Here is a 72,089-nt window from a genome sequence, read left to right as displayed (position 1 = left end):
GGTCATGAGGATTGGAATTTTTCAAAGGATTGATAGTCCATGGAAACATGTGATCATATTGATGTCCTTTGGGAAGTATATGAGTACCCATTGAACCACCATGGGTAAGTGCTAAAACCCAGTGGAAAATGAAATAACCTCCAGATAATGAGACCCTACTTGATATTTATTCCCCATGGAGATGATAGACTGGCCATCATCAAGGAATGGACCGTCCATTGACATGGCAAGTGGTATGGAATGACATGGAGGACCATAAAGGAGAGTGGTAGTGTGAGTGATAATTTATTAGCCATGGCTGGCCGCGTATCTTTTGAGATCTTAGTGGACAAGAGCATCCAAAAGTACAAGGCATGAATAGTGAAACTAAAAGGTAACTAAAAGGAGGTGAATGTGTACTTTGTTGGGTTGGACACTTGAATACAAAAGTGAACTAGACCAATGGGCCTTTCATGGTACATTGCCTACACCTTACAAGGTACATTGACTACACCTTACATGAAACATTAATTGGACCAATATTTGGCCCAGGATGACACTGAAGACACGAAGTGCATCCCTCCCAAAAGCCGAATCCAAAGCATAGTTCCCTATTAGTACTTGCCTGTAACCTATTGTAAAAAGGGAGAAGAGCACTTATGAGATTCACGTGACTAAATGGAAGGGACTCAGAGCCAGACATGGTACCCAAGGTGGAGTTGAGAATCCTTTTGATCCTATTGGAACTTGTGGCTGTAGTTTCAGGTGCCAGGACTTCGACTTCACTGGAGCATTGCAAGGATGTATGGCTTCAACACTGCCTATATTCTTGATATATACCTGTCAAACGCTTCAAGCGAACCATAGATGTGGCGGAGCAACCAGATCGTTCCAAGGAATTGGCTAAATGTGGAGTCGAGACATAGGTAAGGACGGATATTAGCCACCATTCCTTCACTGATCTATTATATCCTGGAGCGATCAGTACTCAGAGTCAAGATATGAAAAATAGCACACGTAGTAGACTTTTGGTCATAGTAGAAACAGTGGCCTTCCAACAAAATGTGAGATTTCAGCAGACTTTCGTGCTAATCATAGTTCGATCGTTTTCCTATGTTAGCACATGTGATCATTAGTATATTTGGCCACCTGAGACGTATTCAGCAGACATATGTTTGCTGGCTTCTACTTAGTTGTCAAAATATTTTGGAAAGCCTAAGTATCTACTAGTATACACTTCGTTTTGTCCTCTTAGACTATCAATGGGTATACTCTGTTGTAGAGCTTCTCACCATATTACTTGCCTGAAATGTTGGTACAATTGCCTTTGATGGCTCCTGTAGATACTTGAAAGAACTACCTAGGATCAATGGTGTGAAATGTTTAGAACTAGCCCGCAGCACCGAGAATATCATACTAGTTTGACGCAGTCCCTCAGTGAAGTCACCTTTGCTTAATGAGATGAGCTCTTTGCATCTTGCATTTCTTTTAGCATAGGAATTTTCCTTGCATCTCTCTATAGATCTCTCCATTACTGCTTATTGAAATGCCCGATCTTTGTCTATCAGGGTGGGTTCGCACATTCCATCCAACTTATTCTGAGCCAGTCGATTGGACACTATTCTATTCATGCTTCTACTAGAGCCAATAGCGCTAGTTGGAGAGTTTTTTGGACAAGAGGATGATCCACGGGTGATCCACTCACTCGGAGAACTGAGAGCGATTGCCCATAGTTCATTTATGGTTATTTGAGAACTTTATACTGGAGAACTTTTGCTTGCGTCACGATTTACATGTAGCTTAAGAGCCTACACGACGTAACCTATAGGTGTTGGAAATCATGATTGAAGATACAAGGTAGAAATCTGGCATGTTTCAATGTTGACTAGATCAAAAGTTAAGAAATTGGAATTTCTTTAACTAGTACTATTAAGAGAAGTTTCGTAACTAGTAGAGCTTGTTGAAATTTATTACATATATTGCAACTAGGTTTTTCAAATAGTATTTTTATATGGCCATATATATACTTCATATGCATTCTTTAACTTTGAGTTTAAAGGAAAACCACTAGAATTTCATTATATACTAGGGAGATCTTGTGACTGTGATCCATTAGAGATTATTTTGAGGTTCCCATTGGCATTACTTTGGGAATATCTTTTAGAAAATTTGCCAAGTAGTTATTAATTCTCAAATGCTAACTTGTGACCCTCTTAATAACTTTACCTCACTCTGATGTGTACTTAGATTTAATTGTAATACCAAGAAGTGGAAAACCCAACAAGAGATCAAGGGAAGATGTACATACATCGAGGTTGTCATTACCTTAGTTGGGATCTTGGACTTACAGGGCTTTTAAAAATCTTAATCTATTAGAAAGGAACTCATTATAATTTTAAACTCTCAAGGTCATTAGAACTTTGAGCTCATTATATCTTAGAGATGAGCTCATTATAACTTTTACCTAGCTGTGAAGAGTATTTATTACTTTCTAGAATTGAGCTTACCAATTGAAATGAGAAGGTTAGACTTTATTTAAAATCTACAGATTGATATAATGATTCATGAACAAAAAGGATATTGCCATTGCAATTTTTATTACATGGTCTTTGACTTAGGATATCCATGGGTATCCCCTTTATTTCTTATGGGATCTTTCTATTCTTTAAAAATAATTTTATGAGGATTTTTTCAGGACATTTTTTTAGAATTTGTAGAAGGGCAGGAAAGCATAGATTTCTTGCACTTCATAGTGTTTATGATGTTAAAGGGGAGATTCCACTCTTATAAGCTCTCTTACTACAAATTGTTACTTGGGAACCATACACTTGCACTAAGGCATCCTTCTACTTGGGATTCCTATACTTTCAACTACCATGGGTCTGTTATAATTAAGAGAATTGGACTTGGAATTGGACCATGGGATTTTACTTTGACTTGGGATTTTATGTGATTCCATTGAACATTTTTTACCCTATGAGATTTCCATTGGGATTTTATCAATAGAAGTCAAGAATATGGCATGATTTTAAGTGTGAAATGATGAATTTATGGTTTACTTAAGATTCCCATTTATTACTTAGATTTCACCAATATGCATTTCTTAATATCTTTAATTGCCCACCTCTGATTACTATTGAATAGTAGAATGCCTAGATTTGATTATGCTAATCTAGATCGAGTGGCATGGATAACAGCTGTGTGCCAGCATTGAAGCTTGTAGTCCCACAATTCATAGTGTGCATGTTCTAATGTGCTATGTTTGTGGATGGATGCAGGTGAGTCGGCATACCTCTCCATCAGATTTGCATTGAAAATTCTAAGGCATGAAGACGGTGTTGGCAAATTCGAAGCGTACTCTATAGCAGATTATCTCCAAGTACTATTAAATAAGACTGAACATTCTATTGGAGACTAGCCTTCAATATTGTACTTTTTGCAATGTTCTGACAGGAATGTGAGTATAAAAATTTGTCAGAAGGAACGGTTTGATATGAATTATTCTCACTTAGGCAGTACTAAGAGATTGGTTAACAATGGATTACTCTCATTAAATGTTTGAAAAGGGCAAGAGCGGATGTTTGCAAGTGACCACTTAAATGCACTCTTCCCACTTAGCTTATGCACACTCACTCATGCTTTACTTACACTTTTCCCCTCCCTCTTTATTTATTTTCTCTCTTAATACCCCCTAACCTAGCTAATCACCTTTAACCCTCCTCCCTACCTTACCCTACTCAACCCCTTCCCTTGGCCGTTATAATAACCATCGTTATGCACAGCTCCTTCTTCACCTTGTTCATCCCCCCACGCATGGCTTCCCTCTACTAGCCAGAGTCCCTTATCTTTACTTAAGCCTCGCAAGTCTCTTCCTTTCTTTCGTTCATCCACTCATCGATGGCTCCCCTCTTGGCTTCGTAACAAACTCATGTATTACTCGCATGGCTGCTTCATCTCTCCACTTTTCCTTGTAGCCTTAGAATTTCCAAGAGCTCTCATGCTCGATGTAATTTACTCTTAAAAGCTTATGTCCACCTTCATCGACTGTCTCTGGTCTTCACGGTTTCATTGCCTCTTTCTTCAGTTGGTTTGGACCTCTTCTTATGACACTGCCTCTTTCTTCCATTGGCACAATTCATGCACACTTACTCGTGGTTTTCCCGTAGTCTTCTTAGCTTGCATGCATAGTCCCAGAACTCTGCATGGACGCCTTTAAGTGTTGGCTCGAGCCACTGATTTTTCTCCACACAGTTCTGCTTCGTGGTTTCCTGGCAGCACCAACTTTGCCTTGTTGCATTATCTAAGCTGCTCTATATAGCTAGACAAGTGCGATGTTTATAGCTTCTCAGTTCTCTTGCTCGAGTTGATAACTTTGCTCAAGCCTATTGCAATGGAAGGGGGGGTTCCAGTTCACTGTTTTGGCTTCATTGCAGCCAGCTCCACTTTGTGGCTCTTTCCCTTAATCTTAATGTCTTGGCGGTATCTACTGTGTGCACGTACATCCTACTGTTGATTCACAATTTTGGAGGATCCTGAAGCTGACCGACTTGAATGATATGGAGACTGGTGGAAACACCAGACATGCAATTTACTAAAGATTCGTAGAACTATGAGCAAAATGCATTAGATGGGTTTTGGCGTTGAAGCATATGAGCTTGTGCCCACAGTTTAGACTTCATGAGAGGACGGCTTCACAAATAGGTAGCATATTTAGACACTTTGTTCCTTTTTTAAGGTAGTGTGTACGTATCAGTAGCATCGCCTACTCTCAATTGACTACAAAAGTCTCCTTTATAGATTTAAGACAAGCTCGATAGCCAAGTATACTTTACAAGCTTGTTCTGAACCTTCATTTCTAGAAACCCTTGCAAGGGATTGCAGCTAAGCTTGCAGCTATGTCCACAGATGAATGGAATGAGTTGGATGCATTGGCAAAGTTTACCATTAGACTTCATCTTGGGGAGACAATTTATTTCACAATAGTCACTGAAAAGACAACGAAAGCTTTATGGAAAAAGTTGTGTGCTTCCTCTTAAAAAAATGTCTGCCTCAAACAAAGTCTATCTCATGAAGAGATTGTTTGAGCTGCACATGAAGGAGGGAGTATCCATAGCTTTGCACTTGAATGAATTTAATATCATTTTCAGTCAGCTTCACGCTCAAAAGCTGAATTTCGATGCGGAAATGAGGGCAATATTTCTCTTATGCTCATTACCATCCTCATGGGATACTTTTCGTACTGCTATCAGTAACTCTGCACCTGGTGGAGTATTGAACTTTGATGATGTGGTTGGTAGCTTGTTGGCCGAGGAGATTAGATGGAAGTCAATGGAAGGCAACAAGCAGGATGCAGCCTTAAATGTGCAAAGAGGCAAATCACAATCCAAGGGGAAGTTTCAAGAAAGAGGGAAGTCCTGTAGCAAGTCCAGGGCACGGAACATTGAGTGTCACTATTGTGGCAAGAAGGGCCACATCAAAAAGGATTGCTACAAGCTTAAAAGAGAGAAAAAGGATAAGAAAAAGAATGCAAATTGGGGTACAAATCAGAAGGAAGAGAGTCCAAGGGAGGACAAAGGAAAAGTGAAGATCGAGGAGATCAATGCAGTCATGCATGATAGTGACAATGAAATTCTCTTCATGTCTAGTTTATATGCAGAGTTGCTTACCACTTCAGATGATGCATATTCCCAGGATTGGATTTTGGATTATGGTGCTTCATTCCATGTTACTCCCCATAGGGAATGGTTCTCCATTTATAATAGTGGAAAGACAGGTTGTGTGCATCTTGGAAATGACTATGCAGTTTTCTTTTGCAAATGGGTCTGCATTTATTTTGAAAAATGTGAGACATGTGCCTAAGCTGACCAAGAGTATCATTTCAACGGGTCAACTAGATGATGCTAGTTTTTAGGCCATCTTTGGTTTTGGGAGTTGGAAAATTTAGAAGGGCTCTATGCTTTTGGCCAGGGGTGCCAAGTGTGGGACTTTGTATCCCTTACATGTATCAGGGGTGTTTGATCATGTTGTTGCAATAACCGAGCAGCCAAGCACTTCTTTATGGCATTGCCGGTTGGGCCATATGAGCCAAAATGGGATGAAACTCTTATGCCGTTTGGGTTATGTACTGCATTTGAGTTTCTCTGATTTTGAATTTTGTGAGCACTGTCTATATGGGAAGCATACTAAATCAGCCCATAAAAGAAGGGGAAAGAAAGAGTTTGAAAAGCTTGATTTGGTGCATTCATACATATGTGGTCCCATGCCTACACGGTCATTAAGCAGGGCTGAATACTATGTGACATTCATTGATGATGCAACTAGGAAAGTGTTATGCTATAGCTCGGAAGAGTGATGTGTTCCAGGTATTTCAGAAATGGTTGGCCTTGGTTGAGAATCAGTCAGGTAGAACGCTTAAATGCCTACGGACTGACAATGGTGGAGAGTATCTCTCTCATGACTTTCAGCATTTCTGTGATACACGTGGGATTAAGAGGGAGTTCATATCCCCTCGTACTCCAGAGCAAAATCTAGTTGCAAAAAAGATGAACCGTACCATTCAAGAAAGGTTGCAATGCATGCTTTCCAATGCAAGTCTTTCTGGTGGTTTTTGGGCTGAGGCAATGAAGACTGCAGTGCATGTGATCAATAGATCACCTAGTAAGAGTTTGGATGGTGGTATTCCTGAAGAGGCATGGAGTGGCAAGAAGCCCTCTTACTCTCATTTGCGTATATTTGGGTGTGAGGCATATGCACATGTGCTAAAAGAGCTTCGAAAGAAGCTAGATCCTAAGTTTAGGAAATGCATCTTTTTGGGTTATGGTGAAAGTGGAGGGATGGGCTATCGTCTCTGGGATCCAGAAGCAAAGAAGATCATACACAGCCATGATGTATCTTTCAATGAGAAGAAGATGCATAAGGCACCCATGAAGGATGTGGAATTGAGGTGAATCACTTTCCAGGACGTGAATCCACCTGCATATGTTGATAGACAGCAAGTTGTCCATGCACCAAATGTGCAAGAAATGGTACCACCAAGTACTCCCACAGGTATACAATCAAGGGTAGATGATGGATCATCTATTGGTGGAAATGATGAGCCAAATGTGGCTGATATGCAGGTGGGACAGCAAGCTGAAATGCCCTTGAGAAGATCATCTAGAGTGTCTAGACCGCCTGATAGGTTTGTTCCAGGGGTAGACTATGTGATGCTTACTGATTGCAGGGAGCCTTCTTGCTACAGAGAGGCTATGATGCACGAGGATCAACGCAAGTGGGAGTATGCTATGCAATCAGAGATGAGTTCACTTATGAAGAATAAGACTTGGGACTTGGTTTCTTTGCCACATGGAAAGAAAGCATTGCCATGTAAATGGGTCTACAAGATGGTCACAGGTGATGATGTGCCTAGGTACAAGGCTCGTTTGCTCGCTAAAGGGTTCAAGTAAGAGAAGGGTATGGACTTTGATGAGATATTCTCTCTGGCTGTGAAGATGACCACACTTAGATGCATGCTTGGACTAGTGGCAGCAGAGGATATGGAGCTTATGCAGATGGATGTCAAGATAGCTTTCTTGCATGGGGATCTGCATGAGGAAATTTACATGGTGCAGCCGGAAGGCTTTGAAGAAAAGGGCAAAGAGCATTTAGTTTGCAAGCTGAAGAAGAGTCTCTATGGTCTTATGCAAGTACCTAGAGAATGGTATCAAAAGTTTGATGCTTTCATTCGGTCCCAGGGTTTTAGAAAGAGTGAAATTGATCACTGCCTCTACACTAAAAGGGCTAAGGATAATAGCCTGATACTCCTGGCACTATATGTGGATGCTATGCTATTGGCTAGCAAGAATACTTATGAGCTAGATGCATTAAAGGCAATGCCCTTGGTTCTCAAATTTGCACCTCAATCTTGGAGGCTGCCAATTTGAGCACCGGAGCGCCATTTTTTCTCCACATCATCTACAATCTGGCTATGTGTTGGGTTAACCTCCCTTCAATGCTCAGGGGTTGGTACAGATGCAAATGTGCATGCCAATCAAGAATGCCTAGCTCTCACATGTAGAACTCCCTATAAGTACTAAGAGCTCCATTTTAACCAAGATCAAATGCTTGAAACTTGTTGGGTATTTAAACACCTGAACAAAATCATCTTCTAGCGTCGATTTGCGAATTTTTGTCTCGTGCACGCTAGCCCTTATGCTTATACACCCAACACTGCCTTTTCCCAAGGATCTCTATTTTGCTATGGGTTTCTACTCGGGATGCATCTTTCGATAGTCAGAGCTATGGCAGCATGGATATGACTCCACTTGCCAGAAGCTTGGGAGGGTAAATGCAAAGCTTCTAGCTCACTAGGCAGCTCAAGTATCTTGCACAATACCAACGAACGTGTCATGGTGCACCGAAATGGACCTTATCGCTAAAGATTCCACCAAGTTTTTATCCTCATTCGTCTCTACTAGGACACCATGAAGTTTTTCGCCCTCTTGGTCACTTGACTGATGATTCTTCAGCAACATACGAAAGTATGCATGTCAATAAAGAGGACAAAGCCCATGTGCTACTCTTAGCCTGTCCACATGCTCCTCACGGGCTCCTTCAGATTGCATCAATCCTACTTGTCGCTTGGCAAATCTACCACTTTGAATCCCCCCTATTGGTTTAAGCCCTGCTACTTCTTCTTGCTTAATAAGAGAAGCCAAGAGAGACTACATGCTATTGAGTCCTGGCTCACACAAAGAGCCTTTTGGAGGGACAGAGAAATCTTTTTGCTACTCCAATGCTACTGCCATCGTTCGTTTTACAAAGTGTTCCGTCACCTTGTTATGTTCTATCCTCATCTGTTGGCTTGAAATCACCTTCACTTGAACATGTCTCCCTGCAAAACTGCTCCAAGTAATCCAAAAAATATTACCGGCTATGCCTCTTAGCCCTGGTCCGTGCAAATGATGATCCCATCTATGGTGGTACAAATGATCCCATCTATGGTGGTACAAATGATGATCCGATCCGATCATTGCCTTCGGCTCTTTGCTGTCATCCTCGATTTACAATCCACCTTTCTTAAAGGCCCTCTTGGTGCTTTCAGATGTATTGGGAGGATGGACCAGGATTTTTTGGAGCACCCGTGGTCCACACATGATATTCTTACTTGTGCTAATCCCCTTGACCATGATGTTCATGATGTAGTGGCATTTATGGTACCTTAAGAATCCATGTGTTTGGAAAGCTAAGACAGACTGCATCATTGAAGAGCTTTGCTAAGATTGGGGCTAGGATGTTTATCCCATATGAAATAAACTCAATGCATAGTCCCTGATGATCTTTTGCTTGGCCAATATGGAGCTTCAATACTGCATCCTTAACACCGCTCCTAGTGAAATGAGTGAAGGAGGTAGGACGAGGTGAGTATGGGAGATCAGGAGTGGCTTGGTGGGGAATGTCATACGTGTGTGCATAGGTGGACCAAATGTGGGTGTCTATGAGGGGTGATGGAGATCACCGCTCAAGGAATTTTCACTAATATTCCTTAGAGCTGTTGCTCCTCGTTTCACGACGGACAAAAGCCTCCTTCCGACATACTAGTTGATGGTACTCATTCATTGTCTCTAGTTCGCTCAGAAGGCTATGCTTGCTCTCGAATCTAAGTTGGCGGCAAAGAGCCTTGCCACTCACCATTGTATCAACTATAGCACGGTACAGAACTAAGGGGGTGTAGTGGAAGGCATGAAGGGAAGCCTCATGAAGTGAGTGATCAGAGTGGTGCAGTCCTCTAGTAGTGATATGTGATCAATATATAGGTATGTGTATAGGCATGTGGAATACTTAGGTGAGAGATTACAGTCAAAGTGTATATCATGATAGGTGATGTGAGTGATAGGTGGTGTGGGTGTTGTCGTGGGACGAGAGGTAGAGATGCTAAAACAAAGGTACGCGTGATTTGCCCTTTTAGGAGGTGGTGAAACAGAGAAGTTAGTGATACAAGATGTGAAGGCTAGGGGCCATGATATAGTCAACTATGCTAGAGCCCCCATTGTGTGGGAAACAAGTGAAACCACTTGAAGAGGGCCATTGACTAAGCCCTTTATAAATGATAAGATCGTGCATCCTACCCAGATCCAATAGTGCATCTCCATAAAGTGACAGAGAGTTTGTGGGCTTGGATTTGGATTTGAAGTCCCTAATCAAAGCTAGGCCATCTTGATAAACCACCCAAACAATGCGAGACGCAAACTGCATAAAATACACAAATGAATACAGAAAGTGTGTAGAATGGAAGAGACAAAGGGACACCGATATACACGGTTCACCTAGTGTGGGCTACATCCACAGAGAAACAGCTAGTCCTGCGTCTTTCTTATCCAGCAAGCAAGAAGATACAAAATAAAGTAGTATATCCACTGCTTTTCTGCTATGTGAGCCACATCCTTATCTTACAATCTTGACCACACAATTCATAAGCAACTCATGCACCAATTTTCATGTATTTTTAGCTTCGGGGGTGCTGCCCCTAAACCCCCGGTAAGGGGGGCCTAATGCATGTCGCTGGCCCCCCTTGGAACCCCCAGATGATGTCTTAGGGGGGGCGTTTTCCCTCCCTTACCTCCCCTTCATAGAATGGGTACATGCATGCCTGGGTCCAAAGCATGGCCAAAAACAATCTCTAAAAACAGATTAAGCTCTACATACAACATTCTCCCACTTGCAGATTGATCATAGTGTCTCCATTGTCACTACACTCACTAAAATGATTTGGATCTGGCTATCCCTCATATTATTCCTCATACTTGGAAGACCAAATAAAATTGAGCAAGAGCTCAACTTCTCCTTGGTTACCACCTTAGTTAACATGTCAGCAGGATTTTGGCTAGTGTGTATCTTTTATCTTTTCCAACTTCAACTGCCCATTCTCCAAAACAGATCGGATGAAATGATATTAGAGCTATATATGTTTGGTTCTTGAATGGAAGGATGAATTCCTTGCGAGATGAATAGCACCTAGCTATCACTATATAAGCTTCAATTTTCTTGCTTCTTCCAAAGCTCTTCCATAAACCTCTACAACCAAATCATCTCTTTACTAGCCTTTGTAACTGCAACATATTCTGCTTCTTTGTAGAAAGTGCAACAATCTTTTGCAACTCGGAAACCCAACTTACTGCTGTTCCACCTACAGTGTGAAAACATACTTGGTGGTGCTCCTTCTTCCATCTTTATCACCTACCATATCTAAATCAACATATCCTTGTAGAGAAACATTTGAACCTTTAAAACATAATGCAAGAGCAGTCGTACCTCTAAAATATTTGAGAATCCACTTTACAGCCATCCAATGTTCTTTACTTGGATTATTCATAAATTTGCTCACAAATCCCACTGCATGTGCAAGATCTGGCCTTGTGCATACCATTGCATACATCAAGCTACCAATTGCTGATGCATATGGGACCATTGACATATAGTCAATCTCCTCTTGTGTCTTGGAACACATATCCTTGCATAATCTGAAGTGATTAGCTAAAGGTGTAGAAATAGGTTTTGCATTTTGCATTTCAAACCTTTCCAATACCTTTCCAGTACGAAGACAAACTTGTTTGCCAACAAGTAATGCCTAAAATTTTTGAATGACACCATGGCCAATCCTTCTCACTCATTTGTAGTATAATTCATCTCGGCATCATTTAGTTGGCAATTAGCAAAGTAGATCGGATAGTCTAAATTAAACTCACCTGGATGTGCCAAAACGCACCCCATTGCAAACTTTGATGTGTTAATATGGACATGAAAGATCAAGCCCTAGTTGGGGGCTTGCAAAATCGGGGATGATGCCAAGAGTAGTTTGCGGCTCTCACAGGAAAGTTGGCATTCTTTTGTCCAATGAAAGATGATCAGCAACTTACACAAAGGTCAGGCGATCTCGGCATAGTTGTAGATGAATCTATGATAGTAGCCCATGTGCCCATTGAGCCTTTGTACACCCTTTGCATTGGTGGGTGGGGATCATTCCAAGATAAGTTTATTCCTAGCCTTATGCAAGTACAAACACATTCTCTGTCATTGAATCTTCTTGAGAAGAGGTTTGGCAGGGGTCTCATTGTTGAGGCAGTCGAATATTTTTTATCTTTAACATTTCTTACTATCCAACATTCATGTTGGATGGGATTACAGCTGGATCATTGAACTTGTAGATCAAATTGTATGTAGGTGTCACATTTGTGCATGAGCAGATGGCTATGATGTTTGGCACGGGTCTCATTGTGTTGAGGATGTATATTCGAATCGTCTTGAGATTTGGCATAGCTTCTTATCCTACTTGTGAATTCATTGCATGCTTTGAGAGTGTGGATTGAAAGTGTGTGATACTATTGTTGATGTAATCTACTATGTGCCTATGCAAAATCGTGTGAGTGCACATGACCTATCAACTAGGCAAAAATGTGCATATGTTAGTGAATGTGTGTGTAACAATTTAATGCAAACTATATGTGAAAAATGCCAGTGAGGGATCATGATACAATCTAAAGCTAACTATGGAAAACTTGGGGCTCCCAAATCTTCATTATTATCGGGGATATCTTCTATTTCTTCCATAGGCCAAAGACCTGCACACATTTGGAATTGGTAGGAGGTGGCAATTCCATGATGATTTTGATTTTGTCTGTGTTAGTTGCAATCCCATGTTGAGAAACAATGTGTCCCAAAACAACTCCATGGGTGACCATGAACAACTGGAATTTTTTGGATTTAGGGTGATGCCATACTCCCTCTATTTAAGTAGAACTACTTCAAGATATTTTAAGTGGTCTTGCTTGTTGGAGTGGATGCACAAAACATCCAAGAATACCTATAGAAACTTATTCAACAATGACTTGAAGGTGGTGAGCATGACTCTCTGAAATGTGGCAAGGGCATGACATTATAGACAAAGATTCAAATAATTTTTTGGATTGGTCATCACGAGCAATTTGCACTTGGTTATAACCACTAAAGCCATCCAAGAAGCTATATATCTCTGATCCAGCCAACTTTTCCAACACTGTTTCTGTTAGGGGTAGGGGATAGTGATCCCTGATTGTGACCGCATTGACATTCTTTAAGTTGACACATATCCTTATCTTCTTGTTGCATTTAGGCATGATGACGAAACTCTATCTCATAAATGAATCATGCATCTAAGAGTTTTTCCAATTCTTCATAGACCATGGTGCCATATTTTGAATTTTCTCTACAATCCACATACCTTAGGGTGGGCACCTTCCCCAATGGGTGTACTGCCATTTCTAGGAAAATTCCCTTCATTTTCTTTTATGACCATGCTAGGTCGTCTTGATATTCCATTAGGAGTGCTTTTAGCTTTGTTTCATCTTCTTAGGTGAGCTGTTTTCCAATTTTATTGTTCTGCTTTTGGCCCGTCCCTCATAGATCTCTCCAATGTTATCAATTTCTTGCACTTCTGGTTCTCATATTGATCTTGGCATTGCTATGGGCACACTACTACTAGTGTAGTTCTTGAAGGACCCTAGTATTTCATGAAGATTAGCCTTTGATGGTGTTGAACTAGCCTTGGATGGGCTATGGTCACTGAGTGGTATAGTATCATTAATTAGTTTTTGAGGATCTTGTGGCCTTTCTTTCTCTGGAGTCTCATTATCAAGCTTCATCCACACATGTGGCTTAAACTTCAAAACTTTTTATGTTGGGAACTATGGGGTAACTTTTCCAATAGCAAAGTATTTCCAAGTAATGGTTCATGTGTTGAGCATACTCCTTCGAGTCCATCAGGGGACCACCATTCAAGAGGAGGTGGCTTAGATTTTTGGAAAGATAGCTTGCAAAGATACAACTCTAGGATCCTGGTTTGAACACATTCGAACTCATTAAAGTGGTCGGCCTTGGATTTGCGATGATGTCCTCCTTCGATTTTCTTGTGTGATCTTCTACACTTGTTCAACTTTGGAGTTTCGAATTTGGAAAGTTCGACAGCCATTAGGGCATGGAGAATGGCTAAATCATTGCTCAATCATTGTCAAAGACATGGTCTTCTAATTTGGCATTTTCAGCCTCTGTTTCAAGGTCCCAAGGAAAATCTGAGTCATTATTATCATTGATAGCTTCTACAGGATCACTATTCCATTCAAGGTCAACCATAAAGAATGGCACTTGTGGATCTATTGGCTCTTCATGTACGAGTGGAGGTTGTACTTGCATGACCTTAGCATCAATTTGTGAGAAGATTGGATGTAGTGTATGGTAGTTGTCAATGGTCGCCAATGCTTGGATTCTATTGTTGATATTGCTTTGCGTATCTCTAGCTAAGGCATGTTGTTGTGGGAGGGCTGATTTTCTTGAGATCATTGTTGAAAAGGTTTCATCCAACGGTCTAGGCACAATGGGTTTTATTGCTCATGTCCCCACATTGACTCTTATTGTTCTGTCACAATTTTGTATTGTTGATCTATTAGTTCCCCAATCATGCAGGACTCATGCTTCACGCAACCAAGGACATCCGAACAATATTTGATAAGATTTCTTGGGTAGATCCAAGATTGTGAACTGAAGAGTAAAGCAGACTCCTGCTACTTTTGTGGATACTCCATCCACTCTACCCAAGGGATTTGCACTTGAATCATCTGCAAGGTGTATGCTGAAATGAGCCTTTTGCATTGGTGGGAGACCCCATTCATCATAAATATCCTTGGATAGGACATTCACACTTGCTCCACTAGCCATAAATGGCTTGGATCTTATCATATGCTTTATGGATCAAAGACATGGTGATGTTGTGTATGTCATCTCTTTCACCCATCCGCACAAGGATATCTTCTATGTCTTCCATAGGTGGAGGGTGATTCGCTAATTCAATCCATCCTTTGAAACTCTCCCAGAGATTGGGACGATTCCGTAAGAGGATTCCAATGGAAATGGACACAAGGCAACTTGGAATGTTAGAGAGTGCCGCACCTTCAAGTTGGCATGGCAAAAAATTATGTTGTGGATCTTGTCGCTGGAACAGAGGCTCGATTACAGTGTCAATACATGGTGAGGCCTAGTCATGGATTGGATCTTGTGCTCGCCTCTCAGCCTCAAATTGAGCTTGTTCTTTTTCCACCCATTGTTGAAGTGCTTGAAACCGAGCCTTTTCCACTTCTACATTAGGATATAGATCTTCTTTTATTTTAGGATATGTACCTGATGTTGATGTGCTTGGCTTCTCATTTCTTGGCGGAGGAATAGGCACTTGTGCTTTCTTTTGGAGAGCTGCTCTCTACGTGTAGGAATTGTAAGACGTCTCTCTACATGTAGAACTTGCATCTAGGATGTGCATGTTGAGATATGGTGCCATGAGCACATAGATTAAAGGGCAAAGGTATGTGATAAGGAAAGAATTAAGGTAGCCACCCTAGGATGTGGACTACATGATGTGGAGATGTGGATTGAGGATATCCACAAGGAGAGATGTGGATGAGAGGATCCCACATGGTTGACTATTCAAAGGGCACTCTCTTTATAAGAGGCCTATCATGTATTGTTGAACACACATTGCAAGAGATATAGATTTGCTATTTCCCTCTCATGTCTTATTTAGTGTTCTTCCGCTGATCTTGTGTGCACTAGGCTTAGTGGCGATCACATGTTAGCTCTTTCACATGGTATCAGAGCATATGGTTGCCCACAAGCCTAGGTAGTTTAGAGTGAGTGGCACACTCTTATCTTGATGTTAGGGAGAGTTTGTGAGATTATGCCCATAAGATTCCGTGTGAGAGTGAGAGCATTCATTTCGAGAAAAAGAGAGTGAATGTTTATCCTATTGTTTGAGAAAGAGAGCCCGAAGCTCTACCTACACCCATCTTTGAGAGGTTCTGAGTAGAAAGAGAGGTCCAAAGACCTCGTCTCCTGCGACACAGCTCCAATAGCTCTAGTTGACTACGACTCCATCGGATTTTTGCTCCATTGACAAGCAACAAAGGCCTTTCATTGCTTCCAAGCCTCTTTAAGAAACAAAGGCAGCTCCTGCTTGTCATAGCAGCTAGCGATGACTACCCACCATTGTGGCAAAGTGTCTTTGATAGGGACATTGACCTCCTCGGTGTGAAAGGAGCTGAGGTTGAAGGGCTGTTGATTTTGACCACAACACAACATAGGGGAGCAACGACCTTACAGCGAGACCAGTTTCCAAGCCTCCTTCAACGAATCTTCTCCATGAGCCATAATTTCTGCTTCAGCAACATCCACACCAGCCAGCTCTATTTTCCTCGTCTCTGACTACCTGCTCGTCTCCTCCCAGCGACCTCTTCAAACAATGCCAACGAGCTGTAGCGCTCCTACAACAGCAGGGCAGCTCATGGGCAGTTTCTTCCATCAATGAAATAAACCATTTGCCTATACTCACGTAGACCCACAACTAATGGCGCACTAGGCAACGCTGCAGGCACACCCAAATCCGACACTCCTTTGTCGGTAGCAACACACAGTAGCCGATTGCGCATGGCAGAAATTTGCAGCTCTGAGGCCACACAACGATTGGCAAACCTCCCTTGGTATACTGTTCGATAGCAAACCCGCTTCAGCAAGTGGCTCCCAACCTGAACAGCTTCATCAGCAAACCCGCTTCAGCAAGCGGCGACTCCCAGCCTGAATAGCTGTGCCTCGCCATAGCTCCAGCACACAGGCGACCACCAGCCACCTCCAAGAAAAGCCTTCACAAAGCTTCTTCACGTCGCGCCATCGCATCTGACCTTACGCGCCTCAACCGAGAAGAATACCTTACCTTAGAAAACTAAGGTTCTTAGAAAATTGACACGTGGCAAAGATAACAACTAACCATGGTTCAAGTATTAACCTTGGTTCACTAAGCACGGTTAAGTTACCTCATCCTCTGCCATGTCATCCGAGTGACACGTGTCAAGATTAGATCTGACCATGGTTAAGTTTTTCTTAAACTTGGGTAAATTCAGTTCAATCAAAAGATTGCTAGGTGGCATAGGGCCCCTTGCCAAGCACAATCTTGCAAAGCAGCATATGGACGTGTGTGCCACATCTTCAAGGGCCATTTCTCGATCACTGACTTCGACAAGCCGTAACTTGCAATCTAAGAGGAATTTGCACATGCTCCAAAAAGGAAAAATGATCATCTTTTTGAGCTCTACATGCCTGTTAGATCAGAATCATTGTATGCAATTAGACACTGCCAATATTGAAAGAAATCAATTGGTAAGACCTTTGCAACAAATGGAAAAGCAACGCATGAATGCAATAAGCATGCCAAAAGCACAAGTGTATGAGATGACCATAGCCCGAAACATGGCATCCACACATAAAGCATTAAGGCACATGGAAGAACAAAGCATCATGCATTAATCGAAGAAGACAACAGGGTCATCATCAAGCCATGAGCAGAATGACAGGAACAACATGTGTTGAGAAACGAAAAACCTTGCCAACCTTGCCTATGTTTTGTAAATCAAGCCTGACCACCTGAGAGTAGCTATGAAAGAACCCAGGGGAAGTATTGACATGTAAAAACCACACTTTACCACCTTAAGTAGCAATGCAAGCACTAAGGGGAGGTGATGGAATGTAACTCACATCTGACCACCTTGCAGTAGCCAAAGGATCATGGCACCAAGGGGTGGTGTTGAGATATGGTGCCATGAGCACATAGATTAAAGGGCAAAGGTATGTGATAAGGAAAGAATTAAGGTAGCCACCCTAGGATGTGGACTACATGATGTGGAGATGTGGATTGAGGATATCCACAAGGAGAGATGTGGATGAGAGGATCCCACATGGTTGACTATTCAAAGGGCACTCTCTTTATAAGAGGCCTATCATGTATTGTTGAACACACATTGCAAGAGATATAGATTTTCTATTTCCCTCTCATGTCTTATTTAGTGTGCTTTGAGCCTCCTTAGTTCTTCCGCTGATCTTGTGTGCACTAGGCTTAGTGGCGATCACATGTTGGCTCTTTCACAGTGCATATATAAGTTGCATGTAGGACTTGTTCCAATGTTTAGAAGGGGTTCCAGGGTTCACAAGGGGTTTCAAGGTTAGAAGGAGAATCCAAGGTTTAGAGTAGAGTACATGGTGGAAATCACGTCTCCCTCAAAGATCATGGAGGAAAAGGGTTGAGGAACTAGATTAAGAGAGTAAGGGTTTAGGGGGAGCATAAGAGGGGGAGAGAAAGAAGGCGTAAGAGCATAGGAGGTCTGAGGTCTGCAAAGTCCATAGTCTCTTTCCTACCAAGGAAATATCGTCATAAACAATGAGTTGCACTTGTTCGTAGAGTGACGTTAGTGTGTCAAGTTTTTCTCTTGGAAGGGATGTTAGGTTTTTGGTATGTGTGAGCAAATGCAATGCAAAGTGTATTGTGTTGCCATTGATGTTTTGTGTTGCTTTTCCTGTATATGCAAGCATCAAAACTTTTGGCAAGTCGTGGTTTATGTCCATTATGTTTTGGTTGTGTAATGGCGAAGTAGTCCTGGCACTAGTAGAATGAGCAAGTATGTTTTTCATGTTCCAGCACCTCCCATGAGGAACAAATTAACCTGACTGAAGGGTCCAGCCTTTTTCGTATCATAACATCATCAAATTGGACTCTTTGCTCTTTGTTCACAGAGCGATTAGTATTCGTTGTTGTCTAGCAAAATTTGTTGTTTTATGCTTATAACGAAATGGTATGTTCTTGTTTGCTTTTGTAATGTAGGCATGTCCAATCCAATGTTGTAATATTCTTTGTAGCTTTCATTTTGCATAGAATAGGTGTTGTTAGTATCTTCTTTTTGTGTTGTATCATTTGTAATCTTCTCTTCTTCTATATTGTCATCATATTGATAGTTATATTTCATCCTATTTTCTTCTATAGTTTCTAGTCTTGCATGGTATGCTATCTGCCAACTTCCATGTAATTCTTGGTTCTTGTTCTCTTTGAAAGGGTACTATATCAATAATTGTTCGCAGTAGTAAGTGTCGGGATCCCTAAATTTATTAAACTTCACAAACCTTAAAATTTTTGGTGTTTTCCTTTTTTTGCAGTTGTGTTATGAGTGGTTATACTTTGATGCGAATGTTGCTAGACATATATTGTCCTCCATGTGAGTTCTTCTGATATATTTGTCATAAGATATGTCTATTGAGTCGTTGGGAAGTTTTTGGAGTTTGTCCTTTCATTTTAAAAAGAATGCTCTCTTTTGTTTCTCGTTTGTATTGATGAATTGAAAATCTCATGTGGATCTATGCAAAGGCAAAGATAAAGTAATGAAAGAAGCAAGTTGTGCACTCATTTGTTGTGAGTGTAGAAATGCATTGCCCATTTTCCTCATGCGTTCTTGTGTGGTGGAGTTTTCTTGCAAGCAAGCTCTTCAATGTTTGAGTTATTGTGTTGTCCATTTTAGTCATGTATGATGTGCAATAGGATGTTGCTGCATAGGGATCCATAATGAATTGTATGTCCATGTTAGATTGCCATAAGTATATTATTTTTTTGTTGAAGGCATTAGTGAATATGTCTTTTGGGTCACGTTTGAGAAACAAAGTTGTTTTTGTGATGCTAGATTGTAAGGACAACACATATGATTTCAAGTCTATGTCCAAGTGTTCCAAACATTTGTTGAACTATATTATTCTATTTGGTTCCAAGTTTCAAATTTCTTCTTGTATTTTATGGTATATCTGCTGATATTTAGCTCTATCTCTATTGTCAAGAGGGGTAAGGATCATTGTCTCATTCAAGGGAGGTTTCAGATAGTTAAATTGGCAATTCTTCTTTTCTTTCTTTGCGCATGTTGTTGTATGTTGATGTGTTTGTATTTCTTTTATGTTTTCATTTAAGAATTTCTTATCGCATGTGATGTATTCATTTATGACATTTATCAATTCTTGTTTGTTTTCAGAATTGTATGTTGGTGCGTTCTTTACCCACAAAATTCCATGTTCATGTTGGCTCCCTCTACTTTAGAATTCAGTAACAGAGAAGTAATCAACAACATTTCCTAGTATTGTAGAGTCTTTTAAGAGAAGAGATAACATTAATTGTAGCTTGTGCACGTAGTACCTAGTGCAGAATGTAGAATGTTTTCTGACTAGTTGGGTGATTTCACTATTTGTCGGGGCTTGGGCAACATTGCAAGTGTTGGAATTGTATCTTGTTTGGACGGCGTTCACTAGTGGATTCCATAGTCGTTCGGTGCACGAGAATGTAATGAAGAAGGATGGTGGCCCTAGCTACCTCATCATTGCAAATGCTTCTTTCCTCAGTTTTTTGTAGTTAGGTGAAGTCCAAAGGCTCTCAAAGTGTTGATAGCCTATTCCTTATTGTAGAATGCTTTCTATGTTAGCATTGTTCTTCACGTCTTTAGCATACAACACTTTGTTTTACAACATACCTTTTCTTAATCGTACCCATATAGATCGCATAACTTGATGTATGAGAACCTTGATTGATTTGAAAAACAAGTTTGGAATGTTGTGCGAGAATTTCAGAGATTTGTGCATGATTTCCCATTTCACAATGTCCAAATAAGTAAGTTTCTCATTATCAACATGTCCAGGACATCAGAAGAAAAGTGTTGGAAAATTCAGCTCTTTGCTATGCTTATTCTGGAAAAGGCCCAAAGGCTTTTGATTCTCCCCTGGAGAAACGTAAGTCACGTTTGTTTCGTAGTCACTATGTGTCAGTGTCAATACCACCATTTTCATCATTGTCTTCACTATTGTTTGTGCTTTCTATTGAGTTTGTACTAAAGTCAAGTTGTTGCATCTTTAGGACATGTTTATACCACTCATGATTGATAGTGACATTGTTTTCTATATATGAAGGTCAATCTATGAGAGCATTAAGAGCTCTCATTAGAGTTTTGGGTCGAACATTGCCTATTGCGTAAGTGGATTTATATTCTATTCTCTTTTTAATTCCAATGGTTATTGCAGCTTTGTCCTCCAAAAAGCATGGAAGAACATGTTGGATTTTGTTCGTATCATCTACTACATTCATGATGTTGCCATAGACTCCTAGTTGTCCATTGAAACCCAATTCTTTGATCTGTATGAATGCTATCCTAGGGGTGACTAGTTGTTCCTCAATTTCGTTCAATTGATTGACTGGAACTAATGGTTTGTTCAAAGTGATATGTGTTGGCACAAAGTCCTTGGGAATTGAGTTATGCTTTATTAATGTATCACAATCACAGAAAATTATGTATTCCTTCTCCTTGTAGAACGCATTTGCATTTCCTTTTTTGCAACAAATCCAATCGAATTTGGGTTTGGAAAGGTAGATGCTATTCTTCCTAAAAACCAATCTTTCGCAAGAGTAGCAATCATTTATCGGTGTGTCCTTTATTTCTTTCAAGTATTTTTTTACATATTTTGAACAATGCAAAAACATAGAGATGTAAATTTCTTCATTGACATTTTCATCAATAGTGATTGAACGTCTGCGTTTTCTTTTTGGTTGCAAGGGAGAACGGGATTCAACACTAGTGTGGTTCCTTTCTTACAACACTTGAATAGGCTCATTGCCTTGTGTTTCGGTCAAAGTCTTTTTTAATTGGGAAACTTTCCTTCTAATGGAAGTGTAAGATATATTTATTGTAGGGTAAAGAGTTTTCATGGTGTTCATCATTTCTTTGATTGACTTGTTATTTTCTTCTAACAAAATTCTTCTCAAACTTGCTTCCATTTCATCACTCCATATTTTTCTTCTATCAAAGTTACTACCTATTGTGCATGGAAACATGTTCATGTGTGGATGTTGTATTGCAATTTGAATTATTATTTTCTTGCCTTCCACATTAACATTCTCAAAGCATTGATAGCCAATATCATTGTTGTCGTGAAACAATTCTATTTTAAATGCAAATAGCTCTGTCAAAGTAGACATTAAGAAGATGTCCTATGTGGAGAGAAGAGGAAATATCCTCTTTGATTTTGCACTTGTGAGTTCAGGATAAATTTTAGGTTAATTGGGGGAGTCAAGGAATGTATTGTTCCACTTATTGGATTCCTCATTGTTGGTCTCCAAGATGTTGATAAGCCTACGAAACACATGTAGTTTAAGAGCTTGTATGGAAACGAGTACTAAACCTATGCTTTGCACGGGCAAAGATGCATGACCATCCTCAACCACTCCCCATCTGAAGGTGGATGTTTGATTCTTAAATTTTAGCTAAGTCTTAACCCATGGCTCTGAGACCTTCCATCTCCTCCTTTCATTCCATTAACCTTCCATCTCCTCCTTTCTCCCAAAGGTGGCCTTCCCTCTCCTCCATTCCATTGACCTTCTATCTCCTCCTTGCCCCTAAAGCTACCTCTTGTCTTTCCACCTCCTCCCCCCTCTAAGCCTCCATCCAAGAGCTCCTTCTTCGTGACACGTGGCAGGCTCTTCTCCTCCAAGCTACCACGTGTCCTCTCCTCTCTTTTTTGGTATCCGTGGTTAATAGGTTAAAGATATGAAAGTTTAGAAAGTAAGAAATACAAATTAAGATGCACTTATTGTTAGGAGATTGGGAGACAAAGTCATCATCTATATGTATGTCACACAATGACTTCTTATAATTCACTTTAGGTGTACTATTTGAAATAAGATATGTTAATTTATGTGAGAACAATGTTATGAGAACGAGTTCTTGATGCTCAAAATGATGTCAAAAAGAGGAAAGAATATATTGCAAGCACTTGAGAGTATTTCTTTTGGAAAATTGTTGTTTTGTAAAGTTAAGGAAAAAAAGAATTTAAGAGATGCAAACACTAAGTGTTTATTGCATATAAAGTTTTGATACAATGAATGATGAAGGTATTAAGGTTGATGATTTGTTGTGAAGTAGATGTTAAAGATAAAAAAGAACTAAAAAGAAGAAGAAATCGCAATGTATTAAAATATGAAATTCCAAAGTTTGTTCATTTCCAAGAATGATACAAGGACGTAATAACTTTGGAGAAGCAACTCAATGAGTTAATGCATATAAAGTTCAAATACAATGAACTATGAAGCTACAAAACTTCTCAATTCTTTGCCTCTTGGACCTTTTGACTTTTAGTGCAATATATGCAGTCACCATACCAAACATGTTGATCAAGAAGCGACCAACTTTTTTGTTGAAAAGATAAGACTTCAACAAGTGAGTATTGTCTTGAAGGAGATCTACAAATGGACGATGCAACTGCAATACCTTGTCCACTATGTTGTCTTTCAAGATAACCTCAACTATAGCTCCCTAGGTACTTCTTACAAGAGCCTTGATTTTAGGGATTTTTACAAGTGAAGTTATCTTGTTACATGCCAAGCAAATCACTTTTTCATGTTCCCTTGAGATTCTGTTCTCTTTGCAAAGAGAGCAAGCAGGCTCATACAAAGCAACATTCACACCTGTCACTGAAAGTGTGCCAAGGACTTGTATGAAAATCTAACGAGTCAATACATTAAGTATTACAAATGAGCATGCAATTTAAAGACACTATGTTGTATCAACTATTTTAAGTTAGGACTTGGTTTCGTAGCCAATATGTTGTAGGAAAATTGTGAGATATAAATCTTTTATTGGTGCAATGATAGTAATGTCCACCATGTTCAACTCAATGGGTTGCGTGTTCTTGCAACCCACATTGTGAATAAAAAATTGCGCTTCACCAAAGACCTTAAATCTTTCAGCCACTTTAATGTAGTCAACACACCTATTGGTCCAAAAAGTAAGCTGCAAGTATGATGAAAGATACCAACACAATCAATAATTACTTGGCTCTGCTAGGTGCATGACTCAATTGCTCTCAAACACGACACAAAAGAGAAGAAGCTTACTATGATAAGATCCTCGAGATACTCCCCGTCTCCCACAATAATCCCATCACATTACTTGTAGGACGTGCCAAGCTTTATCACTGTGACTACTAATGTGGCTACGATTAGTTGGTTGCCTTCACCTTTGTTAATAAGATTTTTGCATTTTTCCTTGTATTCTGAGATTGTTTGCTCAAGATAGATCTCGAACACCACGCTGAAAGGAGGAATGCACTCAATAGGAGTCGAGGGATCAAAGGCTATGCTATACTCAGTAGTGCCACCATCATTCCTAGGATTCTTTGTGCAGACCAAGAAGTTGATCACACAAATGCAATCCCCGACATTGAGAAATCTAATGAAATCAGTATAATAGAGTTCCTCGATGTGGAGTTATACAACCTATGCCTTTTCTATCCTGCAAGGTCCACTTTCAAGCACTTCGGATAGTTGACATTTGAGAGCATGAAAGTGCCATGTATATCTATCAAAAGTGGCATTCTTAACAATGAGGTCCATGTCGCCGAGAAGGAGGATTGCATTGCCGAACAAGTCCATAAATAGCTAATACCCTCATGCAGATTTCACACTCAAACAAACGGTTGCACACTACAAGGACATCTTCCTATAGTGGCGGGATGTCCTCTTTCACCCAATTCTCTACTTCATACAAGCCAAGGAAGGGCACATTATGAACCAATGGGAGGGATGAGGGATTCTCTCCTCCTTCACTGTCACAATTCTTAGCTTCCTTTTGTGAGAACTGGGTGACTCAAACAAAGCTCTTTTCACATGACTCTTGTTTTGGACAATAGGAGGAGGGGAAGAAGCTAGAAGTAAGGCAACACCATTAGTCAAAGACGGACTAGCAACATGAGTGTTTGAAGGGGAGGCCTCTTGAGTTACAGCATTCTTCCTTTTTGAATGTGAAACACTATAAACCTTTGTTCACAACAAATTTGTAGTCATAAATCAGCCAGCATTTGTAGACTTCTTTAAATTCCTTAGATTTTCCAATACGCTTTGAAAAGCTACTCTATGTTTCAAATGATTCCTTTCAATGCTTGATGCCTTGTTATATAGTTTTCAGGATGCAGTCACAAACAACGCAGATCACAGCAGAGTATCAACATTAGGAAATCATATTGAAAGTTAAATACTTCTATCTATTGTATTTATCTATTAAAAAAACCGCAACATTGTTCCAAGATGATTTTTCAATCTAAAGTTATTCATGTATTCTCGTATGCTGAGAGACAGATAGTAGTCTACAATTTCAATGTGAATACTCATGTATCCTGGTATGCTGAGACACGAACATCTAACAAAACTAATTGAATAGGACTATTTACTAAATGAGCAAAAATTTCAGTTTGTCATAGGGGACAACAGTTCCAAATCTGTCATACAAATATAAAGAAAATTTCCAATGTTAAGTATCTTCATCAACCTCATATTAGCTAATTTTAGATGAAGGCTGTTCATTGAAGGCATGTACCAATTTTAATTTGCTGTGAATTGAATGTTTGAAACTATATAATACAATATATTTGCTTGCTTAACTGAAATAAAGCGTCTAAAAATGACATTAATCATTAGCTACAACCTACATAATTCTAAAAAGAATGACTTAAATAAGTGATCAAATATAATACTCTAATTTTCAAGATGTTTTAACTATGTTGGAATTGCAACAACAACAATATACAATATGATACAAACTGAAAATTATAAAATGGAAGATTGACATTAATAATAAATAACTTAGAGGTTCTGAAAGGATTCCAATGTATATTAGATATCCAAATAATAAGATACAACTTCGAACAAAGGAACTCTTTGTTCCTCTGCAGATCATAAACTATTTTGTGATATACAACTTTAGAACTTTTTATTCGTAGTGAATGTATACATGTTGGGGGCTCCTAAATATACCTACTCAAGCAGGCAAACCACTCTACTCTACTTTAGAGTAAACCAGAATGAAGTTAAAGCACATTAGAACAGGTTTAGGCACACTGGGTCAAAACACAAGAAGCCAACCACACCACCACAGTTCACATAGCATTCCACTAGACCTAAACTACTAAACCATCATTTTTGGCTGTGAAAAGGATAGTACAACAAACACAGCGGAGTACGAAAAGATCTGAGAGCTCAGAAGCAGTTTGAAAATAGGACAGCATACACGGACAGACCTAACAAATGTCTACCCTCGAAACAAGCACAAGATCAAACATCAGCACTTTTCTTAGGTGAGAGTTAGAAAAGCTCCAGACCTTCATAGTTGGCCATTTCCACGTCTAAAATGAAGGGAGCACAACCAGCAAGACTCATCAGCAGAGAAGACCACCTTCTCAACACTAACCAGCAAGACTCGTGTACATTTCACAAGAAGGAACGCTTAAATAGACACGCATTATTAAAACGAGCCTCGCATGCACACAGCAAGAAGCACGCACTATCTATACAGCTATCAGCTGACCGAAACGATAAGCCCCCATTCATTTGATAATAATCCCCTTAAACATCTGACAAAGCATAGAAATGCTCGTTAGATGTGGGGAATCTAAAAATACTACACTAAACAAGAATGTTCGATTGGGATCCAGCCAAATGTACTTCGTCTTCACATTCATAGCTTGCATACCCGGACCAAACATGCCCAAAATCATTCGCAAGCATACTTCTAGAAAGAAATAAACGAATGACAACTTAGATTCGCCCGTGGAAGACAGACATAGTATATTGCAGACTTGCATGCACGATCCGCACACAGCGCGACCGTCCCTCAGATCCGCATGCAAGATCCGCCATGGCTGGAATACTAAGCCACATCTACCATTAGAGAAAATGAGCGACAAAGGCCAGGAGAGAACTGCAGAGGAGAGAGAGTGGGCCACCAGATTCCAGCATTCAATGAGCCACTAGAGGGAGAGCAACTGGAGAGAAAAAGCGTCCCAAAGAGACGGCGTAGAGAGCCATCGACGGGAGAGCAACCGAAGAGGAAAATCGCAGTCACGACCTCCACAACAAAACAAACAGTATACCCTAAAAAACCCTAACCCACCTAAGCTCTCACTAAACCTCACTTACACCACACTAAAGTTTGGTTAAATTGACCAAATGAACTCCCAGCAACAAAGAAAATGAACTACAACGCCATAGGACCGCCAAAAAAGATCACAAAGTGAGATGGACGACAAAGCGTGAGGCACGTGGCAAAGGGAGAGACGTTGGATCTAGGGCAAAGGCGTGAGAGTGATATGGGGAAGCAAACAGAAGAGTGGGATCTTCTTCTCAGTCATTTTGTTTTGGGCAAGGGCAAGGGCAAGGGCAAGCGCAAGCTCCAGCTTCGCCATTGCTTGCTTTGGTCTTCAGAGCAGCAGCAGCAGCCGCCATGGTGCAGCGCCTTACCTATCGTCGCCGGCACAGCTATGCCACCAAATCCAACCAGACCCGCGTCGTCAAAACTCCAGGTTCTCTCCTTCCCTCCCTTTCTGCATAATTTTCCTTCTCTTCCCACCTCCTTCTTCACCTCCTGTGCTCGTCCTCCTCTCACTCTCTCTATTGATCGCCCCCAGGCGGGAGGCTCGTTTTCCAGTACGCCAAAAAGCGCGCCAATGGCCCCAAGTGTGCCGTCACCGGAAAACGTATCCAGGGGGTGCGTTTCCGATACCCTCCATCCTGGTTCTCCACATGCAACGCTCTCGCTGCTCGCCCTAACGTGTTGTGTCCTTTGGTCAGATTCCGCACTTGAGACCAGCTGAGTATAAAGGATCTCGTCTGAGCAAACACAGGAAGACGGTCAACCGAGCGTATGGTGGCTGCATTTCGGGCGGGGCTGTTCGAGAGAGGTACTCCTCCTGGGTTTCATGCGTATTTTTCTGATTGAGCGTCTTAGGTTTATCCTATGAATCTCCTGCCTGAGATGAATTGTGGGTATTTTATCGCAGAATCATACGAGCTTTCCTAGTGGAGGAGCAAAAGATTGTCAAAAAGGTTTTGAAGATTCAAAAGTCCAAGGAGAAGCTGGCCGCAAAGGCACAAGCGTAAACAATGTAACATGAATTTGTGCTGCAAACATCGTAACATTGACTTACATATTTCATTTGCTCTGATTCGACCATTTAGAGGCGCCCCAAGTCGGAATGATGTTGGCATCAATCAGTCTTTCATTTTTGCTATGTTGCGCTGGGATTAATCTTTGGAACTTTCAAAATTTTGAATGAAGCTCGCTACCTTCTTTTAGTCTTCAATGTCTATAGTTAGTATTGAAGTCTTTTGAGTTGAAAATTTCAAGAGTGTCTTTTGCTTATATCTATCTTGAGTGCCCCCTACTGGTTTTATGAACCTTCTCATTTTTGTGAGAAGTCTCTCCGTGGACAGTGAGAATTATCAGGAAGTGAGTCTGAGAGGCCGCATCTGACCATGTGGCGTCTGTGGAGATCTTGTTTGCAGAAGGTTATTGTTTCATCATAAGTAGGAATGGTTCTATGGAGTTTGTTATCAATACATGTTCCCTTAGTAGATACTTCAGAGTGATGCAAACTTGAGCATGCCTCTAGGTTCTCCTATCTGTTTTGGACGTTTGGTTGCTGTGGCTCCGTTTCTTGAAGTGTAACGCGTGCTTTCACTCTGCTTATTGCAAGCGTAGCACATCGCTAGTTTTCATTGTGAATTAATAAAAAAGCAGCACAGAGCTTTCAAGTAACTCCTGTCTGCATCAATGGGGGTTAATGGCAGTCCTTGATGTGTATCTCAGGGTAGCACTTGAATTAGTGATGTATAGATAGAGACTGTCTAGGACAAGGAGCTTGCATGAGCTGGTCACAGAATGGTACTGGGTCAGTCCTTAAAGCTTTGAGTTGTGGTTTGTTTCCCCAAGCCTTGTGAGTTTTCAAGTCTGCAATATTGTTGTATGTATGTGTGTTTACCGAGGTGACTTCCTGGTAAGTGTACTTTCAGTTAGAAGTCAAGTCACCTTGTCTGCATGCCCAAGAGACAGCAAAGATCTTAACAGATTGAAGTCTGGCAGTGAAATCAGGATATAAACCATAGGTGAGAACACAGGATTTTAATTAGGGGATTTGTCTGATGGCGAAGCTTGTTTGCTCTATTTTACCTCATCTACAAACCTTTTGCAAGACTTCTGAGATTTGATGTTCTGAATGTTCAATGGACTTTACATCAACAAAAATTCTAAATTGTACAATTGGATATATTCTAGTCTTACAAAGGTATATAGTGCTCCTGCCTGATTAGGGCTTTAATAAAAGTGAGCCATATTGTATTATGCTAGAGTGTAAGTGGGCTCCTGCCTGGTTGGCTTTATATATATATATATATGGCTCCTGCCTAAGTGGCTTTAATTAAATTGAGCCATATTGTACCAAACCAGAGTAAAAGTGGCTCAGTACTCATGATCTCTGAAATGAGGGGCGTTTCTTGAGTGATAAGTATGAGTGATGGTGAAACACAGGTATATACATTATACTTGGCTCCTGCCTGGGTGGCTTTAATTAAAGTGAGCCTTATTGTACCAAACTGGAGTGTAATCGGCTCAACTCCCAGGATTTTTGACAGGAGACCTTTTCTAAGTGATAAGGTGACGAGTGATGGTGACACAAAGGTCAATGTTACATAACCGCTGCTTTCCAAGCGTTGGATCCTGATGTGTTTTATGACTAACAAATTTTACTAACTGAGGATTTGTTACATAACCGCTGCCTTCCAAGCGTTGGATCCTGATGTGTTTTATGACTAACAAATTGTACTAACTGAGGATTTGTAGTACTGAATTTACATACTGGCCATTGTTTTTCCATAGATTCCTCCCCCCTTGGATGGAGATGAGCATTTTTAAACCCAAATTGTTTCCTTTCATGTGAGCTAAATACAGTTTGTAAATCATTTTGGCTGAGAGGATTGAATATCTACTTCACCCCTTTGTGCATTTCTTTTGTAATCTAAAGCCTCTCGTCCCAATTTGTAGCTCATCTGCGAGGGGAGGGATTAAAAGTCAAAAGTGCCTCTTGTGACTTTCTCTTCTATCCCTAACATTTATTCATTCATCTCTCTTCCTCCATGTGTAAACACTGTTTCTCCTCTTTTTGTCACCTTAGTGAACATGCTAGTGCTATAAGAGTTTTTGTCGAAGTTGTGACCAGCTGCCCCTGCCTTGGAAGTTGCCTTATTGATTGCCTATTTTTTGAATATGTGGGCTATACTTTTCAAGTCTCCTCCTTTTGTTTGTTTTGTTTTAATTATTTCAATGACGTTCTTCTTGTTGGTGTGCTTACCCTCCTTTCTTGTTTAATTTCATTTTTTCTCTAATCTTGGCTGAGTTTCTTATTTGGATGTTTATTTGTCTTGGGTTCTAAGCTTTTCTTGTTTCAATTCCTCATTATTTGTTCCTTTTTTGTTCCTTGCCTATCTTGTTTCATTGTTGCGATTATAGGAGTTCCCTAGGGGGGCTTCTTGTAGAGTATCTTGAAAGGTTTTGGTGAGGGGCAACTCATTAGGGATTCTAACAAGAAAAGTCATGGGCACTTAATCACATATGAAATCTAAGAAACAAGACCTTGATTTGAAAAAGAAAAGGTGCATATAGGGTGAAGGGGTTAGTAAAGGGGTGGGTGCCTTTAAAATGTCATCACCCTCCCTTGTCTTCTCCATGGAAAGACCCATTGAAGAGGCATGAAAAATAGAATATGCTTAGGTGTCAAGCTCTTATGAAAAGTTAAAATAGTCTAAATGTGGCATAGAATTGGCCTGATGGTTTTCCACAAGTAAATATTTTTCTCATTAAAAAAGGTAAGTAAATCCTCTTTATTTCCATTCATGCGATGCCCTTGCATTTTGAAAAACATTAAAAAAAACTGTAGGCATGACCCCTTAACTATGAAAAAGATAGGGTTGCACAAGATTGGCCCCTTCACCTTAGATGATTCATGACTTTAGATTCAACAAAGCATTGGTATCCCAAGAAACAACAATTGTGGAGACATTGGGAACTAGTGTGTTTGCAAGTTTTCTTATGGAGGTTGGTGACTTGTAAGCTGTCCACTAAGGACAGGCTTGGTAGGAGGTGACCTATCTCTCCAATCTGCTCTCTTTGCAAAATAGCTTTGGAATCCCACTATCACCTCTTTTGGGGTTGTGTGGTGGTGAGGAGACTTTGGTGGGCTTTTCAGAGGTGGTTGCATCGAGCACAATTGCTTGTTTGTCTTCGTTGGAAGTTGGCTCTGTTGGGAGATCATGGCAATCTCAATCCATGTTTGATTCGTGTTTGGGCTTTCATACACATTGACCCTTAACTTAAGTTCATATGGAAAGTTTGCAATGCTTTGATTTTCAAAGGAGTGCCACTTCAGGATGATATGACTGCTAATCTCATGTCCGAGGTTTTGGCGGTGTTGGGGTTTTATAGTGCTAGGTGGTGGGAAGTGCTTATAGCGTTTCGAGCGCTTCGCGCGTCTACTTAATTGTATTTCCACTTTTTTATCATTTAATTAATCTTCCACCAAAAAATAAAATAAAATTTGTGTTGTTTTCTTCACAAATTCTACCTTTTTACTAATGAATTTCAGTTTATGTAGTGATTGATCTTGTGTGAGCCTTGTCCAATCGCTCTTCATAAACTTAGTTATGTCAGGAGATTCACTCAGAGCACTTTTGATCTCTCTTCGATTTCTTAGCCCACATTTCAAGCTATTCTCTAATATATATTTTAAGCCATTTTTGCTTGGCCAACACTACAGCGTTTTATGAAACTCTAAAATCTTGCAAAGCCATGTGGCACGTTCGAAGTTGTTAGATCAAGTGACCTATTATTAGCTACTTACAATAGCCCATATAGTTAGCAGTTGGCCAAGCATGAAATAAGAGAGTATGGGTGCATATGGATGTCCACATCCAAATCTTTGTCAAGGGATTACACTGATTGTATGAAAGTGACTTTAAAAGTGAGGTTTTAGTAAACACCGCACTAGAAGATTTTTAAATCTCCAAATTCTCTTTATACAAGTTTCATAGCAAGAGGAGTTTAAGCTTAAGCTTGAGGCTCAAGAAATAAATACATACCTAGACCTTGGGTATGTTTGAGAAGCTTGTCTTACTCACTACACTCCACTCTTCTCTTTGAACCTTGCCTACACACGCACGCATGCGCACACATTTAATGTGTTGCATCCAAAAAGATACGGGAAAGAGAAGAGAGAAAGGAGCAAGAGGTTTTAAAAAACGGGAAAGTAGGAAGGAGAGAAAGGAAAGAGAAGGAGAGCTCCAATCCAGAAATTTGCTTGGAGAGATGGAGAATGAGAGGAGGTCCATAAATACTAGCATCTCAAAGGATCCTCCTCACCAATCACCTCTTCTATCCCTCCACATATCTCATAATTCCTTCCTTCCCTCCATAAAATTCATATCTACTTGTCTCAAAAGTGAAAGTGGCCCACTTTTGTCAAATTTTAAGTGGACATTTTAAGTGGACACTTGGCTCCTTCCATGGTCCAATGGATGTGCACATCCAAGGTTGGATTTTAAGGGCCCTCACCTCTATCTTAGACCTCCCTCTTGCAATGAAAGAAGTATCTTATGGTACATCTACCAATTAGTTCCATCCTTGAACTGTGACCATGTTCTTAGCCACCCTCCTCTTAGAATTATCCCTAAAACCATCCATTGGTCCTCCTTTACTTCCACCATAATGAAATCCACCCATTAGACTACAATTCTTTTTCAGTAGACATGGCTCCCAAAGTGGGACTCTCCCTACTTCAATTGGATGCATAGCTAGAGAAAATCTTAGTCTTGAGGCTTTTTATGACAAAACTCAACACCTACTCCATTCACCCCAAAAGAAGGAATAAGACAAGTTATGAAGTTTTCCAAGGGTTTACTTTTCCATCTTGTCCCTTGGGCTCTGTCATAAATTTCCTCATTTCCTTGTTCGCTTTCTCCCTTTGACAGGAGATAAATAGATTTTCCACATCCTCCACAATTGATTTATATGCTACAAACAATTATTCAGCATATTAGGAACTACTTCCATCCCTATGTAGACTATTTTGAATCAACATCCATGTCCTTTTCCTTTGAAATATTGAATGAGTTAGCGACCTTTACTTTTCCCTTACACATCATTACTCCCACTATCTACGCTTTTTTCATCGCATGTGCTTTTCTATTCCCCCTCTTGCTTTAGCTAATCAATTGCCTCTATATCAACTACTTGTGTCCTTGATGTTGGTACTGATTTGGCTATAGAATCTACTAGTGCCTTGATGCTAGGAAGATAAGAAAGGTGGGGAAATGATTCAAAAGGTTTCCTATAAGAATATAGCCAACTCATGCTTTCTATGTGGTTTGGGTGGGCACTTGGCATTTCATTGAAAATTTCCTATAGAAGGTAAGTAGATGCTCAACAAAATCTAAGCCAAGAGGCCAAGAGGTACAGATACACTTAAAGCAATTGCAATAAGCACACATGCCTATGGATGACCTCAAGGGCTAGGCATGTAAGGAAATTCTACCCAAATCAGAGCTTTAAAGGAAGGACACATGTCACACCAAAATTTGATATAGTAGCACCTCACAAAGGCGAATATGGCCCAGGAGTTGATTACAACTAGACAAATGGAGAATTTGCTACAGTTAACCACATTACACTTGAAATAATACATCAATACAAAAATCAAAAGACCGAGCTCTGTGATTGGTTGAAATGGCTACACACACATGCATGTCTCGAGGCATGCCCTACATGTTCAAAGGCCTGTCCAATCAAAGGCGAAATGTGTCAACTCATCACTAGGGGCCATTGAAGTCCCAAACCACATCTATTGTTTGACGAATAGACTATGCAGAAGTTTAGACTCCACAGTCAAGATCACGCACCCATGCTACTAGTTGTAATACATGTTGTGCGTGCCACCATCACCACGTCCCCTTGCCACATTGTCAACACTCACCTGCCTTCCGTGCCATGACATGTTTGATGATGACTACCACGTGTGGGTCCATCGGCCTCCCTTAGGCCCTTGGCAGTCAAAAAAGTGTGTTGATCACACTTTCCTAGTCAGAAAGTTGTAAGAGAATGTGACAGGTTGCCTTTTCTCATAGTTTCCCTCGGGTAATTTCTCTTAGAGCACTTTCCCTCCAACCATCAACTTTTGTGTCGCAAGGATAGTGAAGGATGTGCTTTCGGTTTGGACTCCTCTGGCATAAGCGGAATTTTGCATGCTTGGCATGGAATCAACCCTTCTGATGCCTTCTTTTTGTAGTGGCAAACCACCATAGACTCCATGGATGCTATCGATCAGCGCATCTTCACTATTCCACGCTCTTTGGCCTATTTGTTAGAGTGGTTACCTAGCTACTACTTCCACTTGGAAGGGATCAATTGGGAGCTGTGGTATTTTGTTTCTGAATTGCAAGAAAATCTCAATGTTCTAGGCATCACCTAGTTGCATTGGCTCAAAAGAGAATTGTTTGTTCCATCTACGTGTGAGAAGAATGTCATCCATCACTTAGGTTGAGCCTACCATCACCCTCCCTAGAGCTCCCATTTCTCGACTTGTCCCCCTCTTTCCACATTAGCTTCCTAGCTTGTTATCTACTCACATCAACTCCTACTTGTCGATGTACTAGTAGTGGGTAATTCTACCCAACAACCTCCTTAGTTAGGGTTAGGACTATGTGAGGGACTAAGTGAGAACTTGTAATTTGGTGGTTGTTATCACCCTTTTGTGTAAATGCCATAAAGAATAGTAACTTTAGGATTATTCTACTAAGCAAGTGGTTGGTTCTAAAAGACCGATTCCCATAACAAGGTGAATGAATATATGATATTCATCCAAAAGTTCCAAAAGAAATGGATATTGCATGGTGGGTATTCATTGAAGGAAAAGCATCATGTAAATGAGATGTCAAATCCTTTGGGAGAAAGGCTGAGGCAAAATTTGACCACTTTTCCAACAAAGAAATGATAGCAAAAACCTTAAGATGAATAATTTTCATCAAACAACAACAAAGAGAATTCTCAATAGGCCTCGTCCATTCTGAGCAATTCTTTGGCAACTCTCCCTTGCCATTATGCTAAAATGTGACTACTATGAGCATGGAGAGCGGGCAATAAAAGCAAACGCTGCAGATGGGTAGGCAAGCAAACATGTGGATCTACAAAGGTTCTATGATGTGTTAGAGCATGTCCAAATCACTTGGGGAAGGAGGCTGACGTAGTGTGAGTAGGTGCATCAACTACTTAAATATGGCCACAATCCACAAGAGGTGTGAAGGCCTGATAGTAGTAGCATAAATGGAACCTTTAACAACACTCCTATTCTTAAACCTTGAAATTTCTAGGAATTTTTGCAACAACAAAGCACATTTTCCCATTTCAAAAGAACTCACACATTTGCTTAGTCATTCCCCCAAGGGTAGGCCAATGAATGTTAGCTTTACACTTTTTCATGATTTCAAGGCATGCCCCTTGTATCCATAAGTAGCTACATAGCCCTCTTCTCCCAAAATTGCATAAATAGAAGCACGATACCTTTGAAAATGTATATTCAAAGCACTCACTTTTATTATAGGCATGTATGTCAATTAGTAGATACTAGAAGAAATTCATTCACCCAAATCCCCCTAGAACTAAAAAACTCCTTCTAACATGCTAATGCTAAAGGTGCATCAATGATGATAGCATTCACAATAGGTTCAAGATTGGGAAGTTTTTGGGTTCAAGATTAAGACATCAAAAACTTCCCAAAAGGTTTTATTACTTTAGACTCTAGAACAATTCAATTAAAAATCTTATGGTGTCTAGTTCTACATACACTTCTTTGTCATTCTAATTAATTATAAATAGCAACATTTGTATCCATTCCATTTCATAACAACCTTGTTTCCTTGCTTTTGCCAATGCACATAAATATTTTCTTCTTCCTACCTATCTCTATGTAGCTATATCCACATACATATGGCTATACCTTTGTACATCTCTATATATGTTTTTGTATTTTCTACATCACTACATAGCTCTACATGTCTATATATCTCAACACAATAGACATATTGATGCCATGAACCATGAGTAATGTTGATGAGAAGACTGGGCTATAAGTGGATTGAGGGTGAAATAAAACAACATAAGGACTCAGTGGGGTATTTCCTCCTTGAAGAGTTTGTAGCATTAGGGGAGATTTGTACTCAAAAAAGCCTCATAAAAAATGTAGTAAGGACTAATGGTACATACAGAGGATCTCATGACTAGCCCTAACAAGTCCCCATTCTCCAAAGAATTAGCTTGTGTATACGCTTCTCTCCACTCTCATTCCTAGGCCTAACAAGCTCCCACACTATACCAAAAAGTTAACTTCATGCTCTCCTTTCTGATCCTCCTAGGTGCAAGTCCATTCTCCGAAGAAGTAGCATAGGTATACGCTTGCCTCAAAGTTGAAAATGTTTTGGATAATACCATCCCAAACTACCCCATGCATTCCCCATGTGCACAAATCAATTGTCAACTCCAAAATTTCTCCCAAGTACTTATTCCCTTTTTCCATTACCAAATCTTTGCTTTTGTAAACATCTAGCTTCAAGATATTGTCCTTGTACCTTACCATGGCTCCATTGGAGAATATTACCAACAAATGGAAAAATACTACCTCTGAGTCAAAATTCCAACTAAGTATGCAACATTCTAACAATACAATGCCAAATAGATATTGTGGATGGGGCAACGTTTAATTAATTATAAGAGGAAAGGGAAAGCATATTTGGCCTATGGAAGATGTATCCTATGGATACATGAGCAAGGAAACCACCCATACTTACAAATGTGTCAAGTTTGGTCCAACTTGTAGGAGATGGTGAAACTGGATTGGTTTGACTATTACAACCCATGAAATCATATTGCAAGGCTTCTACTTTTTATCGTGTAAGAAGAATTTAAAATCTTCAATGTGATATAGAAAATTTGAATGAGAAACAAGGGGAAGCAAATAACCATAGGCCATATCTTGGTTATGATTCTGTAGGAACTTTAGCCCAAACCTTATCATCCCTAGACCTTAGAAGACATGTAAGTGCAAGTATTAAAAGAAGTCTTATAGGATAAATATAGTCACTTGCTTGTATAAAGAGGGGTATTAGACGTGCTCATGGGAGAGTAAGATGATATATGATAATTACATCTCCTCAGAAGGGTTTGTAAGAACTCGAATGGGGGTGTGACTATGAATACCCATTCAAGTATCCATTGGCATCCCTATAAAACTATGTTAGACCTTGCATATCACTCTTAGTGATATGGCTTATGGATTTAGAATCCTCTAATGGGAGAGCAAGATGATACACGATAATTACATCCTCAAAAGGGTTTGTAAGAACTCGAATGGGGGTGTGACTATGAATACCCATTCAAGTATCCATTGGCATCCCTATAAAACTATGTTAGACCTTGCTTATTTGATCACTCTTAGTGATATGGCTTATGGATTAAGAATCCTCTAATGGTTTTAGAATAGATCTACTTTTCTTCTCTGTGCACAAAAGGAAGAAATATGCCACATTTGTAGATGGGTTAAAAGACTTAGCATATATTTCATGCAAGATGTTATGAGTTAAAATGGCATGACATAGGGATGCTTCGATGAAGTGAAGGATCACGTTGAGCTAGAATAATTTGATCCACTTATGAGATGATTTACGGTAGTATGGAATACCATACATATAAGATAGAATTAGTTTGAATGCAATTCTAGCTTTCTAACATTAAAGGACTTTGGAATGAAGTGCAAAGCTAATGTGTTGTGAAATACATAGTTCGTAGATCTAGTTGAAGGGAAATTCAACATTCAAAGATAAACATTCTCCAACTCCATGTATGAGGACATAAATACTTTGAAGGGTTTGACATCCCTAGCTAGCCATATGTTTGCTAACAACTAGCCCTATAGTTGAAAGTGATCATAGAGGGCTAGTCTATTAGCCTAAGGTTGAAGAGTCTAGGTCTGATTTTAAAGAATACCATTTGAATAGAGATATAAGTGGTAAAAGCATTCAAGCTATATTTAGCCATGAGCTAAGGCTATATATTAACATGAGGGGTTAGACCATGGGATTCATTAATGAGATGGCCATAGGAATGGTACGTTGGCAAGCTAGTTTGATGCATACATCGTGAAGGGGACGTCTATGATATGGGCCACAGATGTCTATTGAGCTAGGGTCGAGCAATTGACCTTACCCGTGATCTCTATGTGCTCATGATTTATTTGAAGGCTCTATGGTTGGGTTGTGAATTCCAAATGGTGCTTGTTATGAGTTATTCCTAGTCTTTTGATTTGGTGAAGATCATCATGGGTAGTTGATTCAGATGGGGAGTCATCTCAGTGATAGAGGCACCTTTACTTGAGATCTATGGTGCTGACTTTCTTCTTTGCCCATCCCCTCTTGCTATACATACTTGCCTAGAAGCTCTCTGTGCCCATTCTTAAAGCAAACCTGTTCAATCCTCTTGTACTTTGAACTTGTAGTGAATGCCCTCACAAATTTCACAAAGTAACAAGATGCTCACTATCATATTGTCTAATCCTCCTTAATTATCATTTCTAAGCATTTAGCATATACATGTATATACAATATCGCATAAGCGCCTCTATAGCATGTATTCGATCTATCCACCAATTGTAGTCCTTTAACAACCACAAAGTCTTGATTGCACACTGCTCACCTCTGCTCACCTCTAGAGAAAAGATCTCGTTAGAAATAAATGACTTTTGAGGAGGGAGGTTATATCAACCAATAAAGACTCTTGAGGAGGGAGATGATATGAACACATCCAGCATATACCTTGCTCCATTTGGTATATGTGATGATCTCTCCATTGTCTACAAGCATGCTCTAGAGGTCAATGAGATGATTGGCAAGCTAGACTAAAACTGGCTATTGAGATCTCATCAAGTGAGCCTTATGCCTTGTTGCTCTAACATGTGGTTTTATGAAGCTTCTCTATCCTCTTAGCATGAATGCATCACATAATTCTGCCAAAACAAATTCATATTTCTCAAGAAGTAGCACAAGAGAAGAATGACTGAGCAAAGTTACAATGTAATTAATACAAGATCATATTGATGATTACAAGTGCATAAATATTTAAAAGATGAAGGCAACTCAGATGCCAAAGATAGGCATACAACTGAGAGAGAGAGAGAGAGAGAGTTATTGCATTGAGCATGACGATTACAACACCCATACATAGGTCACGTTTTATGTGGCTGCCACCTCAACATCTTCTAGCCAAGATCCAACTAATCCATATATATCAAAGGCTTATCACTCAAGATTGCAACATCACCCTTGTCACACCATTCATGGCATAACTTGCAACATTCACCTTCTCAAACTTAGCAATGTCTTATATGAGTATTTGACAAAACAGGGCAGGAATCCCCGACGTCATCTGGAACAAGGTAGTGGAATCTCCTTGTCGCTTGACACAAGATCAATGTGTGTCATGACTTTGATCCATAGACTATGTAAGAATGCTTTGAGGTAGCCGATGGATGCTGACAGAGCGGGATATGTGTATCAGTTAGAATCGTCGTCCATGAATGAAGCCATAGGAAAACAGTCTTTTGTATAGTAAGTTATGTGGGAGCAACCTTAATCTTCCATTTGTACAAAAAGCACCTCTTATATGACGACCTTGTTCAGCACCTGCTATAATAGGCATGTGAATGAGGCATCTACGCTACAGTCAAAAAAGAAGCCAAAGTCCTGAAACAATCTCATGAACCAAGCATACCAAGATCCATCATTCGCCCTCCTCCACTAGCTGAGCATGAGAGGATATTGCTAGTGCACAGAATCTGTCATCAAATGTCTGGACCCTATGCAGCTACGTGACAATCTAAAAGACTGCATCTGTCATGCCTCACAACTCCCAAAGCTAAATAGAGAATTGGGGAACATGCATTGTTATTTGTTCTAAAGTGAAGGCCCAGCCAGTGAAATCCAGAAACCATGAATATATATAGAGCATATACACACTCATTGAAATGGTTCAAAGTAGTGCTGCTTAAGGAGGAACATGTACTGCTCGAATGGTTGAGAAAACTGCATCTTGCACAGACGTGGGTCGACCATTCAAAAGGATTTGTTGTGGAAAGTCTACCCGCGCACTAGAATAATGGTATACCTGTGAAGGAGCTTGTCCCAATCAAGCCTATTAATAACAAAGCTTTGCTCCATTTAATGATTTAGTTTCATATGGTTCTAGACTAGGAAAAGTGCAGGAGAAAATGAGTTACAAGACAATTACGAACCGTATCTTGCCATGAAACCTGAACATTGTGGAAAAAGGGCTCTAACAAGGTGATGGAATCTCCCTCTTTTAGCTACAAGATTGGGGAAAGTTAGCCAGCCAAAGCTGCATATATTATCAACCTTATTTGAAACCAGAGAAGCAGAAAGTAGAACCAGAAATCAGTTTGAGTACCTACCACTCCATCACGTAAAGCGTATACTGAAAGAATGATACAATTTCCTTCTGCGTCTGCTACAAGGAAGAATCTGCAGTTACATAGAAGAATCCATTAGCATCGAATATTCCCCACCCATCGAGGGCATCATTAAAAAAACCTCAAAACCAAATCTGGGTCACTATGCTGGCACACAGAGATGACATTGAAATGAAAACTACACGGCAATAGGCACATTGATTCGGAAGAAGGCTGACCATAGTCATTCACAATCCAATGGCTTGATCAGATCTTACCACGCTGGTACCAATGGTTTGATAAGAGAACAGAGGGCCAATAGGATATGGGCATGATGCAACATCAAGGCATAAGCCCCCACATCTGCTCAGCTGCTCTACAGAAAAAATTTCCAGAGCAATGCACTGGTGACCGCAGGTATGTATGGCAGCCCTTGTTGGGGGCCTAGAGATGGAGTGGGCTCGAGTTGAGAGACTTCAGGTTCTCATGCTTTCACAGATGAGCATGGGGTGTGAATGAGGACCACCTCTCAAATTCTACTGAAAATAAAGTAGCCCCGGACCCTCCCCCACCAAGTTGGAATCCATGGTGTATCTCTAAATAATATTTCAGAAATACAATAGCCAGGTTATGAATGGAACCTAAGACCCTAAAGAGTGTAGGAACAAGAATGGAGAAGGATTGTGAACACAAGAGAACAAGAAGTGAGCACAAGTGAACTCCAACTGAAATGTTCAACCAAATGAAGTACAAGTACTTGGTATATATAGTCCCAGTACTAACACACAAAATAGACTAAGTCCTAGTCTATCCTACACCACCATATCATTGTATATCTCTACAAATCCCCCCTCAATGATATGGCTGAATGATCTCGGAAGTACCTAAAGTACCATGGTTGCACAAATTCATCCACATGTGGAAATAGCAACCTATGGGAGTACAAAGAAAAACAATGTCATTTTACATCCCCCTTGACATTGTTTGAATGTCTCTGATCCCCAAGCCATGTCAATGACGTGTGAAGAGAGGCGTGGAGAGGCTTTTTATGAAGATATCAGCCACATTGTCCTCAGTGGAACAATATGTAAGACCAATGAAGCCATCCTGAATACAATCCCACACATAATGATACTGCTTTTCAATGTGTTTCATGCGAGCATGAAAGACAGGATTGTTGCCAATGGCGATGCAACTCTGGCTGTCACAAAAGATCGGAGATGCCTCCCCATCCTGAGCATGATGCAAATCATGCAGTAGCTTCCTTAACCACATGCATTCCATAGTGGCTGCGTTTGACGCTTTATATTCAGCTTTACTGAAGGAGAGAGAGACGCGGCTTTGCTTCTTACTGAGCCATGATATGCACGCGCAGCCCAATGAGAAGCAATAACCTAAAGTGGACCTGCGGTCATCAATGTCCCCTGCCCAATCTGAGTCTGAAAAACCACTCAGTAATACATCACGATCTGGAGCATAATGCAGCCAATAAGAGAGTGTACCATGTACATTTGAGAACCCTTTTTGCTGTGTTCCAATCCGTGACTGTGGGACAATGCATGAACTGACTGAGTAACCTTGTGGCATAGGGAATGTCTCGTCTAGTGGAACATATGTAGATAAGACTACCTACCAGTTGTCTATAGTCATTTTAGCTACCGGACTAAAGGTCTCCTCATAGTCAATTCCCTCCTCCCGAGCATAACCCTTGGCAACAAGATGGGCCTTGTGTTTCTCAACAGTACCATTTGCATGATACTTGACCTTTTAGATCCATTTCTTGACCTTGTAGATCCATTTGGTCCCAACCACGTTCTTGCCTATGGGAGGATCAACCAAATCCCATGTAACATTTTTCTCAATGGATCTAATTTCTGATTTCATGGCTTCCTGCCATGCGGTGCATCCCCAAAATACTGAGGTTCAGTTTCAGCTTCCATCACTATAGTCATCAAGGCAAAATTGACGTGATTCTGAGCACTTTTGGTCCTGGCCCTGGTTCTCCCTAAGTGGATTGATCTTTGGCATCTGCAAGAGTCAACCTAGCCCATCTTGGAACTGATTTATCGCAGTTTCAGCAAGCCACAACATGGACGAAAACTTCGCAAGGTGAAATTTGCATGTCTACTAACACAGCACAAGCATATTTCTAGATGAATCCAGGACAACACATAGGACAGTTTTAATCTCATGATAGTCACTCATAAGGTTGAAACCATAAACTCCATATGCATACCGGGGACTAGCTATTACGACATCACCAGTGACATCATCAGCGACCAACAGTGGATGCAGACCATAGTATAAACACAGCTCTCACAGATACATGCTATTTCAGCAGCCCATCACGGAGAGATAAAGCTCATGAAGGATGCATACACAAATCATCCAGATTTGCCCAGAGTATGGACTCAGCTCTATCATTACATTTTACAAGCAAGTAATTTAATTCAAACTGAGCTGCCTATTAAAAAGCCAACCTGCACGAGCTAACTGACTTACAGGGGTACTAAATTGTCATGTCGGATTGATAAAATTATCTTGCACAGCACTGCAACTCCTTTGTTAAATCCTTCTTGCAGTGAGAGCATATTTGTAAGTGTAAGGTTTCCTGGGACTGCCAGGGCAACAGAAAACTCAGCCAGGTTAAAAAGAGAATGACAATGTCTCAGTTACTCAATTCATGCCAGAGAATAATTACATGATTTGAGTGAATTTCCAAAGAAGCTTCCACTCCCTCATAAAATGCAAGAATTCGTTGAAAGATACTTTATACCACCATTATTTCAAAAAAAAACATGAAAGTTTCTACCACCATTTTCAGGTCGCAAAGAAGATAGAAGAGTTGTCAGCCTTTTTGCCTTGATACGACCCTGCCATGTGCACTTATAATTGTAAGCATTTCAGTGAAATAATTTGTTAAACCAGGTCTCACATGTCACTGTGTCCACACAAACCATCCTACTATACTGCAATCGAATAATCAGCTATATAGGCACTTGCCAGACATAAGATAGATCCACCGATTTTTCCAAAACTCTTTTAGAATTTAAAGCTATTATGAGTATGAAACAGTTGGCATTTAGTCAAAAGTTGCATTTAGTACAGTTCATTATTTTGACAGACCCAAAGACCTTTCAAGAAATACTATGCCATCCATCATGTGCTAACTGACAGAAGTGGAGGGAAACATTATTTAGGTGCCACAAGTCTGGACTGAAACACCACGGTACTTCTGGACTAAAGATCTGAACATTTAGTTGAGAGTCCTATACTTAGCATATCTTGCTCACCCTTTTGAAGCAAATGGATATATCAAACAGTATGTGCAACCCAAGTTTTCACTCGAGCTCTTTGGAAGCATATGCATTTTGCAATAAAATGGTTATATTCCAAAGGGTTGCAACGAGAACACAAGCTCCATGCAAGGTTTAGAATAATCAGAGATGAGAACAGTTAAACTGCCCAATCAACTGAATGTGCAAAAAAAGAGTGGATCGCAACATAAGGCATACATGAATCTCAGGTTCTGTAAAGCTTTAGGCTCATGCTTCATAGAGACAGTGACTAAGCAAACATCTGTTTTGTAGGACTTGAATTTAATGTTTCTGAGTAGATAGAGAAATGTGCTTATAATTAGTTGCAAGTGATTAGTTAGCAATTACACCTTCTTTGTAACCCATTTATGCCATGCTGCATTCACAGAACTGTCAATTGTAATTCTTATTAGGTGCCAGCTATTTGTTGAAGATTGTATATCTGGGAAAAGCTCATCATAAGTACTATCAGAACCTGTCTCAGGTCTTGTTTTCTTTTTTAGAGAACTATTTTGAAATCAATTCCTCTCCCCCTAAAAGATAAGTGATGTTCTTCAATGGATTCAGCAGGTATAATGAAGCTGATAAAAGAACAGTCTGCAGCACTCAAAGGCCTTACAAAAGCAACTTCAAGAGCTTTCTATTCTTGTCAAGAAAACAGCACATAGAAACACGGTCCCAAAAGAAACAAGAGGTCCAAGGATTGTAAATCCCGGACACTGAAAATCAGTGGGGTCAGCTAAGTATGCATGGTGAAGATGAGGGAGTCATGGAGAGTATGAATCAAAATCTGTAAAGAGAATATTTGGAGCAGATGTGCAAGACCCACTTCTATTCACAGTCCGAACTGTGAGATGCACTATCGCAGAAATATCCTAGGAAAAGATCGTGGGATGCCACAAGGAAATTATCTGGGTGAGCGCAGAGGAAAAAGAGATTGGAAGGAGATAGAAGACTCAGCCACAGGTTTCCAAACGAGCCAAACTATCATCTGAAGGGTGAGGACAATGAAGCATGGATCCAGGACCTCCAAGAGTTCGATGAGCTGCACAAAGCAAAAGTTGCAGTTCTGCAATTGAAATAATCCACCACAACTTGGAAGAAGGTCAGCAGTGGGATGAGGTTCACAAGATCCACTAGGTAAATGGGATGAATTCAAAAGCTACGCAAAAGAGAGGTAATTTCCAGAAGAATTTAAAATGATTACGAAGATAAAAATCTCACTGTGTAAGAATATTGTGACCAATTTTTGGAACTTTCAAAAAAGCATGCACCAGAGTTAGGTGATCAATCTTTAACTAGTAAATTTGTTTAAGGCTTGAATTCACAAATTCGTTTCCTAGTTAAGGGTAAAGCATCATAGAAAGACTCTCTTAGGACCTAAATTCGAGTTAAAATTGATCATAAAATTTTAAAACACTTGTTTTCTCAACCACATTTGAACAATAGACAAAGGAAATGGATGGAAGTTTTATGTGAGTATGATTTTGATATTAAGTTATTGCAGGGCAGCGAGCTTTTTCTTTTCTTATCAGCATCTCACAGAGGCTGATTTTATATTGTTTCCAAAGCATATAGTACAAGTACTTCTCTATTCTTTCTTTCTTTCTTTGTTGTTGTTGTTGTTGTTGTTGTTGTTTTTTTTTGGGGGGGGGGCATGTTACCAGCTATTCACTGTTCTACAGGACTATCTTATCAGTCACACTGCTTATGAGGGATTGTAACATTTTATCTTCGACGCTCAAGATGATCTCACCTTTCACACTCAATATGCCCTCTTGCAATCCAGGAAAACACACCATGCAAACATTATCTTTCTCAGTTACGTAACTTTCAGAACTCGCACAAATGCAAATTAAATTCCCACGACCTGCACAGCTTAATGAAGACATTCTTTTCAATGCCTAAGGCCGTTCCTCAAACACAAAAAGAACTTAGGTGCCACATGTTCCCAGCTTAAGTGCACAGGATAGTTGTCTACAGCCAAGAGGATACCGCAACCTTGAGTCAAACTTGGAACCATACACACCCTATGAAAACCCATTAGAGTGCCTAGTTGCTTCATTTTAAAACAACCATCAAAACCCACAAGCTAGAGCATATACAAACTGAAAGACTCAATCAAAGATGAGCCTATATCAGGAAAATATTGATCCCATTCACAGTGAGACTGTAAAAATGGGGTGCCACGGCCTACTAAGGATGAAGCAGATTCATTCCCTCATGCACTTCTCTTATCTATAGCTAGAGCAATTGATCTTTTACTAGACTTCAATGAAAAAATGCCTGAACACTTTTCTTCAGCATGTGCTCAGAACATCACAGTATCTATATTTGTGGTTAGCATCATGAATGTTCGATACATACAAAAAGCAATATTTCATATGTAAACCAGTTAAAAGTGAACCAATAACAGGAGATCCAACAATCATTAACATGAATAACAGCAAAAGAGCAGAAACTGAGGCCTTCAGATATAGACTAACAAGTTCCATTCTGCAGGAATCTATTCTATTTTACCTCTCCCCATGACAGTAGATGCTGAGGCACTCACCGATTCCCTGTACATTGTGGCTAGGATCCCTTTGGTATTATCAAGTCTTCAGAATTAGATGAGAGAATGACCCTAGAAGACCTCATTTTGGGTTCAACAGCTTATCTATAAAGAGACTACAGTCAGCCTGGATAAGTTTGCGACTTGACAACTGCAGAGGTATAACAAGTACAAACGAACTCCACATTTCATTGGACGAGAAACATTTCAAAACATGAGAAACAATTCAGATCATTTCATTGTTATTATTTTCACATTATTCAAATCAAAGTGGAATTCATGCTCCGTGTGCGAAAAGATATATTATAAATAGACAACACAAAGACTTTCTTGAAAATTGAAATCCAAAAAACACATTTTTTTGTCATTAATTTCTCACATAACTCAAAAAACAAATACGAAAGTGCAATTCATCCTCCGAATGCCAAAAGATATATTATAAATAGACAAACAAAAGGACTTTTCTGGTATCCTGACATACTGATCTTACTGCTTCAATAAAAAGTTGACAGAGAGCAACCCATGTCTCTAAATCCACAGAGATGCCTTCAGTACAAGCTCACACCATAGTAAATGTGTCTATCCACACATCTTCACTTAATAGGGTTCTAGTGGATTCCAAAAGCTTGGCACAATTTTCTAACCAAAAAATGCATACCTTATTGGCTGTTGACTCCTCTAATTTGTTTAGCAGTTTCACCAGTTTTTCAACTTGTTCTTCAGCACGGAGTCCAGGATCTCTCAAGCTTGCTGCTTCAAACCCTTTCAAAGCCCGCTCATAGTCTTCTAAATATTGATACACCTATGAAAAAGCATATCTATTCAATCAAATTTAAAAACTTCAGATTCAAAAGCGCATACCATGTGGAGTGTGTGTGTGTGTGTGTGTGTGTGTGTCCCACTGATTCTCATTGGGCTTGTCAGATCATGCCCCATTATGGATAAATCTGCAATTTGGTATGCCACTGGATGATTTGCCGACTCTTTCCAGCAGTTTACTGCATGTTAATCAGGCTTATCTCCGACATCAATATTTCCAGAAAATGATCAGACTTGCAATTCATCCCTTGCCTTTGCATGCCCACGAGGACATGAATTATGCTTGGGACAGTTTTGTCTCTCGTATACAGAATGTCATTAGGGAGTATGGAAACTGGCAGCATGAGGTCAAATGGGCAAAAAGGACAGCACAACAATTGACTGAATTTTCACATTTAAGGCCTCTCTCTGAATCAGAAAATGATTCCCTCTCACAAGCCCGGATCAAACTGACTGATAATGATCAGAGGAAATTGCACAAATGGCAGATTAGAGCAAGAATGAAGCCCCTCATGGATAAGGGCTGCTCATCAAAAGCCTTCTTCCAGGGCCTGCATGCTACACTCGAAAGAAAAACTCATGTCTAAGGGTAAGGAAGCTAGATGGCTCTTGGACGCACTCTTTCTCTGATCTCCAAGATGAATGCCAAAATTACTTCCAGAAATTGTTCTCTACCCCTGGCTCCCCATCAAATCAAATGACTGATGCGAGGACTGAATTTCTTCAATATGTTTCTGAGATAGTGGAAATGGATGATGCTCTTACATTCGAGAGACCTTTTACTAACACAGAACTTGATAATGCATTGTCCCACCTCGGCAAATACAAGTCCCCTGGCTGGGATGGTCTTACGGTGGAATTTTATATTTCCTTTTGGGATGATTTAAAAGATGTTCTCTTACAAATGATCAATGTTGCCTGGCAAGAAAATCAATTGCCGCACCTTTGGAAGCATGGCATAATCAAACTTGTGCCTTAAAAAAATCTGTGTGATCATATGTCAGATTGGAGGCCTATTACTTTGATGCCTGTAGTTTACAAACTCATTGCCAAAATGATTGTGTATAGGCTTCATGGGATACTGAATGCGGGCCTTCATCCTCATCAGTATGGGTTTGTGCCGCGAAGACAAATCCATGACAATATCTCCAATGCATTGACTGCAATTGAATATGCTAAGTACTCGCATCAAGATGTGCTCATATTGCAGGTAAATATCACTGAGGCATTTGACACTGTTCAATGGGATTTTATCTCTCAAACCATGACAAAGTTGGGCTTTGGTCCCAAGATAGCAAATGCAATTTATTGGCTTTATTCTCGCTCTACCTCTCAGTGCATTCTTGGGAGTCATCTATCTCGGTCATGGACATTGGGTAGATCAGTCAGACAGGGCTGCCCTCTTAGTGCTCTCTTCTATGCCATTGCGACCCATCCCCTCTTGATGTATCTTGATCATCTTACAAACACAGGACAGATTACTGGTCTTAAAATCCTTGGGGCTGCATCTTTTTTGGCACAGGAATATGCTGATGATTCCTTCTTTATGCCACAGAACTCTCCCCAGGAAGTCCGCATGCTTATGACCACATTATCATTGTATGGATTAGCAGCGGGATTGCATGTCAACTTTGACAAATCCAAATTGCTTCCCCTGAAACAATGTGACTGGCATTCTATTCTCTGGCCAGGTCAGGTAGTGCATTCCAAAGATGTAGTCAGGCATTTGGGATATCCTATAGGATGGCATATCACCAGGAAGCAGCAGCTAAAATGGATCTTCCAAAGACTTCAACATAAATTGGAATATTGGAAAATTTCCACTTGGCCACTTCATGTCAGGCTCAAAATAGTACAGTCTATTGTAATGTCTTATATTCAGTTCTTTTTGCCTTTGCTACATTGGTCCTCTAGAGATATTTCAGCCTTTATGTCTCAAGCTATGGAGCTGTTATGGAGGACAAAAAATGCTGTGAAAGCATTGAGACTGCTGAAGATGGAAATGGTGTGCTCTCCTAGGATGCATGGGGGACTTAATGTTCTCAATATCAAATATCATGTACTTGCAAGGAAGGCGACTATGCTCCATACTTTTTTCCGTCAACAACAGCCATGGACTTGTATGATAGCATCCATGTGTGTCAACATGAGGACATCTGCTTATGGCCATTGGACTACTGATCATTGGGAGGTTGTCATTGGGAGATTTGTAGGAAAGATTCCTGGCTGCCCTTTCTCTACTGCTCTGATACTTGACTGGAAACAAGTACTTTCTAAGGTCAAATGGGCTCCTGATAATCGCTCGAGGACAAACTCAATGAGGAAAGAAAGTATTCATTGGAGTGCCATCTTTGACATTCCACTTGCTTTACAGGAACCTGTTCGGGCATATAATCTCATGAAATTGGGAATCAGATACATCAATGATGTGGTAGATGATCAGGGCTATGTCTTATCTTTTCCTCAGGCCACTGTCTCCTATGCATTGGGAATGCATCATAGGTTGATATGGAAGAAAATTGCTAATCTCTTGCATCCTTTTCTACCTATTCCTCCTGTGGCTGACACAGACAGGCTTATGGATTGGCAATTGCACCCCTTTGCTACATGCTCTCATCCTATTGCTCTGCCTGTTTTGACCTCCATCAAAGCCTACAAGCTTCTTCAGCCTGCCCCATGGATTCATCAATATGCTAATACTCTGTGGCATATCAGGCAGCCCCTCTCATGGTGGCGGAAGAATCTCCGAATATTATGGAGGTGTAAAATGCCTTTGAAACAAAGACTTTTTCTTTGGAGATGCATGACCGGCACATTGTCAGTGGGAATCACACTTGCCAAACGTCACATTGCACCACCCACATGTTTACGGTGTCAGGCTCTTTCAGAGACTGTCCCTCATTTGCTTTGGCACTGCCCGTCTTCTCGGAACCTCCTTGGCAAAATTTCAGATCATCTTTGCCTCCGTTTCCCGAGTCACAGATTTGGGAAACATTTTTGGTAATTTGGCAGATTTATGAGGTCTTTATCTCAATACTCACTATTTCTCTCATGGGTGAGATATTGGGCTCTTTGGACAATCTGGAATGAGCATAATTTGGCATACTTGGGCCGCCAGATTCACAAGTCATATGAATCTTTCAGAGCCTCATTGCGGCAATCTTTATATGATGCCTGCCATGAGGGTGATATACATGCTTCTTGCATAGAGCTTTTCTTTTTATGCTTCTGATCTTTGGGATACTCTCCATTTTGGAGACTTCCCATCTTGTAAAGTTATGAGAATATAAATACAATGCACTGGATTTTACAACAAAAAAAAAGTGTGTGTCCCACTGAAACCGTAACTAAACCAAAGAACAGCCCTCAAACCAATCGCAAATTCCTCCTGGACTCCCGGGCTCAGCTTGCAGGCGCTTACGGGCTTCAATCCACGCGTAGAAACCAAAATCACAACAAAGGGAACACTCTGGCAGGTTCTCAACCATGGGCTGCCATGATTCGTCATTTACTCTTGCATGTTGAATCTCCAGCTTTTGGTCATTGGCAGCTTTCCCAGTGGGAGTTTCTTTCTGGTTCTGTCACAGGCAAAATCCCCGGCTGTCCTTTGGTTTCCCATTTATTAATGGATTGGAAACATATCCTTTCTCACTTGGGTTGGCATAGCAGTGATTCTGTGCAAGGCAACTCTTTCAGAGCTGAAAGTATGCATTGGTCTAGAGTGTTCGCCTTTCCTTTGGCTTTGCAGAAGCCTCAACGTTCGTATTTTCTGAGTCTCAAGGGGATTCGTTTGGTTCAATATGTTGTTGATGATGCTGGAATTCCCCTTACTTCGTGAGATTTTCTCTTGATGTATTATAGCTCTCCCTTTCTGGGATAGCTTTTTTTTGTAAAATAATGACTCAAAGATTCCACAAAAAAACAAAAGTGTGTGTGTGTGTGTGTGTGTGTTTTGTCTGGGTATTGCTCTGCCAAATCCAAATAAAACCAAAGTTACTCACAGTGGCACTGTTAAAGTACAAATCAGGGTTATCCTTGGCAAGTTCATCCTTTTCCTACAAAGTCCACAAACCAAAGTGCAAATTAGTCCTCCAAAACCAACAGTTCCACTCATAACAAGGTTACTGCAGCTCTTCTGTGGGTGGTGGTGCTCAAATTAGAGCAAATTTATTTTCCGTTCAGGTTGACCGAGCTCAACTTGGCAAATTGCATTTGATTATAAAACCCTTTAAAAGTCATTGTGTGCTTAGAAGGTGCTCAAATTAGAGCCCATCTATTTCCCATTCAGACCTCAACTTCGCAAGTTGCATTTGACTGTAAAACCCCTTAAAAGTCATACTGTGCTTCCTTTCTAAAATAAAGAAAATATTGTCACAAAGAAATACAGAAATTTAAGACCATGAAATGCCCACACATGCAACCCTCAAAATTTCTTATCATGATAGGTACGTAAACGTAGACCTGCTGGTCAACAGTCTTGCATATCCATTGGTCTCGAAAGAAAGCTGGCAATATATCCTAGCCTTGAGGAGCCATAAAACACAAACAACATAACGATGACTAACCAGAACCTTGGAAGATAACATACAGCATTCTGGTATGCTTTCAAGGACTGACGAAGCTTGCTTTGATCCCAGGTTCCAGTGACAAAAAAGCTAGTCAAGTATGCATTCCCTAGTGTGTCTGCAGAATAACAAAAGTACTCAACGCCTTGAGAACATGATCCAAAATCATAATTACAAGAAGATGTGATGAAGTAAAGAAGCAAATCAAATCATTCATCCATTGCCTTTAATTTCAACAATTAAACTAGTACCATAAGGCAACTTGTCATTATCACTGAAAGGTAAAAGAAAATACACTTTCCCCGTAGCAACATATGAATATGAGCCAATCTATGGTTCCATTGTGTTCTCACTCAGCACGCAGTTCTGAATTATTAGTGAGTATTAAACATGCATCGGCTGTAAGCAAGTACACAATCATGAATGTTTATTGAGCATTCACACTGCATAATAGCCCAAGATGCTTGAATTAAAACGCACACTCCAGGGTTTATAATGCCATATTATACCTCTAAATAAAAAACACTGCTAAAGAAACACCTACTGGGAGACCACATTCAATTCATGGGTACTTCGCATGGAAAAAGGATCCTTTATTAAATGATGTGCAGAAAAATTACACTTGTCTCATGCCATAAATGTATCATTCTTCAAATTGTCATCCCTTTGGCTGAATAAAGACTTCCTATCTTTGACATGTCGCATCAACAAAAACTCCAGTGATAATCTAGTATTTTAACAATACATGGCATGATGGTGTTACGACGTTCCACCAAAGTTTTGAAATTTTTTGTCACCTAACATAAACATTCATTTACAGTAAATATGAAATGAAGGATGGAGAGAAATCAACAACCTTTGTGAAGGTTAAGGACATCAGACTGTGCTCAGCTTGCTTTGAGTGCATAGCTGGTATCCCTTGCATGAGGGAAGTCTCTTTGAAAGGACCTCAGGAGTTAAGGCCACATGGAAAGAGAGCACTATAGGATTACACATGAAGCTTTGAGTACCTCCATGAGGTACATGGCTTGTTTTCAAAGCAAACAAACAAATGGGTGGATCTACTAGTATGTGCATTCATTGTATATTCATTCAAACCTCAATAGCATAGATTACGTGCTTGTTTCTCAAGTTGTGAGAGGTTAGAGGGTGAGAGCCTTCTTGGAAGGCAGAGAGGGAAGACTTAGCGTTTCTTTGAAGCCTAGATCAAGGTTGCTAGAAGGAGGCTATGGTAAATCTTTTGATGCCTTGATGGTGGAGATGGGAACATCTAGAGGTCAAAAGAGTGTGATGAAGCCAAAAGGTACTTGCTTGAGAAAGAAAGAAAGTTTATTAAAGTCTTCGGAAGACCGATGGGTATATGAGACTGTGAAAAACTTGGTACAAGCGAGCATTGGTGGTGGAGCTACTAAACGAGCATCCACACCGATGCAAATGCAAAAAATGTAGAATGGCAGTACTAAGTCCTAAGTACAACATAGTCATGTCAATAGTCGACTATATCATCATCATCATCATCATCATCAGGACATCAGGGTGGATGAGGTAATGGGGGCATGAAATCGGCGATAGAGTGTTGTTGGCCACTCAAAGGTGCAGCCCTGGCACATCTCCTGGTCATAGCTCTGTGTCTAACCAGGGCTACTGTGACCCTCGTCGGTCGGGATCCGACTCTAAACAAGGAGGGAATATCCCCAAGTGTGATCTATGTGTCAACCCTTTGTCTGAGCTGTCGGGTCACAGGCTCCGGGTCACGATCATGTCGAGGCCTCATCTCGTGGGGGTCCATGTGATCTGGCTGAAAAAACTCCGTGATAGAGCTCTGAGAGGGATCAGCCAAGGAAAAGGTCTGCTCCTGTCTCCATGCTTGAAGTATCCTCTCGCGGTGTCTGAGTACCTCATGAACGAAGCCTGCCAAACATCGTTGGTCTGGGTAGGAGAGGAATCGGGCCAAAATCCCATAGCTATCTCTGAAGAGGCAGTAGAAACGCCCTCGGATCTCATAGTAAACAGGACACCTGAAGATGAAGTGCTCCTCTGTCTCAACCTCTAGCATGTCACACAATGTGCATATGCGCCTAGTCGCTCTGCTCTGCCGCTCTCGATACGAAGTCTATGTGAAGAGACCCAGAACTGCCCAAGAGAGATCCTCAGTGAGTGGGGTAAGTAAATATGTGTGTATCCTGGTGGGTCAATGAAACCCTCCGCTATGATATGTAAGAAGTGATCCACTCCGAGTCCACTTTGGTTGTAGCGCGTGTTCATATCCTCGAGTTTCAGTTGTGTTTGTTTCTTGTTTTTGTTGTCATCTTTCTTGGCGGCTTTATCCATATCTTTGCCACCTTTTCCCATTTCTTTGGATTGATCCCGTCTCCTTGGTGCAGGTCTTAGTGCAGGAGCGAGAGCGGAAGCATGAGCCCCCCCCCCCAATGGCGGAAGGCACACCCAGTACCAGGAACTGAAAACAATGAGGAGGTAAGAGGCTAGGGGAGAGGCTTGGAGGGGAGGGGGAATTTGAGGCAAGAGGCTAGGAAGGGGGGGGGGGGGGGGGTCAGCCGACAACGAGGAAAGGGCGAGGCAGGCGGGCGAGAGGGCGGGGCAGCAATTGCGGGGCTGGAGAGCCTGACGGAGGGGGCTGCAAGGCGGAGCTGCTGTGGGCGGAGCTGCAGCCAGGCGGAGGGGTTGCAGGGCAAGCGGGAGGAGAGCAACGTCGAGCGGAGCTGCAGACGACCGAAGCAACGAGCAGGGAGGAGCAGCGAGCAAGAGAGCAAAGCCGCATCGGGCGGAGAGGTGCGAGAAGCAAGGAATGGTAACGGGTGAGCAAGGAGCTCATCTAGAGCTCATGGTCCAAGTTGTTTGGAGATACACTTGGGTAAGAGACCTATCGGGATAAGCCACCGGGGTCTCATTGCTCAAGTTGGTTACTTGGCTGTAGACTTTGCCGGAGCGGAACCAGGTTGAAAAGCCAGGTGCTTGGAAGACTCCAAGCTGTTCACTGATTGTGAGGGAGACAGCTGAAAGATTCATGATTGAAGATGATGGTGCTATGGACCTATGATACTCCTAGGATTGCACCTGTGTACCAAGGTGGTTCACTTGCACGGCGGGACCAGACCTGGAGGAGCAGGAATTGCAGGTTGACAAGGACAACTTCGACTTGTTCCAAAAGGCTTCTCCATGGGAGCCAATGCAACATCTACATCAACGCGTGGGGATTGGCCCAAGATGGACTACTGATAGTCACCTCCCCATCTGTAAGCCCCAAATGAGGACAACATGTTGATCAAAAGAACGTAGGGGGCGCAAGTCACAAACGACACAAATGCAATTCAGAAAGACATAGATGGTGTAGAAGCCATGTATGATGTGAAGACGATTGGGAAATACATGGATGGTGCAAGAGTCAAAGATGATGCAAAAGTAAGGAAGGACATGGAACGGTCTAGGGTGACGACCCATGCAAGAGCCGTCGAGAAGGTTGTGGATGCAAAAATGAGAACTGAAGTACAAGGATAGTGTAGAAGCTAGAAGTGACAAAAAATTGGAGTTGTAGATCATTGATGATGTACGTTGTACTAATTGCGAATGTCGAGTATGGCACCAAAGTTGTCACCAACAGGCTATTGATGAAACATAGCTGATGCGAATATGGATCCGGCAATAACTTTGGCCTTGACTAGCTTTGGATGAAACTTTGTCCTTCTTGCCTTCGTCCTTCTCTTGGTCTTCACTTCGCACTTCTTCCTCTCCAGAATCATGAATTGGTTCAACCAAAATTGCTCTTGTTGTCTAGGTCTTGAACATTACTAGCTTTGGACGAAGCTTTGTAATCTTGCCTTCTTCCTTCACTTGCACTTCACTTTGTACTTCTTTCCCCTTAAAATCATGAATTGGTTCCGCCAAAACTGCTCTTGTTGTCTAGGTCAACAAGACCTTCAATAAAATTGGTAGCTTTGTCTAGTGCCCGATAGGCTCACTTTGCATTTGACTTCAAAACTTCCCAAGCTTTCAACTCGCATACCACTTCTTGTACCTTGTTTGGTCTGTAGAAAGCCTTCTCTCTAATATCTTCAAGTACCTTCTAGTTCCCTCACTTGCTCCCTTGAAGCCATCACAACTCTTTGGCATACCGTACCCCCAGACTACTATCACTCCCAAGTACTAGAAGAGAGTTGGAAATGTCTGAGGTAGGCCCTTCTATTCTAAAGATATTACCGATGGCCAAGCCACTTATGCAAGGAGTCGTCCCTACTATATATGCCTTCTTATTTTGGTTTCCGTGTTGTGATCGGGCAAAAGGGAAGATCATTGTTGTGTAAGTGAGCGGAAGCAGTAGTAAGGTAAGTGATAAACGACTACTCACCAAAGACCAAACAAACACCACTGAGACAACTCAAGGAATGGACAAAGAGGAAAGTCAATAACAAATATATGCCATCATGATACAAAGATGATTAAAAACTTCACCAAAAAATCCCAAGTATAATACTCACCACAAGCTAGCTCATAGCCCTAGCCTCTTCTCCTATCACAATCTCTTACCATTTTGTCCATACAAATTACACTCCTCGATGCAAACCCCCACCCAACCTTCCTCGTCCCATCCACTCACATTGACTATTCACTTCTCACAACTGAGTGCACCCTTATGCAACTCCCATTGGTAGCTAACTCATCTCCCAAGCCAATGTGTTCCACTGGTCGGCTCATTGATGATCCCAAAATTCCATAGATGTGCCAAAGATCCTTGTCATCTTTAGTCTGCTCTAGTGGTCCCTATGGTGTCATAACTCCTCCATGTGCCACTCCTCATGACTCTAAGATTCCATGTAGCAACATTTGATTTTAGAACCAATGGGCCCGTGCATGACTCCATGGCTTTCAAATCTTAGATCGACTTCGTGACTCGAGTATTAGTGGACAGCAAATTGTAAACGGACTTCATGGCCCCAAGTCATCCAGTTTGAGGGACTCTGCTCCATTATTGCTCCTTCGCAGCTTTATTGCTCCTATATGACTCTAGTGGGCTTCATGGATAGGTTCAATCCAATTACTCGGTTCGACTTGTGGACTCTGGGTCTTTAAAGTCATCCAGTTTGAGAGACTTTGCTCCATTATCGCTCTTTCGCCCCTTTATTGTTCCTATATGACTCTAGTGGGCCTCATGGATAGGTTGAATTCAACTCCTCAATTTGACTTGTGGACTCGTGATCTTTAAAGTCTCTTGGTCTATGGTACTCAAAAGTCTTGAGCCTATGGTCATCAAAGCTAGGGTCCACGAAGGTGGCCTCCTTATTGTGCTTCCTATACTTGGCACAAAAAAGTTCAAAACCAAATCACAGGTTAAATTAACAAAAATCACATCCAGCCTAGTCTAGCCTATTTGGGTCTCCAATGCTCCTTGCTGAAAAGATGAAGAAGCCTATGCAACTCTACATAGAAATTTGAAAAAGAGCTCATCATCAAGAACAAGGATCGGCTACCTCATATTAATGACCTCTTTTATCAACTCTTGTATGCAAAGTATGCATCTAATTCAGGTTATCTCCAAATTCATATACAAGAAGGTGACAATTTTTCACACAAAGTACTGACACTATGAATGTTAAGTCATGCATTCTCGGTTACAATGTCTAGGCAACATTAATGACCTTAATAAACATCCTCTTCCTGCTATACCTTGATAAGTTTGTCATCACCTGTCTAGCCACCTTGGTTTTTAGCAGATCCTTGATCAAAATTTTGATACTGTACCACAGTCCACTCATGTCCAAACGTTTGAAAGTACAACCTAGACCGCCACTCAAAAGATGCGGCAGCCACAACACGGATGTGTAAAGCATTGTGGCTGAGAACGACCGTTTGAGCTATGAAAGAAAACTAGAAACCACAGAGAACTGTTTTCTCACACACCAAGAGCTGCATGGTTTTGGCTAAGACCCTAGTGTTCCATGCGAAAACTGGTTCAATGTCAAGTTCTATGGGAGGCCAGCCCACAGCCCCATGCATAGAGGGGAGTGGGAGGGGGCTGGCACACAAAGCAAGGGGAGCTGGGACCCCACTTCAAGGCAGGGAGCACACAGCCCTAGAGATGTGCCCACAGCCCAATAAATAGGGGCCTGTGGGGTTGGTTTTATGGCAGACTGATCGGCCATACTAGGGCAGGCCAGTCGGTCACTTCAAGGGGCAGTTTTGGCCTATAAAAGGAGGCATCCAGCCTCATTCTTCATATCCAGTAGGTCAGCCATCAGAGGAGCAGATAGGAACAGCTTACCCTCATCCTTTGGCCTACAACCAGGAGGTAAAGGAGTTCTGGAGGTGCTGCTGCAGACTTAGCTCACAAGGCTGAACCCTAGGCTGCCTAGCAGGGCAGCAGGGTGCTGAGATCTGGACAGAGAGCCTACATATGCTCGAGGTGGAGCACGCGGGCTCGAGTCTAGAGATAGCCGGCAGATAGGAGAAGTACCTTGTGGTAAGATCAGAGGACCACACCATTGGTGGGACTCTGGATCTATCTCTTTTGTATTGTGTCCATAGCTTTGGACGGAAATATATTATTTTGGTGGTTTCTTTATCTGGCTGGTTCATTGTCTATTGATGAGTCTGCACATTTATCTGATGCACATTAAGTTAAGTTTGTGATTCCACTCCCCACACCACATTGTGTGAGCTTCTGGGCTATTCTATCAGTCTTCCACTGTGCGTCAATACTCTGTTGGTTGATTTCTAACACATGCAGCCGATTGGAACCATTGTCCACCTCAGTGCTCACCGTTTTGCAGCTTATAAGCGGCCCATTTTTGGGGTGCTTGTAGGCTATGAAGAAGTGAACGGAGCAGGTGCATCCATGTGCAGTTGGATCAACCCATGGAGGCACAACATCATTTTTTTATTATAAATAAATGTTTGTACTCAAACATTGTAGGCTACTAAGAACCCTGTGAATGGAGCAAGTGCATCCTTGTGGAGTTGGAATCACCCCATGGAGGCTATCTTGTACGACTTCAATTTTTTTATTATGAATAAATGTTTGTATCACATTGATGTGTTTTATGAATAAGTTGTTTGGTTGGACAAATGTGGCTGCCACAACTTTGAAGAAAAAAATTCTATAGAGACTTGAATGTCTGCTAATATGGTTATGCAATATAAAAGTTAAAAGCTTGGAATCATTTGCGCAAACTTCAAAAATAACAAAAGTCAGTGAAGAGATCTTATTCTGTTTTCTGGTCTATGCAAGCGTCCTCTAGGCTAGCTAACCACAAACATCTTGCTATTTCCTGATGTCGATCGGAGAAAAACAGCACAACTCAACCCACAATTCCATACCTTTCCCTGGTTATCATTAAGCCTGCAAGATTGAGACGCTTCGTGCAGATATCTTTTGTCAAATTATCAGGTAAGCTCAACCACTAAACAAGACATGAAACTCCATCCTTAAAAGGAATTCCAACTTCAGATCTTTACAAAATGTTCATGGCAAAAAAAAAACTGTACACTGAATTGCTGGACATGAAAATCACTTTCCAAAGAAGGCCATAGGAGATTCTGCCAAGAAACTGTCGTATCTCTTGAATTTGTGACCCAGTAAGATTGGACTTAGACATCAACCCTGTCTAAAGTGGTTCTTATGCAGGAAACAATAAGTTCCTCTTCTTTGTGACTTATTAACATTTCCAGTGCAATGTATTACTTTTGTGTTGCCAAAATTAAAAAGCCATCAGCACCTTCAATCCAATACCAGAAAGATATTCAAGCTTGCAAACATTTGATACAAACACTTACACCATGACTGCCCATCCTTCACATCAAGACTGACTGCCTCTTTAGCATGTTTAATGCTCTCTTCCACTGCCTCAGCCTCATCAGGAGATCCTGCAATCCATGAGTAAACAAAAATGCAAGTTCATCATGCAGTCCCAATTTGTTGTCCCACACCATACTACATAGATGGCAAGCAGAACACAAATACAAAACAGCTTTATACTGTAAAAAGTATAGATTGCAAACACAGGTTTTGCACATGAACATCCAAGCCTGCTGGTACCTTTTGCAATGCGTCGCTCAAGCATTGAAAGCTGGCGAAGAATTTTCTTGTTGAGACCCTACATTAACCCTCTAAGTCTTTAGAATCCTGCATACTTAGTTCGACATAAAAAATCAAAGCACTTATGACCCCAAGGCCCAATCTCATTATGACCTACCTTTTTGAGGGCAAGATTGAAACAATTTTTTGCAGCCGTGAGGTCACCTTTTTTCCAAAAGCAGTTCCCTAAACATGACCAGGCATCTGCAAGTGAGGGATCCAGCTTCACCTGGTCCACCATGAGCATTCATCAAACAGTCAACATGGAACAGCATCCTATAAGCCTCTTAAGAAACTCTAAGTTTACGAATTGTAGTAAGTACAGAAAGTTGAACTTACTGCTTTTGAAAGATGGTCCTCTGCTTCCTTGCAATATTCAGGTCCGACATCTAATGCTTTCCCTCTTAGATATTCAAACAGTGCACGGCGAGATGATGGCCTCCTCGACTCTGCAACATGACAATATCTTCCATATCAGTATCTTATCCAGTCTTATCAAAATGTAGCAGTATCCTATTACATCTAATTCGTATGCCTACAAAGATCATTGCTGGACACCATACTGGCTCTCCCTTGTGTATGTATATTTTGTCTACTTGGGCAGCACCACTGGCTTGTGACATTTTATCTGAATGATGGGTCCCATGGGTCCTAGACAGAGTGGCATGTCATTATTGTATTCACAGTCGGCGCTCATGTGCCACATCAGGAAATCATGTACTTTCTAGATATTTGTAGGCTACATCTTCCCAGACCTTTTAGAAATGTGTATGAGTCACTTATCCCCTATTCACAGTCATGTAGTTTCTAAAGATGAGGATTCTAGAATCTCTTTACACTTATAACTCGAGACTGGAGGCATGGATTGCCGAATGTTGTGCAAAACTCTCAAGTCTCCCATCAATTGCATTTGCAATACAACGCTCTTGTACATACTTTGTTGTAATTAAAAATCCACACTTTATGAAGCTCTTCCAATATGTGCAAAATTGTTTTCTTCTTGCTTGTTCACATGGTATCAGAGCCCGTAATCTTTCCTTGAAGCCTAGCTAATGGAGGTACATTCCCTTAAAGTGTTTTCAAGCTTCATGTCCAGTAAACAGCATGTATGTGCTAACTCATCCAAATCATGTGCCGTTTGTTGCAGGAAAGAACTACACTATGTGTGCAGCTATTGCAGCAGATCAGGGGAGTTTTCAGCAATCAAATTAAGCTCTACATCCATAAATTTGGTCAATAGAAGTCTTACACAGACCACAGTCAACCCAGTTTGGAAGCCTAGTGGCCTGAAACTACGAACGTACCATTGGCATGTCTGAACGCAGCCTATGAGAAACTTGCTCAGCTTTTGATTTTCCTCGAGCTGCAACTGACTGAACTTGTTGGCGTAATGATTCACCATCTCTGGCATAGCTCATAGAATTGACTTTGAAGCATGTCCAGGTACTGAGGTGGCAAGAACCGTGATCCGATACTTTCACTAACTTTGTCCACCCATAGTGAGGTGTCTCCTCGTCTGCATCATAGTGGTCATTATACCAAGACATTTTCCTCACATCGAGCCTTCCTCCAGCTCGACCTCCGAGTCGGCCAAAGGACCATCATACTAAGCTAGTCCTTGGATCATCACCCCCCAGTAAGCACCCTTACCCTCTCAACAAGACGATGGAAGAGGAGCTTGAGTAGCAGTTAGAGGAGTTGATGCAGAGTGGCTTCATACGCCCCAGCAATTCTCCGGACCCAGCTCCCATCCTCTTTGTCAAGAAAATGGATAGTACAGCCTGGATCTTGTGGATTACCGCGCACTGAACAAGCTGACTGTCAAGTGCAGGTTTCCCATGCAGAGGATCGACTACATCTTGGAGTGCCTGACCAGGGCTGAGATGTTCTGAAAATTTGATCTGAAGAGTGGGTACCACCAGATACGGATTCACGAGCCAAATATACAGAAGACGGCCTTTCGCACAGAGAAGGCCTAGTATGAGTTTGCGGTGATGCCCTTTGGTCTCACAGGGGCACCCACGACATTCAAGCGTATGATGCTCCGGGTCTTCAAACCTCTAATCAGTAAGAGTGTCATTGTGGAGTTTGGAGCAAAGGTAAACAAAGCTGATATTCAAGAAGGGACGGGATAATGCATTAAAAATCAGAATTGGGGACTCCCAGATGGATGGTACAATGAGGAGGATTCATCCAATGATACCTTAGCACATGTTAAAGCAGCCATGCCTAACATTGACTGGACAGCAGATGAGGATGACAAGCCTGATAACTCTGATGATGATGGTGAAGCTACAATAGTCCGTATTAGTCATCATAAAGGTCATGCTGTTATTACATTTAACTCATGAAATTTAAGACTCAAGATCCTACGTGAGCCATGCCTAACATTGACTGGACAGCAGATGAGGATGACAAGCCTGATAACTCTGATGATGATGGTGAAGCTACAATAGTCCGTATTAGTCATCATAAAGGTCATGCTGTTATTACATTTAACTCATGAAATTTAAGACTCAAGATCCTACGTGAGTCCTACAAGCTGAAAGGTACTAAGCCATGGATAGCTGAGGAACTTACAAGAATTCAATGGAAGGATAAAGCAACAGAATTAGCCAAGTTTAAGGCTGCTAGGAAGGATGGAAAGTGGGCAGTGTACCGCAGAGGAATAGCACTCATTAAGGAGTTTAAATCAAAACCAAAAGACTCTCGGTCTTAAAATGATCTATGGCCAATTATATATGTTTTTTTCAGGATATAATTTAGGTACTTTAAATAACTGGAGTTGCTTTATGCACTCCTTGGGAGCTGCCATATGCCCTCCCTATGCTATTGTATTAGATGGATTTTTTAGTGTCCCATAGACCTTTTGGTCTCCCGTGGGACATTAATACACTTTCTTTCTTTCTTTCTTTGTGTTCTTAGATGGCATTCTGATCTTTTCAAAGGATCCCGCGCAGCATGTGAAGCATGTTAAACAAGTTCTTCAAATCCTGAAGGACAATCAGTTGTACATCAAGGCCAAGAAAGCCGTTTTTATTGGAGGAGGTACATTACTTGGGGTACATCATCACTCTGCCACAGACCGACGCCAGCGATTATGCCATCAGAGCAATCCTAGAGTAGAGTAGCCACCCAGCAGATAGAAAGATTTTGTATATGGACAAGACTTCACTATTCGCACATATCATTAGGCCTTGTGATGGCTTCAGACCATCTCTGCAGCTCAGTGGTCAAACCGCCAGACTCGATGGAGCTAGAATTTTCAGTAGTTTGGTGGCATGATTGAGTATCAGCCAAGGTCGGAGAATGTCGGGGTGGATGCTCTCAGTAGACGGTGAATGGTCACTTCCATCTCCATAATGTAGGAGTCCTCTCTGGTAGAGATGCGCAACCGGTACCATACTGGTCCATATTTTCAAGTCCACTAGTACAAAGTCATGCTTGATGAACGACCCAACGACTATGCTATACATGATGAGTGGTTATACTTCAAAGGACCCCCATTCCATGCTACCATCCTCCATGATATGCACAATTCCACAGCCGGCAGACACAGAGGGGTTGCAAGCACTCTCGAGAAAATCAAGCGCAAATCTTTATGGCCACATTAACGCAGTGATATTCGTCAGTATGTGTCTCATTGCCACATATGCCACTATCCCATGAAAGTTGCCAGGATTACTTCAGCCCCTTCAGCCTTATAAGCAGATTAGCATGGATTTTACTACAAATCTTCCACCAGCCATTGGAATGTGCCTGACCATTGTGGACAGGTTTAGGAAAATTGTCATGCTTATTCCATGCAAGGGTACCATCGATGCACAAGACACAGCTTGTCTTTTTCTCAGATGGTGGTATCCCATGTGTGGCATGCCCCATATCATTGTATCAGACAGGGATTCCAAATTCACCAATCATTTTTGTTCAACAACTTTGGTACCATACTTAGCTTCTCCAATAGTTTCCATCCGCAATCACATGGCGAGTCAGAAGTCTACGACCAGCTATCTTTTGACATTCTAAAGTGCTATGTTGTGGATGCTTAGTCCCACTGGGAGCAGTACTTACCGCTAGTTCAAGGGATCCTGAACAACACCCATTCCTCCAATGTGGGTAGGACCCCCTATGAGGCTGCTTTCAGCAAGAAATTCAAATCGCTTCTCACCAAGACATCCGTGAAGGTAAACGAGGCTGATTGCATCACAAAGATCTATGAGCAGATCATGGAGTCAGTGAAGGACCGCATTACCAAAGCACAGGAGACCTACCAAACGCTTTGGCCCTTTTCTAATAATCAAGGTTGTAAATGATGTGGCCATGAAGTTGCAATTACCTTCGACATAAACCATGCATCCCGTTTTTCATATGTTGTGGCTCAAGCCGTATGTTCCGGCACTAACCGTAGTTCTAGATGTGGAGCAGCCCGAGATTGTTGATAAGGCCGAGGTAGTTGATCCTAAGCAAATCTTGCTTCAAAGGGACAGGCAATCGACAAAGTTTGTATGCAATTTAATTCAAGCACAAAGGGCTCCCTAGAAGAGGATTTTCACAGATTATCAGGACCTCTTCACAGCCTACAAGGAGGCCTTTTCCATACCCTAGTTCGAGTTTCAGCAAAAAGGATGTCACGGGCATCCACAACCCATGGCATGCTGCCTACCAGCTGCACCCTCCTCACTGTTAGAAAATACCCAACAGAGGGTACACACAGCGGAAGACTTATAGTAATGCCCAGGAGCTCACACAGTGTGGTGTGGGTGTGGAATCACAAACTTCTTTACTTATGTGCATTCAATAGATGTGCAGTTCATCACTAGACAATGAACCGGCCAGATAGAGAAACCACCAAAATATATATTTCCGTCCAAAACTATGGACACAATACAAGAGAGATAGATCCAAAGTCCCACCAATGGTGTGGTCCTCTGATCTTACCACAAGGTCCTTCTCCTATCAGCTGGCTATCTCTAGACTCAAGCCCGCGTGCTCCACCTCGAGCGTAATAGACTTTCCGTCCAAAGATCTCAGCACCTTGCTGCCCTAGTAGACAGCCTAGGCTCAGCCCCAAGTGAGCTCAATCTGCAGCAACTCTGGCCTTGCTTTGCCTCCTGGATGTAGGCCCAAAGATCAGGCTTCTGCTGCTCCTGCTGCTCCTCTGTTTGCTGACTTGCTGGATGCTGAAATGAGGCCAAGAGCCTCTCCTTATATAGGCCCTAAGGCCTGCTGAGAAAACCGACCAGCCAGCCTCATACTGGCCGACCAGTCTGCTGCTGGTCCAGCCCTTTAAGGGCTCACAAAACTAGGCCTTTATGGCCCACACTTTTAGGGCTTTTGGCCCTCCAATCTAGGCAAGGGCCCAGCCTATATAAGGCATGCCACTGCCCACTGGCAGCCCCATTTGCTGCTCCACCAGGCCCCATACAGCCCCGTATACCTGCGCTCCTGACCTGCCATGTCAGCGCCTTTCTGTCCTGCTGGTTCTGCCCTCTGCCAGGCTCTTCTCCAGCGCCGTACAATTCCGTACACTGCTGATGTCAGCGCCATGCAGATCCATCCTAGCTCCGGGTACCTTCCATGTTCTTTGATGTGAGGTGCTGCCCATGTGGCAGCCCCCTCTCTTCTTTTCCTCTTGGGCACATCCTGCCCTAGGTCTCCCTCCCCCACGCTCTCCTCATTTGGGGGCTTACAGATGGGGAGGTGACCATTCCAACACTCACAGCCTACAAGGAGGCCTTTTCCATACCCTAGTTCGAGTTTCAGTAGAAAGGATGTCATGGGCATCCACAACGCATGGCATGATGCCTACCGGCTGCACCACCCATCAAATACCACCAGACGGCCTCAGAAGACAGCGCAGGTCAAAAAATGTAGAGTTGACTTGCGTTTACTTTTTTGTCAACGTTGACTTTTGATCGACCTGGTCAACGGTCGGCATTGACCAGCCGACCAGGGTCAGTCAATCTGGTCCTAAAAGTCTATATAAGGCAGCCCCCTTGGCCTCATTCTTCATCCAACTTTTCAATGCTCTAGCCTTCAGCCAGCAACAGTTCTAAGGATTTGGATCAGGGCAGGAGAGTCTGCAACAGTCCAGTAGCCCCTTCCAGCCCTTCTACAGTTAGTCTTCAGCCCGGTTCAGTCCAGTACAGCAGTAGATCAGGGACTGCCCTCCAACAGCCCTCAGTTCCAACTCTAGAGTGAGGGATCTCCCTCTCTACAGAATTCTCTTCCCTCTTTTGGCAGTGAGAGCCCCTCCATAAAGTACTTATTCTTTCAGTTGCATTCAGCCCTATTGCGCAGACAGTTATTCAGTTATTGTTTCCCTCTTCGGAGGCTATTTACATTCCTCCCTTAGACTCTCACACGCACTCCACAATTCCACATGTGTTTGAGTGCATATTTCATTTCAGTTCAGTTATAGTGAGCAGAGAGAGAGTGAGTTCGGCTATCTCCCTGTTACACCAGGTGTTGCTGAGGTAAAGTATGCAGACCCCAATGTTTTGGTGAGGATGTCTGACATTGAGAGATGGTCAAATGAGGAGTCAAAAACCTTTGTGAAGGTAAAGAACAGCATTGAGTGCTTAGAGCCATCTACGTGCTTGGTTGGTATTTGCTGACACAAAGGAGGATTCTTCTACAAGACCTATGGATTTAGAGTCAGATGGATGCTGTGACTTAGAGGGGACATAATAGGACTACACATGGAAGCTGATGGTCTTGGTAATCCAGAGTTATGCTTGGGATTTGATTTCTCGAGTATTTTATTTGGTTGCAAACCTTGCCAGATGGATGACAAGTTGAAACTAACCTTAAGAGCATGGTGCCTGGAAGACTCCGGGCTGTTCACTCATCATGAGGGGGGCAGTTGGAGGATGCTGGTACTTGGTTTGCTCGAGTTCGAAGGCGGGTACATGATTGAAGGAGGTGGTGCCATCTAGTGCTACCAAAGATGGACATGTGTACCAGGGTGGTTTACTTGAACCTAGTGGAGCAGAAGCCACTAGATGAAAAGCCAAGAAGCAACATTCACACCAGAGTGTTCCAAAGGGCTACGACATGGAAGCTACTAGAGTATCTTTGTTGGGATCGGGCCAAGATGTGTCTGTGAGAGGGGGTGTTGGAAATGGTATGGTCACCTTCCCATCTCTAAGCCCCCATATGAGGAGAGCATGGGGGGTGAACCAATAGGTGATGTGGCTGCCACATGGGCAGCACCTTGGCTGCCATGTGGGCAGCATACACACAGCAAAACACAAAGACATGGGACTGCCACATGGGCTGCCATGTGGGCAACAGGTTCAAAGGTATACCTGGCAGTTTGGAGCCACCATTGTGGACAGTAGAGGTACGAAGGTGCCAAGTGGCTATCAACGATTGGTTGGAGCGCAGTGATTCCAGCATGGAGAGACACGTCAGCAGTACGGATTGCATGCAGGAACAGTATGGATCTGCCGCAGAGGCTGTACGGACCTGAAGCATGGGATCCAAGGGCTGAGTAGAGGCAGATTGCAGGCGTAAGTGCTGGTAAAGAAGTCCAACTGTTTGGAGAAGTGTTTGGACCCGAAACAGGGCCTGGATCAGGTCGGGTCTAGGGCAGGACTGACTGGGCCAGTGAAAGCTTGCCACATGGCCAGGAGGGCCTGCTATCCCTCAGAAATAGTGCCCGCACCAGTTGGGTTTTACAGACTGGGTGGGTCGGCTCATGAGGCTGCTAGGTCGGCCAACAGGACCCCTATTGGGTCAGTTTAGTTGAGGGGCTGGAAGCCCTATGTAAGGGAAGCCCATGCTCATTTCTAATCCACTTGAGCAGCAAGATTTCCAGCAGACTGAAGCAGCAGGTCAGCATCCTTTGGGGCTACATCCAGGAGGGCTGAGGAGTTGCACACAAAGCTTGGAAGGGGCTGCAAACCTAGGCTTACAGTTAGGACAGCAAGGTGCAGGGATCAAGGCATGGTGACTAACTCTACAGAAGCTCGACGAGGAGCACGCAGGCTCAGAGATCTAGAAGTGCCGAGGAGGGAGTAGGACAACTTTTGGTAAGGACAGAGAATCACGTTTTGGTGGGACTCTGGACTCTTTTGTATTGTGTCCTTTTGTGGACGGAAATATATCTCATGTTGGTTCTATATCTCTCTTGGAGCATTGCCTATTTACTGGTCTGCACATATATGTTTGTTGAGTACATACATAAAGAAGTTTTGGATTCGGTAGTTAAACACTTCTACGTGAATTCTTAGGCCCACCTATCAGTCTCCCGCTGCAGGATACCCTGTGTTATGGTCATTTCTACCAGTCCTAGAACAGCCATCTATTCTAGAACATTTCTTTGTTTAATGGTCCTAGATAAACAATTTTTCTAGAGGTATGTGCAAGGTCCAGTAGCAATATAATCAAGTCTCTTAGGGTGGAAGCATGGCAAAGTATAACTTTTATTTGTGCCTTCCTTAGCTTCCTCCCTCTGCATCGACATCACTTATCTTCACCAAAGACCTTCAAGATGAGTACAAATCTCTATGAAAGTAGCATATAGATTATGAAGATCCCCTTGGTGAGTGTATTGACAATTTGCGCAGAAAGAGATTGATGGATCACGAGCTTCACAAAATTATCTATTGTAGGTTCATTCTTGCGTCTAGACAATCGCTACTTCGTGTTATGAACTCTTGGTTGGCGCCAACTATTTATGACCACACTTGAATTTATTGGTGACACCTGGCATCAGCATTTGTTGCGTACTTTTGAACACGCATCAGTGTCTCTGACCAAAATAGGCAAACTTCAGATCACCCTCTATGGAACAGGGAAATTTTCTCAATAAGATTCTACTACGTACGCTCGTTTGGTTGAATCAAGCAAGTTATTCAATCTCCATGGTTCAATCTAGTGAAAGCAGCTGGGCCCGAACTTAATTTCTGGAGGTTTGAAATTCAATGAGCTTCTAAGTCTATCTGAGCACACTAAAAAGCAGTTAACGTCGTTTTGGGCAATTGATCTCCATGGAGGTTTGTTTACATAACACGTCCTCGCTCGGGAACCTTATGAAATTCGTACCGTGGGGCAAGTTATCCAATGTTGCAAGGACATCCTTTGCACCGGTCTCGAGGCGGGATTTCTTGATGGATGGAAGCGTAGGGAAGAAGGTGTCACGGACAAGGTAGAGATGATCCAAAGAGGAGGCTACATTCTCGAAAGGGTCCGACGAGGGGTCGACGATCTGTGCCTCCATCGACTCTCGCGCTCTCTTCCCACCCTCCTCCCTCACTCTTCAAACAAACCGAACTCTCATCTTTCATCATGCCAAATGTCATATGGCTATTCGTTTTGGCTTACCCCTACACCTTCCCCAACTCTACTAACCATGGTTCACTCTTCGTCTGTGCTCATCACCTTAAATATCAACATGAGTTTTGCTCATCGTATCAATCACGGGAACTTCATAGTAGCGTCGGGTTGAGACTACTTACCGCCACAACATTGCTAGATCTGGCAATGCTTTTGGTTATTATGCAACAAGAGGTGGGCATAGAGGCAAAAATGCTATGAGATCTGTGGGAGCTTAACCCCTCTATCAAAGGAGCCCCACAATGTAGAGGACTGGATTGTCAAGACAAAAACAACATAGCATCGGATGGTGCACATCAATTAAGGAGAGGGTGTGCTTCGTAAGGCAACAAGGGGTGATTATTATATTTCTTAAGCTGAAATGGGGGGGTTTGCATTGATAGTATGCTTGCTGCCTATCACAGAAAGCTTTTCTGTTGATAACACACAATTGTATATAACCTTTCTGATAATATAATATAACCCTCGTTTTTTGGGGGAAAAAAGGAAAAGAAATGGGGGGGCCTAGACTCAACACATTGTCATGATACCCCCACCATGGGTCCCCATGATATATTGTATTTAGAGCCCGGTAGCTTGACTTGCCCTCCCTTAAAGAGGTTACAATCATCGTGTGGGTGTATAGACAAGGGTGAGCATCTATATCCCTAAACTTAAGAACAAAATGGAACTCTTAATTGTACTTAGCTCAATGCAATCATCAATTTTGAACTTTATCATGCTTGTCAACTATCTGTCCAATTATCCTTACGTAACCATTGGATGCCCAATAGGATTATAACAAACTCTTAGGCTCCTGTACAACTCAAATATGATATTGATAGTGTGCTGGTCTATTCTCCTAAGAAACCATAGGAGAAACCAAAGATACATCTTATAAACTTTTAAATGGTTATTTCAAGAGTACTATACACTCACATAAAGTGGATGCACCCCCATGGTGTTGAAATCACAAGCTATTGGGTACTTATAGAGCCCATACAAATAGTTGGCTTGGCCTCCCTTTTGTACTATTTGTGATCTTACAAATAGTTGGCTTGGCCTCCCTTTTGTACAAGCACGAGAATGTGCATGCAGAAAATAAGAGTTGAATAATGAAAATAAATTCAGTGGAAGTCATCTCTGCCACCAAATCTAAGGGAGTTGTATTACTTTCTAATGTTATTTGCTCTATTCCCCCTATACCAATATTTGTCAATTCATATTTTTCATGTCTTATAGCTTCAGAGCTTTGAAACACTTGTGTTTTTATGCAAGAGATGTAGATTTTTACATGAGCTCTCACCGTAGTAACTAATAAGTTGATCGACTCTTAGGAAACATAATTTTCTCTTTTTCTTAACTTGGGTTCTCATGATTGTAACTAATAACTCGGTTGATTCTCAAGTAAAATGATCTCATCTTTTTGTACATGCTTTAATTGCACATGCTTTGGGTCAAAAAGCCATACTGAGTGTAGATTGTCTAGTACTAGAGGAAAGTGTGGCAAATCTAAGATAGAAAATGTGGTAACAAATGTCAACTAGCTACATCTATAATGGATAATCACACTTGTAAAGTAATAAACTTGCAAAATTAGAAGTGGAAAAGATAGACTTGAAGTTTGCTTTCAGTCAATGGCTCTATGAGAGCTAGCTATGGTTAGCTTGAGGCCTTGAGGAATAGAACTGAGTGAACACTATAAAGGCAACATACATGTATAGGGTGTGTCTTTTCTCTGAGCATTTGGTTCAAGCAAATTTTTTTGAGCATGTCATATATTGTCTATAGATAGACAATTTTGTTGCAACATTGTAGACCCATTTAGTCACAAAACCACCCTATAAAGATGCTATATTTTATTCTCATTTAACCACATTGAACATCTTACCAATTCAGCTTGCAAATATGTAATATTTTGTTGACATTCCATATAGAAATATTAAGTTTTTATTCACAATACCAGCTTAAATGTTTACTTAATTTTAGCATCGTCTCAACTAAAACATCCATCATGCATACTTACTAGAAGGCCCATTTGAAAAAAGGAAGCCCAAATGCTCCTTTCATGAAAGGGGCCTTTGGGTCAACAATAGGGATTTTTTGTCTTTTTTCACATGAAAAAGGCTCAAAGACCCCTTTCTTAAATGAAGGGGGTTTTTGGGTTGCTTTTTTTCAAATGAAAATAGGCCAAAAACATTTTTGGTCAAAGAAAGGGGTCTTTGGGCCTCTTTCTTTTCCATGAACAATGAAAAAAAAGAGGCCCAAAATATTGTCTAACACAGCAAATATATGCAATGACCTAAAAGCCGCATTGAGCTATAGTGGGGATGCTCCGAACTCGGCACAAACTATCTAGTTGTGACTGAAGGCTTACTAGGACCTTTCTTTGACAAAAAGAGGTTTTGAGCTACTTTCTTCTAAAACAAGCAACCCAAAAACCACTTTCATTGAAGAAAGGGTTTTTTCAATTGCTTTCATGTGAAAAAGAACAAAACAAAAACCCCTTCCTTTGAAGAAAGGGGTTTTTGGAGTACTTTCATGTGAAAAAGGCAGCTTAAAAACCCCGTTCATCGAACAAAGGGGGTCTTTGGGCCTCTTTTTTTAGATGGCCAATGTGAAAAAACGAGGCCCAAATATCCCTTTCTTTGAAAGGGTTATTTGGTTGAAGAAAGGGGTATTTGGGCCTCTTTTCTCCACATGGGCCATGTAAGAAAAAGAGGCCCAAAGGCGCCTTTCTTCAATGGAAGGGGAATTTCTGCTGCTTTTTCAAATGGCCTAAAGTCAAACAAAGCACAAGATGGTTGATGTAGTCTTCTAGGTGGTCACTTATCTTCATAGGATCAAGGACTTTGGTACCACGACAGATGGACGACATAGACTACCATGGCTAGCCCTAACTTCATCTATGACATTGGAGGAAAGGGGGATCAGAAGAGCTGTTATCCTAGGTCCTGGGGCTATAAATAGACAGATTGCCAACATTTTAGTATAGTGTTGAGGCTCCACCCATTCAACTTACCTTTCGGAAGGTGAACCGAGTCATAAGAGAGGACCTCTTTGCAACTGTACACATTCAGGACTTGGTTAGCAACTATTCAGCTTTCGGTGAAACTTAGCTTCTTCAGAGATCACTACGTACGGATATCAGAGGAGGGGTTCATCGAACCGTT

General features: G+C 41.4%; 2 protein-coding genes across 3 annotated transcripts; one reads left to right on the top strand and one right to left on the bottom strand.

Moving 5' to 3' along the window:
• The first annotated feature begins 27,081 nt into the window (after positions 1-27,081).
• On the top strand, positions 27,082-28,005 carry LOC147894998 (large ribosomal subunit protein eL34). The gene is made up of 4 exons (XM_087383534.1): positions 27,082-27,225; positions 27,331-27,410; positions 27,494-27,603; positions 27,703-28,005. Exons 1-4 carry the CDS (start codon positions 27,147-27,149, stop codon positions 27,800-27,802), a joined length of 369 nt encoding a protein of 122 aa, XP_087239660.1. The 5' UTR covers positions 27,082-27,146; the 3' UTR covers positions 27,803-28,005.
• A 10,989-nt stretch (positions 28,006-38,994) lies between these two features.
• On the bottom strand, positions 38,995-68,881 carry LOC147894997 (uncharacterized). 2 transcript variants are annotated; one of them, XM_087383576.1, is made up of 13 exons: positions 68,647-68,881; positions 59,935-60,044; positions 59,714-59,824; positions 59,557-59,614; positions 59,295-59,384; positions 51,533-51,627; positions 50,946-50,999; positions 46,784-46,927; positions 43,067-43,127; positions 42,757-42,871; positions 40,258-40,327; positions 40,081-40,152; positions 38,995-39,953 (listed from the first exon to the last, which is right to left on the bottom strand). In XM_087383576.1, exons 1-13 carry the CDS (start codon positions 68,819-68,821, stop codon positions 39,834-39,836), a joined length of 1,275 nt encoding a protein of 424 aa, XP_087239702.1. In that variant the 5' UTR covers positions 68,822-68,881; the 3' UTR covers positions 38,995-39,833. The 2 variants fall into 2 exon arrangements, with proteins under 2 accessions (XP_087239702.1, XP_087239703.1); XM_087383577.1 differs by having other exon boundaries at positions 43,070-43,127.
• Positions 68,882-72,089: the final 3,208 nt, after the last annotated feature.

This window comes from Dipteris shenzhenensis, chromosome 13 (genome assembly GCF_047967505.1).
Source record: "Dipteris shenzhenensis isolate YYH24624 ecotype China chromosome 13, Dip_SZ_1.0, whole genome shotgun sequence".
NCBI lineage: Eukaryota > Viridiplantae > Streptophyta > Polypodiopsida > Gleicheniales > Dipteridaceae > Dipteris > Dipteris shenzhenensis.
This window is presented reverse-complemented; position numbering and strand designations above follow the sequence as displayed.

What these genes read in the sequence shown, in the direction of transcription:
- LOC147894998 (XM_087383534.1), top strand. Translation starts at nt 27,147, where the DNA reads ATGGTGCAGCGCCTTACCTATCGTCGCCGGCACAGCTATGCCACCAAA. An exon ending in CCGCGTCGTCAAAACTCCAG is followed by an intron (nt 27,226 to 27,330) that starts GTTCTCTCCTTC and finishes GATCGCCCCCAG; the next exon opens with GCGGGAGGCTCGTTTTCCAG. An exon ending in CCGGAAAACGTATCCAGGGG is followed by an intron (nt 27,411 to 27,493) that starts GTGCGTTTCCGA and finishes TCCTTTGGTCAG; the next exon opens with ATTCCGCACTTGAGACCAGC.
- LOC147894997 (XM_087383576.1), bottom strand. Translation starts at nt 68,821, where the DNA reads ATGGAGGCACAGATCGTCGACCCCTCGTCGGACCCTTTCGAGAATGTA. An exon ending in GAAGGATGGGCAGTCATGGT is followed by an intron (nt 51,628 to 59,294) that starts GTAAGTGTTTGT and finishes GTTATTCTGCAG; the next exon opens with ACACACTAGGGAATGCATAC. An exon ending in CATGACAATTTAGTACCCCT is followed by an intron (nt 40,328 to 42,756) that starts GTAAGTCAGTTA and finishes ATGTAACTGCAG; the next exon opens with ATTCTTCCTTGTAGCAGACG.